The following is a 72,089-nucleotide window of genomic DNA, read 5'->3' as shown; positions in this document are numbered from 1 at the left end:
CCTGATATATCCCTGAGTTTAAAAAGAGGCAAAGGGTCTTCCTCCGATTCAGATGGGGGTGGAGGGAAGGAGAGGAAGAAGGTTTAAGGGGTGAGGCCATCTAACTCAATCACCCAGGATGGCGGCACTCACCCCACTGACGTTGGCATCCATTAACTGTGCCAGCATAAAATCAGATATGGCTAGATTTGCAGCCTTTGATTTTCTCGGCCGTGTTGAAGCCGACATTTTCTTTTTACAAGAGACCAGGTTGTCAGATCTAGCCTCCCTGGTAAAAGCCAGAAGAGAGTGGAGGCGCGGGCCCTCCCACTGGTCTCTTGCGGCTGAGCCGTATAGTGGGGTTGCGGTCCTTTTTACCGCTCCTGTTGAATGCAGACGGGTTATTGAATTAGAAATGGGGAGGTGCCTGATCTTAGATGTCTTCATGAAGGGACAAGAGCTCCGGCTCATTAACATCTACGCCCCGCAAACTAATCGGGCCATAAAGATCTCTTTATGAGGATTAAGCCCTTTCTTTTTACGAGTCGGCAAGTGATCTTTGGAGGGGACTTCAATAATGTCACGAGGTCCCAAGATAGGAGAGGCTCCAATGGTCCGCTGACTTGCGATAGTGTGGCACTGATTAGCATAGCTAGAGAAGCTCGCCTAGAGGACGCCCACATCCGGAGCCCCTCAGGCCACGCGGATTTCACCTATCATCAAGGTAGTCGCAGGTCTAGGATAGATAGGTTTTATTTAAAGGAGGAAGCCGTCTCTTCCGCAGTGTCCGTGGTTGAGGTGGAGTTCTCTGATCACTGTATGATTTTGTTTTCTCTGAATATTTCAGAGACCCCCCGGATGGGAAAAGGTTAGTGGAAGCTGAATTCGTCCCTCCTGGAGGAAGCGGAGATAAGACAGTCCTTTGAGGATTTTCTTCAGAGTCAGGTACCTTTACTGGGCCTATGTAGTAGTAAGTCAGAGTGGTGGGAGATATTCAAGAAGCGGGTTGCGGGGTTCTTCCGCCAGCTCTCGAGCCTCAGGTCCCTGAACAGGTATTGCTTGTATCAGGGTCTGAGAAGGAAACTCGAGCTTCTTTTCTCGACTGGAGGTAGCCGAGAGGATATCTTCAGAGTGAAATCCTTGCTGATGGGGTGTCAGTACGATAGGCACGCATCTTTGGTTTTTGAGAGGGATTTCGGGAAGTAGCGCTAGCCCGACCCTTACAGAAACTGTAAGATGTCAGTGAGTAGTAAAGTCATTTCAGGACTGATTGATAGTACAGGATCTCTGAATCGGTCCAGATCAGGGATCTTGGAGGTAGTCAGATCCTTCTACTCGCACCTTTTGGGGAGGAAAGATCTATATCGAGACAAGATGTCGGCTTTCCTGGCTGAAACCATTCCTGAGCCAGGGGTAGACCCCTCTCTTGATATTTTGGGAGAAGAAATCAGGGAAGAGGAAGTGAGACTGGCGATTGAGGGGCTCGCCCCTAAGAAGTCGCCAGGTCCGGATGGCTTAACATCCGAGTGGTACAGGACTTTTAAGGAGTCTTTAGCTCCCCTCTTGACTGAGGTATTCAATGAGTGTCTCTCCTCTGGCACTCGGCCGAATTCAATGAGGAGGTCAGCCCTGATTCTTCTGTCAAAGGGTAAAGATCCCAGCCGTATTGAGAATTGGAGGCCCATAGCTCTTCTCAATACGGACAGGAAGCTTCTGGCTAAGATACTGTTTAATCGGCTGGTGAAGTTTGCACCCCAGCTCCATTCGGGGGCTCAGCACTGCTCTGTTCCAGGCCGAAGCACCTTAAGTGCGGTCCTTAGTGTCAGGGAGGCAGTGGAGCGGAGAAGTGCGGGTTTCTGGAAGGGGTAGTTGCTGTCCCTGGATCAGGTCAAAGCATTTGATCAGGTGAACCACAAGTACCTCTGGTCCGTCCTCCTGAGATATGGCTTACCGACTACTTTTGTTAATTGGCTTATGATCTTGTATGCAGGGGCAGAGAGTTTCCCGCTGGTGAACGGTTGGTCTGGCAGCTCTTTTGTGGTGTGATCCGGAGTCCGTCAGGGTTGTCCTTTGAGCCCACTTTTATACGTGTTTGCGATCGATCCCTTCGTCCGGAGGGTAGATTGTGGGCCGTTGGCGGGAGTCGGGAGGAGTCTGGCGGAGCTGGATGGCGCCCAGAGAGTGGTGGCGTACGCTGATGATGTCACCATTTTTGTGTCCTCGCGAGAGGAGGTCGATGTGGTGATGTCGGAAGTGGACCGCTACTCGGAGGCATTTGAGTCTAAGATCAACCGGGATAAGTGTGAGAGTCTCTGGCTGGGAGGGGGAGATCCCACGTTGGATCTCCCGGACACCCTTCCAGGGCCCCAAGAGTCAGCAAAAGTTTTGGGCATCATATTTGGCCAGGATGATTATCCCACCAAAAACTGGGATGGTAAGCTCCAGGATGCCGCTCAGAAGGTGGACCAATGGAAGGGTTGGTCTATGACCCTCAGGGAAAGGGTACACCTGATCAAATCGTACCTGCTCCCTTTGTTTATCTATCTGGGCAGCGTATGTATCTTGCCAGAGGCTTACTACACTAGGGTCTACAGTTTGTTTTTCCAACTGTTATGGGGAAACACGATGAACCTAGTCAAAAGGGAGGTTACGTACTGCACAAGGAGACTAGGGGGTTTATCTATGGTAAACCCTGTGGTGTTCTTAACCAACACCTTCTTGAAAGCTAACATCTCAAACCTCTGGTCAGAGAGGGCTCCTCCGTGGGTACTCTCCTGCAGGGAATGGTTTCGGCCTTTCTTCCAGGAATGGGAGACAGGAGGGCAAGTGAAGGACCTCCGTACGCCCCATGGATATCTTCCAGCTTATACTACCCCGACTCTGAAAGCGATACGTCGGTGGGGTCTGGGAGTGTGGGAGATCAGGACCCAGTCAAGGCAGTTCCTTGACAAACAGGTTCTGTTGACCCACTTCCAGAAGCCTCTGGCGCTCAGGGACTGCCCAGGTCGGGATCTGAGGGTGGGGTTGTACCTTTTAAACATGAAAAGGATCCACCAGAAATTTTGGGACTTGGCCTGGCGCTGCTTTCAGGGGAAGCTATATGTGAGGGACAATTTGAAGTGTAGGAACTCTGATGACCGGGGATGTCCCCAAGAAGAGTTTGCGGGGACACGCTGGAAAGCATGGACCATTTCCTGCTTCATTGTCCCTTTAATATAGGGGTTTACAACAGGGTGGGTGCTTCCATCGGCTGGAGTCAACTTGCCGGCCTTACCTATCCGGAGTGGGCTTATGGGGCATTCAGGACCCTGGGTGGCCGAGACCGGGGCACTTTATTCTTAGTTAGTTTAGTGGTTAGTTACTACACGTGGAATGCACAGTGTTTAGTGTCGACCCAACAGAAAATCCTCTCCGAGGTGGAGGTCTGTAGGAACATCACCGGTGACCTCGGGAAGATAAGGTCTTTGGAGTATGGCAGTCTTGGTAACAGTAGGGCTTCTCTCCTATGGAGAGGGTTTTCTTTTGATGTTCCCTAGGTACTAGACCTTTTGGGTAGAGTACCATTATTTTGGTTAGGGACAGTGTTATAGGGATAGAGATAGCATGAGAACAGGGTTAGTTTGAATGAAGGGATAGGATTAGGGAAAATTGTAGGGGGAGTTAAGGAAAGAGTGTAAAATTATTTTGAATGTATCAAGTCTGCCATCCATCTTCCTGGTGGTGGGATAATGCATGTGCACGCTAGCTTTTTGTTTTGTTTTCAAGCTGATATGGTATGAAGGGCTTACAGGCGACCAAACTTGGGCCTAAAGTGGGTTGTGGTTCAGTGTGTATAAGTTTGTTAATAAGTTGGTTGGGAGGAGTGCTAGGTGGGGAGGGTGTGCTTGTGGGTGGTGGTGTTCATCTTTGGGGGACCTGACATGGGTCAGTTAAGGACTGGACTTTGTGAACTGTAAGAACGGTATGGACTCTGACCCATGTACAGGAGGGGTGGTGTGGGTGAGGGTACAGTTTTAGTGTAGGGTTTTTCCTAGGGTTTTCTATTGATTTTGTAGGTGTTTTCTGTCGTGCATATATTTTGTTTATATTATATTTTATTTATATAGTATATTTAGTAATTTTGTACCTATATTGTGTTATATCTATATTGTTTCATATTGTTTCATGTTATAGCGTTATGGTAGCCGGACCAGTTGTGTTGATATGTGGTTTATTTCGTTTATTTCAGTTATTTGGTCTGTTTTCTTTGGTATTTTCATTAGTCCCGGATAGAGGATCCAGTTAATTTGGACTTTTTTTAAGTGAATGTATGTGTGATATGATTATTTTGATTATTATTATTATTACTATTATTATTTTTATTTATAAAAAAAATTATATATATATATATATATATATATATATAAAAAATTAAAAAAATGTAAAAAAAATATATAATTATTATTATAATTATTATTATTATTATTTTTTAGGTGTGCTTGCTACGTTTCTGTTTAGTTTTCTTGTTGCGTGTTCCCAAGTATGGATGGTTTTGAGTTATAGTCGGGTAATGATAACTTTTATGTTTATATTTTGATAAGCCAAGTTGTGCTATTTTATTTATTTATTTTTCTTATGTTCATTTTTGGTAAGCGTGTGAGTGTTTGATTAGATATTTTGGGCATATTTTAATATCTTAGTATTTTAGTATCTTAGTAAAGCTGGGCTGGCCGGTTAGGCAGGGTTTTGTTTATGGGTTTTGTTTTTGGTTCTAGAGTATTTCTTATTTATGTTATAGCTGGTTAAGCTTGCTTTGTGTTTTGTATTTGATAAGTTTTGTATTTTTCTAATAAAATGAGTGTCAGCAGAGAACACAAAAAATAAATTTAAAAAGTTAAGAATTTCCTCTGTAGCATACAGCTGCTAAAAAGTACTAAAAGGATTAAGATTTTTTAAAAGAAGTCATTTACAAATCTGTTTAACTTTCTGGCACCAGTTCATTAAAAAAAAAAAAAAAAAAAGTTTTCCACCGGAGTACCCCTTTAACTGCTTTTATTGAACTTGCGGAGTTGGTAAAACACAAACAGCTGGCCTTAGTGTGAGAGTGGAGCGTACCCCTTGCGAGCCTTGTTGCCGTTCTGAGACTTGTGGTACTTTTCACCCGGCAGAATTGTAGGATTTGCAGTTCTGGTAGCTAGAGTCCTTCCAAGGCACAGTAACTGATTCTGCAAGGACCTGTAGTACTCATGTGAGTGACACTTAGGAATAAACTGAAGTAGGCCTCAGCTTAGGAGACACAACACAGCACACCTGCTGCTCAGGAGCACACACTAGGTGAACTAACTGCGTACTGACCTAACTGTGTACTCATTAACTCCTCTCATGCACCTCTCTATACAGAAGGAGCTTTGGGGTCTCATTGGCTCACATGGTCACATGGGGTTGCTGCTCACAATTTTTAAAACACAGTAATACAATAAACTTACATACATAGAACAATAACCAAATTAATTTAAGAAAAATATATTATTTTATACTACACTATACACATAATTTATAATACTAAGGAACTCCAGTGGGCCCAACATTCTGTGCTGCCAGGCTGCCCGAGTCAGTCCTCAACCATGGGACAGCCACTTGTGCTGGGACACCACATGAAGAGAATAATTAATATTACCCTGACAGACAATTTGCCCCTTGAATAACCCTGCCACAGATTGTGCACCCTTAATATAACCATGCCACACACTGTACCCTGAAAATAATACTGACAGGTTCTTCTCAGTTTGGCTGTGGATCTGCAACTGTTGCAAAATTACAAATTCCAGCATGTTGGCTGTCCGGGCATGTGGGGAGTTGAAGTTATGCAACAGCTGGAGATCCACAGTTTGAAGACCAAGGACAGTGTTTCTCAACCAGTGCACTTCCAACGGTTGTAAAACTACAACTCCCAGCATGCCCAGACAGCCAGCGGCTGTCTGGGCATGATGGGGGTTGTAGTTTTGCAACAACTGGAAACACACTGGTTTGGAATCACTGACCTAGGAGGTATATAGGCCATTTACCTCCTAGGTCTTCAAACTTTGGACCTCCAGCTGTTGCGTAACTACAACTCCTAGCATGCCCAGACAGCCATTAAAGGTCCACAGCTGGAGGTCCGCAGTTTGAAGGCCTAGGAGGTAAATGCTCCTATTGGCTGCAGAGTCAAAACAATACCACAGCAGCCGGACAGAGCACAGATGATGGTACAGCGTCCAGAGTTCAATGCACTTTTGTACCAGCAGCTTGTCACCCAGCAGCAGATAGTATGTACCCTTTTAAGGCTGGCCACAGACGTGTAGAGTGTCCTCTCTCTCTGTTCACAGGGGAAGACCACTGTCACGTAGGTATAATGCAGCTTCTGCATATCATCAGAGGACTGCTTGTTATTTATGCCAGTATGCATTCATACATATTAAAGGAGTAGTCCAGTGGTGACCCAGTGGTGAACAACTTTTCCCCTATCCTAAGGATAGGGGATAACTTGCAGATCGCGGGGGGTCCGACCGCTGGGGCCCCCTGCAATCTCCTGTACGGAGCCCCGACAGCCCGCGGGAAGGGGGCTTGTCGACCTCCGCACGAAGCGGCGGCCAACACGCCCCCTCAATACAACTCTATGGCAGAGCCGAAGCGCTGCCTTCGGCAATCTCCGGCTCTGCCATAGAGATGTATTGAGGGGGCGTGTCGGCCGCCGCTTCGTGCGGAGGTCGACACCCGCTATCTGGCCGGAGAGACTGGCCCCTGTACAGAGAGATCGCAGGGGGCCCCAGCGGTCGGACCCCCCGCGATCTCAAACTTATCCCCTATCCTTAGGATAGGGGATACGTTTTTCACCACTGGACTACCCCTTTAATGCTGCTACTCTAACTATCATCTACCTTTATGATATTACCTATTAATTATTTCTTCTTCTACGGTTTATTGGCACTTGCCACATGAATTTTGTACTTGCTATAATTATGTACTGACTACCGACATATTAGTTTATATTATCAACTACATTATTATTGAATTTCTGACCCCCCCCCCACTGTTTTAACCCCTTAAGGACTGAGCCCTTTTTGGCAATTCTGACCACCGTCGCTTTACGAATTAATAACTCGAAAAAGCTTTTACCGAATATTCTGATTCTGAGATTGTTTTTCGTGACATATTCTACTTTATTTTGGTGGCAAATTTTCGGCGTTACTTCCTTTTTTTGGTGAAAAATCCCAAAATTTCATGAAAATTTAGAAAATTTTGCATTTTTCTAACGTTGAAGCTCTCTGCTTGTAAGGAAAATGGATATTCCAAATTTTTTTTTAATTCATAAATGTTTACTTAATGTTGGCATCATAAAATGGACATATCTTTGCTTTTTGAAAAAATTAGAGGGCTTCAAAGTAGAGCAGAATTTTTCAAAAATTTCATGAAAAATGAAAAATCTGAAGGGACAGATGTTACAGAACTACAACTCCCAGCATGCCTGGGCAGTCTAGGCATGCTGAGAGTTGTAGTTTGGCAACATCTGGAGGGCTACCGTTTGGGCACCACTGTAACAGTGGTCTCCAAACTGTGACCCTCCAGATGTTGCAAAACTACAACTCCCAGCATGCCCAGACAGCCTTGACCAATAGCAGGTTCTGACCAATGGCAGGGGATAGGAGGAGATCGCAGCACTGCGACCTCGCTCCTATCCCTCAGGATGATCAGGGCTGTCCCTGAAAGCTCCAATCATCCCTATTTTCTGGGTGATCGGGTCACCGGAGACCCAATCAGCCCGGAATAGCAGAAAATCGCATGTCTGAATTGGGGGGTCTCAGGACCCCCCTCGGCGATGTGCCGGGATGCCTGCTGAATGATTTCAGCAGGCATTCCGGTCTGGTCCCCAACCGGCTAGCAGCGGGGACCGGAATTCCCACGGGCGTATGCATACGCCCCACGTCCTTAAGGACTCGGGATGCAGGGCGTATGCATACGCCCGGTGTCCTTAAAAGGTTAAATTGTCTTTTGTGTATATGTATTTTTGTTTGAGTATATGAATTATATTCAATAAAATTTGATTCAATTTTGTACATATTTTTTGTGTTGAATATTCTTTGTTGGCTTATACTATTTCGGCTTTGTCACGTATAATACTGTCTTCAGCTCTGGTGCTAGCTCCGCCCTGACATACCCCCCACATGTTTGCGGCAGGGCCCATTTTAGACTAATAGTGGCCCTAGGCAATATTTAAAATGGGGCCTGTGGGTTGCGTGACAAATTGTGGTGTGTCCCTGCTCCCTGAATTGTGCTGTGTCTTAGCCAATGCAAGTTACTAGGGTTGCGCTGCAAACAGAAAGTGGCTGTGACTACAACCTGCATAATTCCATCCAGGATGGATTTCCTGCTGCCATAATTTAGGGTCACAATGTGACTCCTGGCAAATAGAATGTAAGTGTGTGTGCTGTCAATAGACTCTATGCAGCCTTGACAACTTACATTACTGCATTTTCCCGCGATTGCCGGGGTTCCCCCTCCCCAATAAGGCCAGCCCTGGATTGCGACCATCTAGCACATGGGCAAAGCAAAAAACAGGGGGCCACTTCTTACACTGCCCCCCCCCACACACACACATTACGGAGGATTTAAAGGGGCCCCCGCTACGCCCTTGGTATGTAGTGCATTTGGAAAGTCTTCAGATTTATTCACTTTTTTCACATTTTGTTATGTTGCGGACTAATATATACAAAATTCATATTTTCCCCCATCATTTCTAATTATGGCACATTTAATTCTCCATAATAAAAATGTGAAAACAGAATTGTATAAAAAAGGAAAAAAACTAAATCTTAAATGGACATAAGTATTCAGACGCTGTTCTCAGTACTAACTTGAAGCAACTTTGGCAGTGATCACAGCCTACGGTCATGTTGGGTAAGATGCCACAAGGTTTGCACCCCTGGATTTGGAGACTGTTCTACCGTTCTTCTGTCACTTATAGAAACATAGGGGAAGATAGGGGAAGATTTATCCAAACCTGTGTAAAAGAAGAGTGATTGGTTGCTTTGGGCAACTGGTCAACTTTTCCTCTGCACAGGGTTGATAAATCTCCCAAATAGAATGTGTCTTTAGAATACTATTTATAATCCTTGGCGCTATCTTATATGAAGGATAGCCTTATGCCTATTCAATGCATGCTTAAACTCCTTCACTGTATTTGCAGCTACCCCTTCTGCAGGAACACTATTCCATGCATCCACTACTCTCTCAGTAAAGTAATACTTCCTGATATAACTTTTAAACCTTCTAATTTAAAGCTTTGCCCTCTTGTGGTAGTTTTGTGATAGTTTTTCTTATTTTAAATATACTCTCCATCTTTACTTTTGTTCATTCCCTTTATGTATTTAAAAGTGTTTATCATATCCCCCTCCACTCCCTCCCCTATTCCTGCTGTCCACAGGTCCTCAGCCCATGAGGGTCCTCCCCTACTTTTTGAAATGGCCTACCATCCCCCTCTGACACCTTAAGGCTCCCTCCATTTCCAGCTTGCCTCTCAGTTCCTCCTGGGGTTCCTCCTGTTGCTTCTCCTGGCTCCAGAATGCTGCAGAACCTCTTGCCTCCCATAGTACCCTGGACCCGCTTCCGCCTGCACCAGACACTGTGCTTTAGCCTCTCAGGCCTACCTCAGCCTCCCCTCGGCCCCCTATGCTGCCGCATACCACCTTGCCACATGCTGAAGTGGCGAAGATCTTGAATGACCACTCGGAACTTCAGGTGCTCCTTACGTTGCTTTCCTGTAAGCAGGATCTCTCATCCTTAGTGACTGATCTTAACTAAGGCTGGCATGAAGACCTCACTGCTGAGAAGGCGGAGGTGGATGTGGTCTGCTCTCAGGTGTGCAAGACCTTGAGTCATTCTGCACCACAATCCAACGTACTGTCTCAGATCTGCAAGCCACTCTGTTGCTGCAAGCCAAGCAGCAGCAGACCTTGCACTCTCAGTTAGACGACTTGGAAAACCGTAACCGTCACAACAACATCCGCATCAGAAGTCTTCAGGAGGCTACTCGGGTGATGGACCTTATCTCATCTATACTTAAAGGGGTACTGCGCCCCTAGACATCTTATCCCCTATCCAAAGGATAGGGGATAAGATGTCAGATCGCCGCGGTGCCGCTGCTGGGGATCCCCGGGATCCCCGCTGCGGCACTGCGCTATCATTACAGCACAGAGCGAGTTCGCTCTGTGCGTAATGACGAGCGATACAGGGGACGGAGCCGTGTGATGTCATGGCTCCGCCCCTCGTGACATCACGGCCCGTCCCCTTAATGCAAGTCTATGGCAGGGGGCGTGGCGACCTCCGTGCCCCCTCCCATAGACTTGTATTGAAAGGGGCGGGCCGTGATGTCATGAGGGGCGGAGCCGTTACGGAACGATGCTCCGGCCCCTGTATTGCGCGTCATTACATGTAGAGCGAACTTGCTCTGTGCTTTAATGATAGCGCAGTGCCACAGCGGGGATCCCGGGGCTCCCCAGAAGCTGCACTGCGGCGATCTGGCATCTTATCCCCTATCCTTTGGATAGGGGATAAGATGTCTAGGGGCAGAGTACCCCTTTAATGGCCGGCATTTATCATTGTAGGTGTAAGTGAAGCATTTTTCTATGTCTTTTTTTTTGAGTGCTGATAATGTGTAGGAGCACCAAATGTATTAAATGGCCGCAAAGCATTTCTGCAGATTTTGGTTGCAATCAACTGACAAAAAGTTGCAGTTACATAGTCACATAGTTAGTACGGTTGAAAAAAGACATATGTCCATCAAGTTCAACCAGGGAATTGAAGGGTAGGGGTGTGGCGCGATATTGGGGAAGGGATGGGATTTTATATTTCTTCATAAGCATTAATGTTATTTTGTTCCAGGAATGTATCTAACTTATATACATTTATCATATCCCCCCTTAAACGTCTCTGCTCAAGACTAAACAATTGTAACTCCTTTAATCGCTCCTCATAGCTAAGATGTTCCATGCCCCATATTAGTTTAGTTGCGCATCTCTGCACCCTTTCCAGCTCCGCAGTGTCCCTTTTATGGACAGGTGACCAAAACTGAACAGCATATTCCAGGTGAACAGCATATACCAATGCTTTATAAAGGGGGAGTATTATGTCCCTGTCCCTTGAGTCCATGCCTCTTTTGATACATGACAATATCCTGCCGGCTTTGGAAGCAGCAGCCTGACATTGCATGCTATTCTGTAGTCTGTGATCTACAAGTACACCCAGATCCTTCTCTACCAGTGACTCTGCCAGTTTAATCCCCCCTAAGACATACGACGCATGCAGGTTATTAGTACCCAGATGCATAACTTTACATTTATCCACATTGAACCTCATTTGCCAAGTGGATGCCCAGACACTTAGTCTATCCAAGTCATCTTGTAACCTATACACATCCTCTATAGACTGTACCCTGCTACAAAGCTTGGTGTCATCTGCAAAGATAGTTCGTAAAACCCTTCCATATCATGTGTATTGTCAAAATCAGTGGATTGCAACTCAAAATCAGCAGAAATGTGTAAACCAAAAGGTGCAAAAAAGGCGCAAATAAACCCTGCTTGTGCCTTTTTTGCACCTTTTCTAGACACAAAAAAACTGTCTAAAGACAATGATAAATGTCGGCCAATATCTTGTCCCTGAACATTCAGGGTTTTAATGTCCCTGGGAAACGAGCAAAGATTCTTTACCACTTCTATAAGTTGAAGCCCCACACGGTATGTACAGAAGACGCATCTATGCCAAGATCAGCTGGGGATTTCCGCAATCGATACTACCCGACATGGTACCATAGCAGCTCTCTGTCTCAGAAAATGAGGGGTGTTGCTATTTTTTTCCATAAGTCTCTCTTTCTTTCCTGATATTGGACAACAAAACGGATAATGACGCCCATTCAGTCAAATGCTCCATACAGTGTGTCTACCATTGCGTGTGTCTACACACCTAATCACGGACAGCAGACTTTTCTGAAAAGGATGCTCGAGAACCTGAACATGTTTTCTCAAGGTACCCTGATCCTCTGTTTAATGTAGCGCTTTAAGGCCATCTGCAGCCAAAACCAACTTATCCTCTATCCGCAGGATAAGTGTTTGATCACGGGGGATCCCAATACTGGGACCCCCGCGATCTCCTGCATGGGGCCACGGCTCTGCTGCGGCTCTCCCATGCAGAAGACGTGCCGACACGCCTCCTCCATGTAGTTCTATGGGAGAGGCGGGGAGGCAGCATTCGTGCCTCCCCGCCTCTCCCATAGAACTGTATATGGAGGGGGCGGGGAGGCGGAGTAACTGTTGACCTCTGTAGGTCTATGTTACATGCATTGGCGTTCTCACTGAGCGCTAATTCGGGAGCCACGTGTTAGGAGATCACGGGGGATCCCAGTGGTCGGACCCCCGCAATCAAACACTTATAAGTGAATAAAGATAAGTGTAATAATGATGCGGTTGTCCTTTAACCCCTCTTTTGACTTTTCTACACTCTCTTATGCTGCTCTAGGAGGAGTAAGATGCATGGCGCCTGCTACATCCGACTGACCGTGACTATACCTATTTTTCACATGCAAGGAGAGTATACTTGAGACTCAACTACATCCTTGTTTCCCACCATCTCCTCTCCATCACGTTAAAAGCCACTATAGATTCTATGATCCATTCTGACCATGCCCTGGTTACTTGTAGTCTCCTCCTACCCTCCCTCCTAGGGAATTTTCCTGGTGTCTTAATGAGTCGCTGCTGGCAGATACCCTTTGCCTGGTGGACTTGAAAGGTGTTATCGCCACTTTTGCTCAGACTCATGGCTCAACCGCTTCAAACCTAATGGGAGGCACTTAAATGTGTGCTCAGGGAGGTTTTGATTCATCACAGCGCCAGGTGTAAACGTAAAGCTGCTGGGAAGCTGACCAGTCTACTTGCGCAGCTTAATCATCTGAAAACTTTGCATACGGCTTCATTCACTAAGGAGCCTCTTTCAGACCTTCTCAGGGTTCGACGGGAAGTGCAGGTACTTTTGACAAGCAATATAATAGGAATCGCCAGATTTGCTGCTTCTTGCATTATGAAGGGGGAATAAGGCTGGTAGATTGTTGGTGCTGTAGGAGATCCTCCCTCTTTGTCTCCTTGATCAAGAATATGCATTGCCATCTCGAACACTTCTCGTATTTTGGAGTTTTTTTTTAGAGCTTACTATTCTGATCTGTACAGTCTCCCGGGTATTCACAACGTACAGCACTCCCCACTCTGCCACCTTCGCAACTGGAGGCCTCTGATGCGCCTTTTACTACGGAAGAGCTCTCTTCCACAATCTCAGATTTGCCATCCATGAAAGCCCCTGGCCCAGATTGTTATACGGCCTAGTTTTATAAAATATTGCAACCTGATTTGGGGCCCTTCCTTTTATCAGCATTTAATGCCAACTCATCAACTTCATTGTTCCCAGACTCCTTGTTACAGGCCTTTATTACAGTGATTCCTTAGGAAGGCAAGGACCCTAGCCTATGCCCGAGCTATCACCCAATGTCCTTAATTAATGTAGTAGTTATTTTCCAAGCTTATAGCATTGAGGCTGGGGTCCTAAGTCCACCTGGACCAGGGGGGTTTCGTCGCTTCCAGTGAGACTCGGGATAATACACTGAAAACCTTCACTCTTCTACATCACGCTCAGACCTCCCGCATCCCATGTTTGGTTTTGTCACTGGATGCAGAGAAGGCTTTTGACCAGGTGGATTGGGGCTTCCTAAGAGTGGTTTTGGGTCACTGGGGACTTGCCCCCCTTGCCCTGAGTCATATTTTTGTGTTGTATAACAACCTCACGCCAAGAATTAGGATTAATGGGTCATTGTCCACCTAGTTCCTAATACCGAACCGCACCTGACAGGGTAGCCCACTCTGTTGCAGGTGATTCGTCTCCATCCAGTTATGCAAGGTGTGCTGATTGGGGATATGCATTGTAAGTGCTCAGCCTTTGCCGATGACCTGCTCCTATATATCTCCTCCCCAGAGACGTCTCTGCCGGCCCTGCAGAAGACTGAGTAACTATAAGCTAAATTGCACAAAGAGCATGAGCATCTCTCTAGATCCAGCCCTGGTTCAGAGTCTGAGTGCCACCTTCCCATTCACATGGCAAACTGGCTGGCTTTTCCCAATCCCTACCTTTACTACCTTGGCGCCTCCGCAACCTCCATCATGCCCACTTGCCTCCATCATGCCCACTCTAAGTTGTCTCAAACACCTTGGGCCTCTTACTCCCTAGTAGGCAACCCAGATTTTGCTTAGGCTGGGTTCACACTACGTTTTTGCCATACTGTTTTCAATCCGTTTTTCTAAAGAAAACCGTATGGCAAAAAAACGGATGGAACAGTATGGGAAAAAGTAAACCGTATGCGTTTTTAAACCGTATACTGTTTTTAAAAGTGCATACAGTTCCGTCAGTTTTCATAGAAAAAAAAACCATACGTTTTTGAAAATTTTGTCCATTTTTAATGGGAGGGGTCTTGGGTGGGGACTTTAGGATTCAAATGCGCATGTGCAAAGTAAAAACGTATACGTTTTTCCCGTATGGAACCGTATACATGTGCGTTTCCCATTGATGTCCATGTTAAAAAAAACGTATGCGGTTGCAGTACGGTTTTTAAACCGGAGTCAAAACCGTGGTTGACCACGATTTTGTCTCCGGTTTAAAAACCGTACTGCAACCGCATACGTTTTTTTAACATGGATGTCAATAGGAAACGCACATGTATACGGTTCCATACGGGAAAAACGTATAAGTTTTTACTTTGCACATGCGCATTTGAATCCTAAAGTCCCCACCCAAGACCCCTCCCATTAAAAATGGACAAAATTTTCAAAAACGTATGGGTTTTTTTTCTATAAAAACTGACGGAACTGTATGCACTTTTAAAAACAGTATACTGTTTAAAAACGCATACGGTTTACTTTTTTCCATACTGTTCCATCGTTTTTTTTGCCATACGGTTTTCTTTAGAAAAACGGATTGAAAACAGTATGGCAAAAACGTAGTGTGAACCCAGCCTTACACAGATTTTCCTGACCGCCTCTTTGGCTGGTCTCATCCATATCACTTGGGTTCCCCAGTCATCCTTGCTGAAAACTCCCCAGGTGACCTCATCCCATCGGTTAGACTATTCTTCCAGTGCTCACAGCTGCAGAACTTTTACAATATGTAGAAAGAGTCGGGGGATCTTCATAGGGACATGACCGCCTTTGAATCCCTGTCTGGATGCAAGTAAGCCAATGCATGTAATATTGTCTCTATATGTCCTTCTCAGCAGCAGAAACTCCTGGGACTTACTCCTCTATCAGATGAATTCACGGAATGGACAGCTTCAGAAAAGGTGATGCGGGGTGTTGGTATGCCTAATGAATCGGCCTACAAGCCAGGATATGCGTTGCATGCTGGTCCAACAAAGATCTTTTTGTTCATCTTATCCTGGCCTGTTCCCTTCAGCGCCTACACCCCTCCATACCTTCTCTGAAGCTGTCCATTCCTTTGTCCAGGCAGGAGGCCTGCGGAGGGATTCTATTATCACTACACTTGTATCCATTGCTGTGTATGGCTTGCACAACTTCCTGGGGTAAGCATACATCATTCCCGAGTGATTGACTGATGTTTTAGATTGATTCACACTATGAATCTGAGGTTCGACAATGCTGTTTTTTGATTCCTTACGCTGACATGTTGTATCTTGTTTTCTTGTATTTTGCCTCTTTCCTGTTATTTTTATACCCAGTCCCCTCCCCCTTTCATTTTAAATCACTCCCCCTTTCCTATTTTCAAATAAAATTCAATCTAATTTTTAAAAACTTTCATTTGCTATGAATCTAAAAGTTTTGTTTTTGTATGGTGTGTTTTTATAAATTAAACCACACTGACTGATCATCAATAGATCCCAAGCTTTCACCTACAGTTATATCATATACCAAATCCCCATTTGTGAATATTAAAGGGGTATTCCAGGCAAAACCTTTTTTTATATATATCAACTGGCTCCGGAAAGGGAAACAGATTTGTAAATTACCTCTATTAAAAAATCTTAATCCTTCCAATAGTTATTAGCTTCTGAAGTTTTCTGTCTAACTGCTCAATGATGATGTCACGTCCCGGGAGCTGTGCATGATGGGAGAATATCCCCATAGGAACTGCACAGCTCCCGGGATGGGAGTTATCAGAGAACAGTTAGACAGAAAACAACAACTCAACTTCAGAAGCTAATAACTATTGGAAGGATTAAGATTTTTTAATAGAAGTAATTTACAAATATGTTTCACTTTCCGGAGCCAGTTGATATATAAAAAAAAAAAGTTTTGGCCTGGAATACCCCTTTAAATCTAAAATGGCCTCCTTCTGGGTTTTCAAATACTTGTAAATAAATATGCCTTCTTGACTGTGTGCTTAGGGTTACTGAAGGAGATTTGTCAAAACCTGTGCAGAGCTGCCCATAGCCACCAATCATATCGCTTCTTTTATGTTGATCCAGAGGAAGACAAAAAAAAACATGAGGCTGATGCCAATTGCCCCATTAACCCCTTCATAACCCAAATTTTGATTTCTGCCTCATGTTTTTTCCCTCCTTATTTTTCGTCTAAAAAAGTTGTATCAAGCTGGAATTCCACTTGTTTTTTTGGGGAAAAACGCCAAGAAAAATGCCAATTCTGCCATATGGCGTTTTATCGGCCAAAAAACGCTGCGTCCAGATGTTAGCTGTAAGTCGATAAGAAATCGCAAAATTCTTTTTCCACTTTGCATTTTTCAGTTTAGCATTTTTTAAATCTTTCTGGCCTTTTTTCACTCCTTTTCAGCTCCTTGGCGGTTTTGCAAAATTGCAGCATGTTGAGCCTATGGCGTTTTTTTTCCCTAAAATCGTGGCGTTTTTCTCTCATAGAAGTCTATGGAAGTAAAAAAAACGCCAAGAAAAACACCATGTGGGTTTTAACTTTGGCATTTTTGTACGCGGTTTTTATTCTTTTTTTTTACTTTTTTTAATAACATTTCGTAAGGTACCATTAAAAAATAAATAAAAAAGATACAGTAGTGATGGGAAAAATTCTATTTAACGAAATGTACCTTTTTCTTAACAACATTTTTATACATTTTTAAAGAACAATTTATGTGTTGCCGACAATAATAAAAATGTAGTGTGTGTGTTTTTCAGTTTTTATTCCTTATTTTTTTAGGTAGTACTACTACTCCCAGCATGGAACCCACTGTAGTAGTACCTGTACTAATTGACAGATTGCCACGCGTCTGTTGCGATCTTTCTGTATTTATTATAGATGCAGCTGGCAGCTCTTCTATGGTCCCCTGCACTGCCGTATACCGGTATATACACACACCTATTCATATTTCTCGTAGAGAGCTGTGATTGGCCAGATGGTTCCAGCCAATCACAACTCTCTGTGGGAAATATAAAAAAAATAAAAATTTTGTTTAATACATTTTCCCCATCTCTACTTCATCCTTTTATTTTTTATTTTTTTCTGGTACCCAACAAATTTTGAAAAGGGGCCAAAAATGCAATTTCTACTCAAATGCAAAAATGGCAGGAAAAAATTGCACTGGCGTTATTTCTGGCATTTTTTCCTGTGAAAAAAAACGCAGGAAAAAAAAAAGTGGAATCCTAGCCTTAGGGCTTATTTTCTGTGTGACGAGTTGGACTTTCCAATGATTCACTTTTTCTTATTATACAAATGTATTACAAAGACAGAAAAAAATTATATGCAGGGCAAAATTAAAAAAAATATGGACTTGCACAATTTTGTAGGGCAATAATTTTCGCAGTTCAAAATACGGTAAATCTGACATTCCATCTTTATACTATGGTTCAGTACAATTCCAATGATACCAAACTTGAATAATTTTTGTTACGTTTTATTGTTAAAAAAAATGAAACCTTGAAATATATTTTAAAAAAACTTTGTTCATTACCATGTTCTCACCCCTATAACTTTTATTTTTCCACCTACAGCTGTTTTATGGTTTGCTTTTTGCGCCATGAGCTGTAGTTTTTAACGGTACCATTTGTGTAGTTCTGTTTATCACTTTTTATGAAAAATGTTTTGGGGTGTAATGTAACCAAAAATCAGCAATTTTGGCGTTTTGGAATTTTGCTGCGTTTACGCCGTTCATCGTGCAAGATCAGAAACAATTTAATAGTTCAGAGAATTACACACGGCAATACAAAATGTGTATTTTTTTTGCAGTGTTTTATTTAGAAAAGGGGGGTGATATGAATTTTTATTAGTGGAGGGATTTTTTTAAAATATTAAAAAAATTTTTTTTTTTACCTTTTTATAAACATTTTTTGGCCCCCCTAGGGGCTTATCTTAAGCCATCATCAGATGGCTTACATAGATCAATGTAATGCTATTGCATTACATTGACCTATGAAATCTGTGCTCAATTGCTAATGGCTGCCAAAGTGAGCCCTAAGCAATCACAGAGCCAGAGATGATGCCGTGGAGCAGGTAAGACCTCAGGTAAGACCTAGCAACCCATACATCGCGGGGGGGGGGATGCGTGCTATGGGAACACTAGAGAATAGGGGCATTTAGTGTTTAAATGCAGTGATCTGTATAGATCACAGTATTTAACCAGTTAAATGACGGACCTTGGCGGGATTGCCGAAGTCAGTCATTACCAGCAGATGTCAGCTGCTGATAGCAGCGGACATCTCCCGGTCATGACGCGGACCCCCGTCATGTCCAACCATCAGACCCATGACGTACATGTATGTCATGGGTCAGGAAGGGGGGTTAAAGAGAAAAAATTCCTTCCAGACTTCAATATGGCAATCAGAATAAATCCCTGTCATTATAGAATCTTTAAATATAAGATAGCGTGGCCATGTTTTTTTTCCAACTATTTATAGCAATCCTTATATTGCTAATACTGTTTAGTGCTATGCATATCACTGATTAGTATTATCGGCAATCTTCTTCTAAGGTCTGTGGAGAACAGCAAAGGCAGGTGAGGGGACCTCTGTCTGCCATCTTGGCTGATTGGATCCCTGCAATCAGCCATTAGAATGGCCGCATTACTCCAGAGGCCTGATTAGTAATGATCATCTCGTGTGTTAATGGCGGACATCAGCGCGAACGCCCCTGGCGTCTGATAGCAGCTAGGACCTGCCATGCATGAAGTTAGTGCAGTTCCTGTGCTCACTTAACGCATCAGGGCATACATTTATGTCATATGCATGAAGTACCAGAATGTACATTTACGTCCTACGTGGTTAAGGGGTTAAAATACAAACCATCATAATATACTATGTAAAACTGGCCATACAAACAGGTTTTATGCTAGTTTATCCATTGGCAGCCTTTTCTTCAGTATGAATCTTTATTTTAATGAGGAATACTGAATAGGGAATTTGAGACGCTAGATTTTGGTTCTCCTTCCCACAGTAAAATAAATGTACATTCATCCAACCTTTGTGGCTGATTTCCAACCACAGATAATCTGGATTCTGATTACATTTATCTAGTTTGTTGATCAGTTAGGCTTAATCCACACTTTGGAATCCAATAAATCATTTGGCGCTAGGATACTTTGCTGTCCCCATAAACAGCAGTCAGAGCCTGCGGCAGATTTTCAACATTGATTTGAATTCTACTACCAATTCATGGCAAAATATGCATTTAACACATGCAGAGCTCTGTAAGGCTGTGTTCACACTACAAAATAAATGGTGCAGGTTTGTGAAAATAGAATGGTTTACAGTGGTTTCAAGTTCAAGTTAAATAAAGGAGATGCAGTAAAAAAAAAATAATAATAATTACACACACTAAGCTTTGGCAATAGACCGTTTCTGTGTAAGAAAAAGAAAATTGTACATCCACAAACGACAAATATTTTGGTTCTGTCTCAATTTTTCTCTGTATTACACGTGTCCATAGTGTGTTTGTGCTTAATGAAACACAGATTTAAAAGGCAGGAAGCTTAAACCTCAGCTCCCACCCCTCCAAACACAAATCCATATCGAAAAAGGGACACAGCTGTTTGCTTGGTACAGGTATGCATGCATTATAAAGACATAGGAAGATTGCCAACCGCTGGAACAGTTACCCCAGTGACAAATGGAACCGTAATAGTCATCAATTTATTTGAGGAACAGTGCTCCTTTTGCTTATGAGATTCTGTGGAGAACAGTTTGAGCTCAATATTGACTCCAAGCATTGATTTCTCCATAGAGTGGCAAAGAATAAAAAGATAACTGCACAGTAAAAGCACTTGAGACAATAAACAGAAAAAGACTTTTGGCAACTGTAGAGGAAGATAATTCAAGGGAAGGCCAATTTATTCCAACCAGCAAATACGTTTGCCACATGTCACTGGAAGTCCTAGGAGCACTGCAGAATATACTCCTGTAAAGCAGGCCAAAGTGAGAGGACACACAAGAAAACACAATTAGCCCCGAACAAGTAGGAGTTGCCCCCTCTAACCCCTTCACCCCACAATAATTGACATCATTCCTATATAACCTGACAACACAAAGCACAGGCCTGTGACAAGGGATGGCAAACACAGTACTGTCTGTTTTAGTTTGCTCATACGTTGCCCCCTCTGTAATGTTGGGGTGTTAAGGCTGGCTGAGGAAGAGGGGAGAACATGAAAATACAGAGCAAAAGTTCCACAGGCAGCGAGGGCTTTGGTTAGAGCCTGGGTAGAGCTCCGTAACAGATCTTGGTCACAATGCTTTGTCACATCCTGGATCCTCGCTCCTGAAGAATCTAAAAGTATAGACAAAAAGAACCAATGAGCGTTTAGCAATAAATTAAACAAAATATTAAAGAACATTTACAACATGGGAAGAGTAGGTCCCCTACTTAAGACCCTTCATTTGCCATAAGCAATGGCCTTTAAAAATAATGTGGGCCACTTACTGAATTCATTTTATGAGGTGACCATTGTCTTCATTCAGAAAGATGGGGAGAACCTATTTCTTTCTGACTCGCATCGCCCTGTGTCTTTAGTTAATTCTAACATTAAGACTTCAATCAAGGCTTTGGCCAAAAGACTGACTAAGGTGATCAGGAGTCTTATTCATCCAAAACCAACCTAGCTTCATGCACTTGACCACTTCAGTAAATCTGTGGTGCCTTTATCTGAATTTGCTGGCAGTCCAGGGGGACTCCCAAAAACAAGATAGTTGTTTTATCCCCTTAAAGGGGTATTCCGCCACTAGACATCTTATCCCCTATCCAAAGGATAGGGGATAAGATGTCAGATCGCCGGGGTCCCGCTGCTGGGGACCCCGGGGATCGCCGCTGCAGCACCCCGCTATCATTACTGCGCAGAGCAAGATCGCTCTGCACGTAATGGCGGGCAATACAGGGGCCCGGAGCATCGTTACGTCACGGCTCCGCCCATCGTGACGTCACGGCCCGCCCCCGTCAATACAAGTCTATGGGAAGGGGGCGTGGCCCCCTGCCATAGACTTGCATTAAGGGGATGGGCTGTGATGTCATGAGGGGCGGAGCCATGACGTCACGCGGCTCCGGCCCCTGTATCGCCCGTCATTATGCACAGAGCGAACTCGCTCTGTGCAGTAATGATGGCGGGGTGCCGCAGCGGCGATCCCGGGGGCCCCCGGCGATCTAACATCTTATCCCCTATCCTTTGGATAGGGGATAAAATGCCAGGGGCGGAATACCCCTTTAATGCTACCTTTATTGATGCATGCTCTTGATAAAGTGGAGTCATGATTGAAACTACCCATCTGCTTTAGGATAGACAAATCTGATCAAAATGTATCTTATGCCAAAGATTTTGTATGTGATCCATAACTCCCCAGTCTGGTTCTTTAAATATTGGTTCAAGAGGTTCCAGAATTTGTTTTGAGATCTGGTATGGCAGAGTGGGATTAGAAAAATTAAGCTGGAGGAGCTGTAGCTCCCTACGGTGGATGGTGTACCAGCTCTCCCTAAAGTCTGGGTATACTACTTTGCCACACAAGGGTAACATTTTGGGGGCTAGGGAGATGCATATTTTCAGAAGTCCTTTTATGCCATACTATGTTCTCTTCGGTGTGGTCAGCATCCGCTGAAACTACTGGACGCCCAGGTGGTGCCTGATTTGTTAAGAAGGAGACCAACATTCAAAGCAAAATTTTGGACCTCATGCACCATCTGTGTGATATATTGCTTTGTGGCTTGATAGATCTGTGTTGTCACTATGTTCTTCATTATCTGTTAGCATCTGATTGTTTCAAAATAAAATGTTTTTTTTTTTTTAAGATGAAAAGTATCTTTATTTATAAAGTGCCAACATATTCTGCAGCGAGTGCCCATATTCCCAAGAGCTTACGATCTATGAAGAAAATAGGGATGGCACTAGAGGGAAAAGGGCTTAAATTGTATAATGGTCTAGCAACAATTTATACTAAATAAAGCAGTACACAGGATGGAAGTCAGCAGCCAGTATATACAGAAATGAAGTACCATAACGTTCAGGGGATACTGTTGACTGAAGGGATAAGGTTCTGATGAATAATGTAAAAGTGGGAGGAAGAGAGACAGATTAGCAAAATGATAAACCTGTCTTAAAAAATAAAAAATTATACACAATTGTTACCAATGTAAGTGGGTCTGATATATAAGCCCCAGTCACAGGGGAAATACAGTCCCTTGACATTGCCTGCAGAGCTGGTCTGGGTGTTCCTGCTCAGTGGTATACACGGCACCCACTGAGCACTATGTACACATTGATTGGAAAGGTAGGGTCAGCTCTTTACTGCAGCAGTGATGCGACCTGCGTGCTTCTGCACCATTTGGCAGTTTTAAAACCGTTCATTGCCAACCGCCCAGATGTATTAAGTCTATAGGCGGTTGGCAAGTGTTTAATAGAATCAGAAGAGCTGAAGTGGAAGGAAGATGTGGAGTCCCTATGAAAGGAAGAATTTAAAGAAAGAATGATTTAACAATAATAGTATAGAGCATTAATAGTCTTTGTGCGTTCCAATAACAGCAGTGCGTAATTTACTAACAGCGTGAGCTTTACAGCCTACTGTAGTACTGTCATAAAGGGTTAAGCCCTAGATCAAAAAGTAAGGTAGATAGGGACAGACCATTTGGGTCCCCTTTTTTAAGGGAAAGGGTGTGGAGAAAATTCCAATCGTACAAATATGGCGGGAAGGGTTACCGTTGATCTACTGTACTTTAACCTCTTAATGACCGCACATATGCCTTTTTACAGCATAATGAATGGTGGTCATTACATAGTTAGTACAGTTGAAAAAAAGAGACATGTCCATCAAGTTCAACCAAAGAGGTGAAGGGAAGGGGTACGGATGGATAAAGTCGCTCATGGAAACTAAACCTTTTTTTTCTCCAGATGGAGGGAACGCCCCCTTGTCTTTTGAGGGGGATTTACCTGAAATTTTTTCCCCATATTTTTTTGTATAGGCAATTTATATAGTTAAATAAGATGATCATATGTCACTTCTCAAAGACTAAATATATTCAATTTATTTTAATCTTTCAGCAAAGCTAATATGTTTAATGCCCCTTTGTTTAGTTAAGTGGCTTTGTACCCTTTACAGCTCCATAACATCTCTTTCATGAATCGGTGCCCAAAACTGAATAGCATATTCCAGGAGACTGTACCAATGCTTTATAAAGTGGTATGATGTCCCTGTATCGCAAGTCCATCCCTATTTTGATAAATAACAATATCCTTTTCCTATACAGAGCTTAAGAACCCCTTCGGTAGCTCAGCCTTCTCTTTACCCCCAGGGACCACCTCCCTATTAAAGAAGATGTCCAGCAAAAACAATTTTTATCCCCTATCTGCAGGATAGGGAATAAGTGATCGCGGGGGGTCCGACACCCCCCCCCCCCCATTCATCTCCAAGGGAAAGGCAGAGACGCACGTACACTTGCTCCACCTCACCCTAGAGATTAATGGAGGGGTTGTGTTTTGACCAGCTGATGTGCTGGGTGTGAAACGTAATTTCCTTGAGCAGGGGCCCCCTACGGGAGTTCGTGGGGGGGGCGGGGGGGTTCCAGTGGTCGCATCCCTTGCGATCAGACACAATCCCCTATCCGAGGATAGGGGATACATTTCTTATGCTGGATTTCTTTAATAATTTTTTATGGGATCCTACATGCTCTGTCCTCATTTTTTCACATATATATATTTTAAAAATGCTTTGGGATTTGTTTTGCATTCTTTGGCTACCTGTTTTTCATTGTAAATATTTGCTTTTTTTTATATACACTTTTACATATCTTATTAAGCTCTTCCTAATTTTTAAAAGCTAAGACTGGACCCTCTGATTTATATTTTAAAAAGCTAATTTTTGCAGTTCATAGCAGTTTTAACATCAGTTGTCAGCCATGCAGGATTTAGTTTTAATTGTTTATACTTGTTACCCATAGGGATACATTTAGCAGTATAGTTATCGGAAAATCTCCCATTTATAATCTGCATCAGTATTTTACAACAACTCCTCCCAGCCTGTCCTGAGGTGCAGCTATTGGCCCAGGGAATTTTTCAGTTTTAAGAGGATATGTTCTTGCCCTCCCAACCGGTTCTCTTTATATTTATAACTTTTGTATAGAAAATATAGAAAGTTAAAACAATATTGTGGTCATTATTACCATGGTTTTCACAGACAGTTACATTGAAACGACCAGATCCAACAGAGCATCACTTCTTGCTAATGCCTCCACATACTAGCCCATAAAATTATCCTGCAAATTATATATATTACATTTTTTTTTTTATATTCCACTATTACCACTACCCGCCATGACAGCCCCCTCTATTTGTGCAAGCAGCTGACCATCTACCTCCTCAGTGATGTTAGGGAGGGGGGGAAATCGATTACACCAAAAATAATCTTTCTAGTGTTTACTTTTGTAATTCTACCCACAAGGATTTCACATCCTCACAAATCACATGATATCTTTCACACTGACATTCATACCTAGTCATGTAAGGTTAGAATAGAGACAAGCTAAAATTTTACATCGGGTGACCATATGTAAAATGCCAATCTTGTCCAGCACAATGCTCTGTCAGTCCCTTCGTACGTTACTAAAGCATCTAATGCCAGAAAAATTGGTTAAAATAGACTAGTAAGGTTTTTTATTTTTATTTGGGACAACAGGGCTTTAAAGAATTATCTACCATACCCATATACTATGGTTTTAAGTTCTGTCACAAAACCGGATACAAGGCAAAAATTAGCCGAACGGACTCACTATCTGACTCCGGTCGGCTCATTCAAATGAATGAGATGGGGTGCTGGATCCGGCTGGGATATGGGAGTGCCCGGTATACACATCTCCCAAACGGATCCGGTCCCCGTTTGTAAGAATCACGATGTGAATCCAGCCTTACCTAGAGTCACGCTGGTCCGGCCAAAGTGACGCCGCCGTGGCGTGATTGACAGCCTGCGTCTCCACGCTACTCTGTCTGCTTAGGGAGAAGAACGATGATACAGGCTGTCAATCACATCTAGGGGGTGTCACTACGGCCGAAGTGATGGGACTAGGTAAGGTATAGCTCCACGCCCAGGGGCCTATTTACGGGGCAGCAGGGGAGACTTACAAACCTCATATCCTTACCCGGAACGTCTTCCGGGGATGGTAAGGATGAAGATTTTACCATATAATGTGTTACTAAGAGTTATATATGAAAAAAATGTAATTCTTGGTTCCCTTTAAGGGTATACAAGAAAGAAAATGCATGCTTCTTTGAAGAAGTAAACTGTATCCTCACTGACCTTTGCCTTTTCACTAGGCTCAATGACCAGTCCATTAGTGGAGTTATTCAGCTCCCTGGATACAACACACAGGAATTCTGCTTGGTCTTCATTCCCATAATTATAGGAAGATCCAATACTGATAAGCTGAAATACAAAGTATAAGTGTTAGTTTCCTAAGACAAGATTACATAGTTACGAAGTTCATATGGTTAAAAAAGTCCATCAAGTTCAACCTAAGTTCCCCATTTTGCCCTACTGTGTTGACCCAAAGCAAAAAATATTCTCCATGAGGTTGATGCCAATTGCCCCATACCAGAGGAAAAAGTCCTTCCAGACTCCAAATATAGGAATCAGAATAAATCCCTGGATCGATGTTCTGTCTGGGATATGAAAACGTATCCACTATCCTAAGGTCGGACCCCCGCGATCTGACATCCTTAGGATAGGGGATAAGTTATCATATCCCGGAGTACTCCTTTAATTTAGTATACATAACCTGTAATGTTATTACTCTCCAGAAATGCATTCCGGACCCTTTTGAACTCTCCTATTGAGTTCACTATGACCACGTCCTCGGGGAGAGAGTTCCATAGTCTCACTGCTCTTGTAATAAAGAACCTTCCCACCAGTGCTGGTGTAGAAGCCTTCTTTTCCCTGGATATAGAGGATGCCCCCTTGTTATGGATACAGTCCTGGGTATAAATAGATTAAGGGAAAGATCTCTGTACTGTCCCCTGATTTATTTATACATAGTTATTTTGTGGCACTAAAGCAGTTTTTTTTTTTTTTAACTAAACTCTGATTCTGATAATCTTTCAGGGTACTGTAGTCCTCCCATTTCCTTTATTACTCTGGTTGCCTGTCTTTGAACCTTCTTGAGTTCTATTATATCTTTCTTGTAGTAATGGGCTGAAACCATTTTTACAGACAGAGTACAAGTACAGAAACTTTTTATTTTTTTTTTTTTTTTTTTTTTTTTTTAAGTACTCGTTGATACCAATTACCGATACTTATTTTAAATATCATGTAACAGATTTTTTTTTTATATGGGGAAAGGGTATATATAAATATATTTCTTTTTTTATTTCTTTTTTTACTTTTTGACTCCCTACACACTGGGTGACAGGTATGTGTTTTTTTCCCCATAGGATAGAGGATAACCTGCTGATCAGTGAAAGTTAGACCGCTGGAACTCCGCCGATACAGGAAACGGGGATATAATTCTTCCCAAAATTAAGGGCACAGTAGGCACTGCTCCATTTATTCTTCATGAAGCAGCCGAACGCTTCTGATTTCTGAACTCTAAAACGCTCAGCGGCACCAAAGAGAATAAATGGAGCATTGCCCACAAAGGATGTGCATATGCAGCACCATGTGTCCTTCATTGTGCATCAATGGGGATCCCAGCAGTCCAACCTTTACCGATCAGCATGTTATCCTGTATGGACAGGGGACAACATGCTGAGATGGTAATATCCCTTGGAAAGCTGGGAAAGTACTGTATACTGGCTGCCACCCAACTTTCCTAGTCTCCTGAAGGGACTATATGTCAGGAGAAAGGGAAAGCTGGGTGACAGGGAGAAGGTACCCTCCTATGTACCTTAAAGAGGTACTCCGTTGCTAGACATCTTGTCCCCTATCAAAAGGATGGGGGGATAAGATGTCTGATCACAGGGGACTGGCCGCTGGGACCCCCTGTGATCGCTATGCAGACACCCGGTGTTCTGAACACTGGGTTCAGGTGGCCGTGACACCACGCCACTCAATTAATGTCTATGGGAGGGGAGCGCTCACTGGCCAGGGGATCCAAGACAAGTGTCCTGCAGCTAGCGAGCGAATTAGCGAGAGGGCGGCTCGGATAGCCGTCCAAACTGGCCACATTTTAATCCACATGAAGAGTGCGGCGGGCCCTCCGCACCTACATGATACCTGCCAGCAGGGGTCCTGCCGTCAGGTAATGGATTAGGTATCAGGGAAATTTGCACGAGTACAAGTACATTAGCAAATGTCCAGTATCGGTCCCGTTACCAATACCAGTATCAGGACATTCCTGCTTTCTTGTACACTGGTCCCTAGTACTGTGCACAGTATTCTATGTGTGGTCTGACTAGTAGTTTGTACAGTGGTAGAATTTTGATGCCTCAAATTATTTTATTTGCCGGGTCAAATTTTCCAGGTCAGTTGTTCCCAGTATTTTCTAAATGTTTATTTCTAAATGTTTCTAAATTGATCCGAACCAAAGTTCATGCTTACTGGCAAGTTCATCAAAAGTATAATATCTTAACTCAGAATGGTGTAATACATGTTGAACTACAAAAACCCTAGCTTCCCACCAAGCTTGATACAACTTATCTCTACCCATCAGAAAAGTATCTTGCAATAACAGGCTACCTTTATCCCACTGAAGTATAGAATATCTGATGTGCAGTAATGCCGGAAGGATCCAAGGGTACACTAGACTGATTTTAATGGTGATGATATCAGAATAACAGTTAGAGCCTTTTTTCCAGTCAACCTAGTGTGTGAGTAAGCAAGTAGGATTATGCATGTTGTGTCGGGAAAGTTAACCCCACCCTTATCCCTGGAGACAGTATTATAGTGCCTTTTGATAGCCCTTTTAAATTTAGTAAAGACTGCATGCAGCTGAGAGCTATCTTGATGTGTCAACAGGATAGGGATTCTTTTTATAAAGGAATAACATTTTGAAAAAACTCAATTGACAAGGTGACATCTGAAATACCAACAAGAGTACTAGCTGATGTAAGGACTCAAGAGAGTGGTTCTATAGATACGATGAATAGCAATGGGGATAAGGGACATCCCCGCCTGGTCCTCCTTCTGGGGAAAGAAAGGAGAAGGCAGGAACCCAGGCTATGAATCCAAGCCAAAGAGTACAGTGACAATAAGAAGTCATAAACAGCCCCTCAAACCTCTTGAGTCTCATCCCACACCCGGCCCAGAGAATGTTAAAAAAAAAAAAAAAAAAAAAGCTTTTTCGGCATCTATAAATAATTTTGTTGAAGATGGGTGTAGATGCTGGCGGAAGGTGGGGGGCCAGAGCACACAGAGGACAAGCAAGAGGCTGAAAAAAAATATTTTTGGGGCTCAAAAACAGGATGCAAACATATTATGAGAGTGTACTGACCTGTAAGTTGGCCTGTCTACAGAAAGTATTAGGTATAATGCATAATATCATGCAACAGGACCCTTCATTTTACTTTTGCAGTCTACAGGAATACATCTTCATGAGATTTAAATTTAACTATTAAGCATACCATTAAGAAAAAAGATGCAACTTCTATGTAGTGTGTAACCTCTTGTTTTACCTCAGAACAGTGGTCACTCACCTGCTCAAACTTCCAACCATCAGACATGGTGGAAACCATCTGTGTGAGCTCCTCTTCTTGACACTGTAACACTCTGTAGACGTGCTTCACCGGACCCTGAACACATTAAAATTAGAAGAGTATTAAATATGCATTTGCATGGGAAAAACAATGGCCCAGATCTATCAATCTGCCTGGACGCAAAACTGTATGTTTTGCCCATAACAGCCAATCATAGCACAGCTTTCATTTAACCAGAGCTTGTTAAGATATACAAGCTAAGCTGTGATTGGTTGTTCAGGGCAAAACCAGACAATTTAAGTTACAGGCAAAGTGATAAATCTGAGCTATTGAACTGTGAACATTATGCTGTGCCCATCACCATTTGAAGGATTAGCATATTGGGCGAGTTATAAAGTAGATTTACCTGTGAGGTTCTATTTTCATTGTCTCGAATCCGCTCCTTTACTAGCCGCACAAGGGAAGCGATGTTATAAAACTCTGCTTCTTCCAAAACACCTGTGTGCAAAAGAAACTAAAGGTGGTAAACTACTTATTATTTACTATGTAGATTTCAGCCATATTCATTTAAAGGGGAGTTCCATACTAATGCATCTAAAGTCTATTTTCATTGCATGTCAAAACATAAAATTCTGTGTAATCCATAAGGTAAAACCCTCACTTGCTACAAAAAGAAGGGGCTCAAGCAACCTGTAATCTGCTTAAAGATTTCCTCCATTAGAAGTTTCTAATATGATACAACACAGTGCCACCAATTTAAAGGTTCTCATGGCAAAGTGCTCAAGGTAAAGTAGCTGTACAATATCAATAGCTGTAAAATCTCCATTTAGCACAAAAGGTATTGGTCAGTAGCTTTTAGGATTTTCCCATAAAAAGATTAGAAATTCAGATTCACTACTGCTAGAAACTGACTGGTTTACCCACACTGAACCCAATACACAGGGATATAGTGCTGGTGAACCAGATTAAAAGTAGGGATCGACCGATATCGTTTTTTTAGGGCCGATACCGATAATCGGTGCAGGTTAGGGCCGATAGCCGATAACTTATACCGATATTCCGGTATAAGTTATCGGCTATTTAACCCCCTGCGACACCGCTGCAGATCATTGATTTAAAGCGGGCGCTTTAAATCAATGATCTGCAGTGGCTTTTGCGGGGCCATAGGCCGCCGCCGCCGCCACCACCCGCTTCTCTCCCCTTACCTGACAGGGTGATCCGGGCCATCCATCCATCGTTCCTGTAGCGTCCGGGGGTGTTCCGGGTGGAGGGTGGTCCGGTCCGGGCTGTCCTTCTTCTCCGGCGGTCATCTTCTCCACTCCGGGCAGGCTCCGGCCTAGTACGCTGCATAGACGTCGCTGCGCAGTGACGCCCGTGCGCAGCGACGCACCTGACGTCACGGCGTAGCGGCGTCTATGCAGCATACTAGGCCGGAGCCTGCCTGGAGTGGAGAAGAAGACCGTGGGAGAAGAAGGACAGCCCGGACCGGACCACCCTCCACCCAGAACGCCCCCGGACGCTACAGGAACGATGGATGGATGGCCCGGACCACCCCCATTACGGGTAAGTTAAATTTTTTTATTGACTGGGAGGGTGGGGGAGGGGCCCGACCGGTATAGCGATATGGGAAAAAATCCATACCGGTATACCGCCTAGCATCACGGTGGGGGGTGCGGTGGGTCGGCGGTGCGGCGGGTCGAGGGGGTGGCGGTCGCGGTGCGGTGGGGAATTATCGGCTTATCGGCAAGATAATTGCCGATACCGATAATGCCCAAAATCGTGATTATCGGCCGATAATATCGGCCATACCAATAATCGGTCGATCCCTAATTAAAAGGATTTATAACTCACCGGATACAGCTAGTAAAAGCCTGCATTGCTAATATAGTAATTAAAGGGGTACTCCGATGAAAACCTTTTTTCTATTAAACCAACTGGTGGCAGAAATGTAAACATATTTGTAAATTACTTCTATTAAAAAATCTTAATCCTTCCTGTACTTATTAGCTGCTGAATACTACAGAGGAAATTATTTTCTTTTTGGAATGCTCTCTGATGACATCATGAGCACAGTTTCTCTGCTGACGTTATTATTATAATAATAATGATAACACTTTATTTATTGTTGTCTTTAGTGGGATTTGAACCCAAGTCCCCAGCACTGCAAGGCAGCAGTGCTAACCACTGAGCCACCATGCTGCCCTTAGCATACATCTGCTATGCATGGTTGCTAAAATGGACAGAGATGTCAGCAGAGAGCACTGTGCTCGTGATGTCATCAGTGTTCCAAAAAGAAAGGAATTTCCTCTGTAGCATTCAGCAGCTAATAAGTACTGGAAGGATTAAGATTTTTTAATAGAAGTAATTTACAAATATGTTTCTAACTTTCTGCCACCAGTTGATTTAAAAGATAAAAGGTTTTCACCGGAGTACCCCTTTAACCCTCTTTGTACAAGAGGCGGGAGTCGGCATACCCAACTCTCTGCCTTCCTGCCCTCTGCTCCCATATGCATCGGCCATCGTGCACACATTGGCGGGCGATGGTTATGCTGTCTCCATTGTGCAAAGGGCTAATACCGGTAGCATCTCTGAAACGGCGGCACCGATCTTAGTAAGTAACACATCATTTTAACCTGGTTCACCCGCACTATAACCCTGTGCTTTGAGTTTAAGGTGGGTGAACCAGCTGTCAGTTTCCCTTTAAAGAACTGGTGATAATGAAGCTCTCTATGTGCACCACCAGTAGCTGTCAGCCCCTCATACACCTTAAGATAGTAATGGTGTTCATAACTTTTTTTAAACTTGTGTAGGTGGCTTTATACTATGTAGGGTACCACTAAACCATAGATGTCTTAAGCTTGAAATTCCATAGGTCTATTGCACCACTTAGGCAATGTTCACATTTGCATTGGAGCTCAGTGGCAGAAGTCACTGATTCTGCAATTAATATTTTTGTCTGCTCAAATCCTGCTACATAAATATGATGAGCGAACTTACAGTGATTCGATTTGTCACAAGCTTCGCGGCTCAGCGGTTGCTTACTTTAGTCTGCATAAATGAGTTCAGCTTTCAGGTGCTCCCGTGGGCTGGAAAAGGTGGATACAGTCCTAGAAAAGATTCTCCTAGGACTGTATCCCCCTTTTCCAGCCCACGGGAGCACCTGAAAGCTGAACTCATTTATGCAGACTAAAGTCAGCAACTGCCAAGCCGAGAAGTTCGTAACGAATCGAATCACAGTAAGTTCGCTCATCTTTATAAATAAACAAACGGACAGAAACTTGACAGATCCCATTAAAGACAATAGGATCCTTTGATGATCATTGTACATCAGACGGCTCAGTTGTTCTGCAATGAACTAACTATGACGAAGGCCCCAAACTGAGTCTCGGACGAAAATGTGAATGAGGCCCTAAGAAGAGATGAAAGCTTACCATTCTGAAAAACAGTACGTCTCACCTGTATAAACTGGTGAAGGATTTGCCCATGCCAACCAAAATTTTTTTTGTTATTAGGCTTGAACAGAAATAAATGAGTGCTGGTATCTAACTGGTTGCTAAGGACAAATACCCCACTAAAACACAATGCACTGAATTAGTAAATGACTAGGGCTGTCCTTTACTGTCATAATGTAATCATGTACTGGAGGATCTTATATGAGTCTGTTACCCCACATATGCCCATACATCTGCTGAAACAAACCCAACAGTAGTTATGCAATTTATTTATACTGTGCAGCAAAAGAATAAAAAATAAATAGCCAGCACAACTACCTAATACATGGGTGCACGCTGCTGTGGCAAATACAAAGTATACAAAAAGAAGTTTGCAGCAGCACCCCCATCCTCCACGCAGAGGTGGCCTTACTTCGGATGGGACCCTAACACAACAATTCCTCACCTCTGCTGGGCATATAGCCTCTGACTGGGTGACATGCAAGTTAGGGGGCGTGGTGCCTTCTTTAGCCGTGCACCCCTCCCTGTTCACAGGAGGCCTTTTTAATAGACAGTGGATCCTGCATGTCACCCAGTCAGATGCTATATGCCCAGCAGAGCCGAGTGGAATTGTTGTGTTAGGGTCCCACCCAAAGTAAGGCCACCTCCGCGTGGTGGAAGGGACACATTTTGATCAAACAGTGTGCTAAGCGCCTACATTTTTTTTTTACCAAGAGTGCTGCTGCAACCTTCTTTTTGGTATTATTTATACTGTGCACCACTCTACAAGCAAGGGAAACAACATGACTCCTTCAATAAGGTTATGTGTATGTCACACATTTTTGACTAGGGTACTCGACTGTTAGAAAGCATAGTCGAGTACGCTAGTCAAAAATGTGTGACATACACATAACCTTATTGAAGGAGGTGTCCCATCCACCATGCGGAGGTGGCCTTACTTTGGATGGGACCCTAACACAACAATTCCACTCAGCTCTGCTGGGCATATAGCATCTGACTGGGTGACATGCAGGATCCACTAAGTAAGAGCATATTGTTATGGTGATTGTCAGGATCCGGGTACTGAGAGGATACTGGTGGTGGATCCTCTGTGTCAGTGAGGTGATGACGTGGGCCGTACCAGGGGAACGGAGTCTAAGGGGTTACTGGTATTCACCAGAGCCCGCCCCAAAGCGGGATGGACTTGCTGTGGCAGGTAACCCCCAGTTCGTTCCACCCGATAGCGACTCAACCCCGACTGCTGAGATAGGCGCGGTACAAGGGATTAGGCAAGAGCAAGGTCGGACGTAGCAGAAGGTCAGGGCAGGCAGCAAGGATCGTAGTCAGGGGCAACGGCAGGAGGTCTGGAACACTGGCTTGGGACATACAAGGAACACTTTCACTGGCACAATGGCAACAAGATCCGGCAATACAGGGAAGGGGAAGTGAGGTGATATAGACCAGTGCACAGGTGAATTCACTAATTTGGGCCAGGCGCCAATCAGCGGCGCACTAGCCCTTTAAATCGCAGAGAGCCGGTGTGCGCGCCCTAGGGAGCGGGGCCGCGCGCGCCGGGACTGAACAGACGGAGGACGGGTCCGGTAAGGAGGCTGGGATGCGAACCGCGAGCGGGCGCGTCCCGCATCGCGGATTGCATCCCTGCTAGGGACACTATTGCAGCGCTCCCGGTCAGCGGGTCTGACCGGGTTGCTGCGAGCAGGTAAACGCTGCGAGCGCTCCGGGGAGGAGCGGGGACCCGGAGCGCTCGGCGTAACAGTGATCCTGTCTAATGTGCTTTGATCTGTTCCCAATATTTGTTGAAAGAAAATGGGAGCATTTTGACCCTTAGAACAAAAGCATTTGTGTGTATGGAGGGACTGGAAGGATTCCAAACTGCTATCTTATGTGTATTACCAGCTTTATTTATGCTTGGATTTATTCTAATATTGACACAAAATGGATTGACCCCAATGTTTCCCCCAAATTGTGAATTTAAAGACAACCATACACAGAATACCCTCTGGACAAAGAAATATGACCGCTGCACCCAATTGGATGCTCAATGTCAGACCCATAGAAAAATAGTACAATGATGCAGTCACATGATGCTACAAACTAGACTGGCAGAACTTCTAGCTTAAAGTGCCACATGAATTACTCCGGCTAAACTGTCAACACATGAATTCATGTCAACATTCAAGGCATACCCTCTGTAAGTGGTTTTGGCATCTAGCCTGTAAAAAAAATAATTCTTGTAGATGGCCTACGACTGTCATAGAGGCATTGAACAGGGTCTGCAATGGCTGTCTGACATTACCCACCTACAAAATGGTTTTGTACAGAATAAAGACGCCAAAACCCCTTACAAATGGTATGCCCTAACTGATAACTGTTGGGGGGGCACTTATAGACTGGTAAGCCTTACCTTCCTCAGCTAGCTCTTTATTAAGGATCAACTTGCCATGTCGTAAATAGTTCAGAATGGGTCCAAAATATGTAGGGTCCCGATCAATAAGATACGCTCCGGTCTCATCCTACAACATCCAGAGACAAAACCATTACCAGCTGTAGACAATACGTACAGTTATACATTCTATGTATGTACTTCATGAATAATTGTCTGCTTCGTTAGCAAATGTAATGAAAATTATTTATGATCCCTAAAAATGAACAAAAAAAAATCAGCATCTTTTACAATAAGGGTCCTAAGTGCAAGTAAATCCCTTTTTACATCTGTATGTCCGGTGCACGAAAAAAAAAAAAAACTGCTAACTGCTGCTTGGGTACTGAAATTTAAAGTCATCTTTTTCATTTCCTGGAATTAGAGTCTGTGGGTTGTCTTACCAAGATGGCATGCATGTGCTCAAAGGCATTTTATTGCACATGAAAAGCTGAGACAAATACAGTGATCCCTCAACTTACAATGGCCTCAACATACAATAGTTTCAACATACAATGGTCTTTTCTGGACCATCGTAAGTTGAAACCAGACTCAACATACAATGCTACCTACAGTCCAGATCTGTGAAACGTGTCAATGGCTGGAAGAACCGACCAATCAAAATGGGCATTCACTGGTAAAACCCCTGTATTACTGAAGCGCATGCACTGACTGGTGTCTGGTATTACATGTTCTGTACTCTTTACCTGTGCCAGGGTTAGCTGCTCCTTTGGACACCAGGTGAGGGTGACTCCATTACTTTTTTGGGACAGTGTGTTCTGTACAGGACCCCAAAGAAGCTCCTGTCCTCTACATAGACCAGTGTTTCCCAAGCAGGGTGGCCCCAGCTGTTGCAAAAGTACAACTCCCAGCATGCCCGGACAGCCTTTGGCTGTCCGGGCATGCTGGGAGTTGTAGTTTTGCAACAGCTGGAGGCTCCCTGCTTGGGAAACACTGACATAGACAGTGATTTATAGCTCCCAGCAGATCTTTCTCACTTTTATATGTAAGGATTTGCTTTATCTATATTAGTTATCTACTTATTTTTCTTTAATCCTCACTTTTTCCTATTTTTGGATGACATTTTGGTGCCTTTAGAACCAATTACCAGGTTTCCATAGAGTTATGGTCTCAAGACATACAATGGTTTCAACATACAATGGTCGTCCCAGAACCAATTAATATTGTAACTTGAGGGACCACTGTATGATCAAAGAAACACCACTAAGTATATTTAAGGTGTTTGTAGAGAGATGTTACTGCACGCTGGGTGAGAGTTGTTGTGCTGTGTTCTGGACAGAACAAGTATCCCACACAAGTCCCTTTATTAGAACAGGACCCACGCCTGATACTGTCCAGGCATCGAGATGTTGCCACAGGAACAGTACCAGCCAGTGTGCAGCAGTACCACTCCATACCAATGTAGCGTTGGCTGGGAGATTGCAGCCTATCTTTTTGCACAGATTTAGGGCTTTATTCATGAGCGTATTAGGATTTGTTTGTGGATTTCAGTTCCAACAATATTCCTTCTTAATATGTTTAAGGATAAATCCGACAAAAATAAACTTATCCCCTATCCAAAGGAAAATTGATAAGTAGCTGATCGCGGGGGTCCGAGCACTGGGACCCCCCGCTTTGACCTGGACGGGACCCTGCATACAGTGAGGAGCGCACGCTCCATTCATTTCTATGAGAGTGCCGAAAAGACCAGAGTACAGCACTCGGGCAACATCGGCGCTCTCTTAGTAATGAATGGAGGGAGCGCCATCTACCAGTAGACAACAAGAACTTTTCACATAGAGCTGTGATCCCATCCCAGTCGTCAGACACTAGAGATGAGCGAACTTACAGTAAATTTGATTCATCGCGAACTTCTCGGCTCGGCAGTCGACGACTTTTCCTGCATAAATTAGTTCAGCCTTCAGGTGCTCCGGTGGGCTGGAAAAGGTGGATACATTTCTAGGAAAGAGTCTCTTAGGACTGTATCCACCTTTTCCAGCCCACCGGAGCACCGAAAAGCTGAACTAATTTATGCAGGAAAAGACATCGACTGCCGAGCCGAGAAGTTTGTGATGAATCGAATTTACTGTAAGTTCGCTCATCTCTATCAGACACCCCCTCCCCCCCCAATCAGCTACTTTCCTCTATCCTGTCGATAAGGGATATGTTTATTTTGGCAGGAGTTCTTCTTTATTGGGGTATCCTGATGCACAGTGATGTCTGGTTTGACTCTTCATAGAAAAAAAATCCCTCCCTTGTGCTCAGCCTCCTATGTTGCAGAATGGAGCTTCGCTCTGCAGTCACACTCCTATCCTCTGCACATGCAGCCGGCCACAGCAGACAAAGTAAAAACTCTGCTCACGAGAGACTTCCCAAGTTGGCGAGGGGTGTAGCTGCAGAGTGGAGCTCCATTCTGCAGCATAGGAGGCTCAGCAAAGAGGAGGAAGCATTTCCTATGAAGATTCCTGCTGGACTTCACATGCGCCCTGGGCTTGGGAACACACCCCTCGAACCAAGATACTTCATTTACATATTAAGTGTAGGGTCACACGGGACGTATTTTGCTGTGTATTTTTGGCAGCCGATTTTGCAGCAGCAAATACGGCACATCTGACCCTACCCAAAAAAAATATATATATTTTTTTTTTAAAACAGGAATATTGCAGGCACAGATCTGGGAATATTAATGTTGTCAGTGACTACGTTACTTACCATTCCCAGATCTGTGCCTGCAATATTCCAGTTTTTTTTTTTTAGGGTAGGGTCAGGCCTTTACCAATAGTTTAGTGCTGGTGAAAGATGACAGGTTCTATAAACTAAATCTGCGTATGAACATACTGCTAAACAGAAATGAGTTGGTACACAAGCATGCACTAAACCCCCACCCCTCTAAAAAAATAAAAAATAAAAGCCATCTGCAAAAATGAATAAACCTAAACCACCATCATTGCTCTAGTTTAGACTGATTTAATTCCTGTTGGTGGTATTGGATGCCCAACAACAGAACAGTATTGGGCCACATAGCCAGGGCAGTGTTTCCTAACCAGGGTGCCTCCAGCGGTTGCAAAACTACAACTCCCAGCATGCCCAGCCCACCCAAGGATGTCTGGGCATGCTGGAAGCTGTAGTTTTGCAACAGCTGGAGGCACCCTGGTTGAGAAACACTACCCCAGGGGATATATATCTACTATAGCGGTGATCTCCATCTGTCGCAAAACTAAAACTCCCAGCATTCCCAGACAGTTGCTGGCTATGCTGGTAGATGTAGTTTTGCAAGCAGCCCAAGAGATGTGCACTATATAGCAGTGTTTCCCAACCAGTGTGCCTCCAGCTGTTGCTAAACTACAACTCCCAGGATGGCTGGACAGTATTGCAACTGCTGGAGGCACCCTGGTTGGGAAACACATGTACTATAGAATAATATGCAGATGCCAGGCAGGTGGCACCTTGTCAGAGTCCAGGCCCGGCTCCTCCTGGCACAGTCGGTACAGGAATGACTTGGGCTCCCGGCACAGGGTCTGCTTGGTGCTCACAAAGTACGTGCCGCCCACATTCAGCCGGACCCACTTTCCTCCCGTTCTGCCGGTGTTGTTCTCCTGCTGTCCGGGGCTGCGGGGGCTTCGAGGGGCAGAGCAGGAGAGGCCGGGGCTCGGGGGTCCGCTGCGGGGACTGGGTATGTTCAGGCTGTGCGGGGTCACCCGTGCTCCCACCGGCTCCGCTGCTTCTCTCTGTGGTTCTGCCATGACGGCTCAAACCAAACAGAACCAGGAGAGCGGCGGAGCCATAACACCGCAGCCTCGGTGGTACAGGCTTCCGGGGCGCCGTGACGTCACTTCCGAGGGCACAAATACGGCCATATTGGTACCCCCAGAGGGCAGCAGGTGACCACTACAGCAGAGCACCACCTGCTGGATGTCGTGACAAAACACGGTTAGGCTTGGTTCACACTACAAAAATCCTCCGTTTTACATCTGTATGAAGTTCCGTCTGAAAACCAGCAGTAACAAAATCCTATACATCCATTAGAAAATCCCATTATAGTCAATGGCAGTGGTCTCCAACCTGCGCGCCTCCAGATGTTGCAAAACTACAACTCCCAGCATGCCCGGACAGCCAACGGCTGTCCGGGCATGCTGGGAGTTGTAGTTTTGCAACATCTGGAGGTCCGCAGGTTGAAGATCACTGGTCTATGGGATTTTTCTAATAGCCGTTTTAACCCGTTATAGTCCGTTATTGATAACGGCCGTAATTTTGTGACAGAAGATAGTACGGAAGAAATAGTGCATGGACTATTTCTCCCGTTACTATCTACCGTCACAAAATAACGGCCGTTATCAATAACGGACTAAGGCCTCTTTCACACTATGAAATTGTTCCGTTTAGGAACTTCCGTCAGAAGTTCCGTCACTATGAGGGACATTTATCAATGTTTGCTTATGTATTCTTTTTTTTAGTATTTTTTTCCTTACTTTTTTTTTGCTTATGTGTGACTTATTTATCAACTGGTTTCAGCCTGTTGATAATTTTCTTTCACGTAAGCAATTTCTTCTTTTTTTACTTTGGTAGTAGCTTTTTCTGCTCCATGTTTGAGCTGGAGTAAATTTAGTCAATTTTTAACCCTGTTGCGACTTTTTTTTTGCGCAGTTGCGACTGTCGCAGTTAATAAATACCTGACTACCCGTAGTCCATTTTAAAATTATTACTACGTAGTTAGTTTTTGGAAAACTTGCTTTTCTCGCTTTCCAGTCAAAATGTTGCACGAAAAATCGCGTAGTCGCAGTTGCGACAATTTTGCGACAATTATAGTAAAGAAAACCTGACTAAACCCTTTGATAAATGTCTATATATATCGGGGAAAACCGGCCGTTACAAAACCCCTGACGGCCGTGACTAAATCGCATTGCAGCCTATGGGGTTTTGTAACTGCCCGTTTGCACCCGTATATGCCCGTAATTCATTACGGACGTTATACAGTGACGGGACATCGTGGCGGAAAAATGACTGCATGTAGTAATTTTTCCGCCACGATGTCCCGTCACTATATAACGTCCGTAAGGAATTGCGGGCATATACGGGTGCAAACGGGCAGTAACAAAGCCCCATAGGCTGCAATGCGATTTAGTCACGGCCGTCAGAGGTTTTGTAACGGCCGGTTTTCCCCGATATAGTGACGGAACTTCTGACGGAAGTTCCTAAACGGAACAATTTCATAGTGTGAAAGAGGCCTAAAACAGGTTAAAAGCGGCTATTAGAAAAATCCCATAGAATATAATGGGATTTTCTAACGGACGTATAGGATTTTGTTACTCCCGTTTTCAGCTTGTTTTCAGACGGAACTTCATACGGATGTTTAAAAACGATTTTTGTAGTTTGAAAGGAGCCTTATTATTACGTGTCGCAGCAGGGTGGTCATGTGACTCCTCTCTGGGGAAGCAGTGGGAGGTGCCCTGATTAATCCATCATCCATGTATAACCTGCAAACTTTTCTCCATACACCCTGTACAGTGCCTGTAGCAGAGGGCACAATGCAATAAGAAAACCTTTTTTTTTATATATATATTTTTTTTTTTAAATCAACTGGTGCCAAAAAAAAAAAAAAAAAAAAAAAAAAGTTACCATATATACTCGAGTATAAGCCGACCCGAGTATAAGCCGAGGCCCCTAATTTCAACCCAAAATCCCAGGAAAAGTTATTGACTCGAGTATAAGCCTAGGGTGGGAAATGCATCATCCCCCCCTGTCATCATCCAGACCCCCGTCATTAACATCCTCATCATCCTCACCGCCTGTCATCATCCAGACCCTCATCATCATCACCTGTCATCATCCCCTTGTCATCATCCCACCCCCCCCTTATCATCCCCTGTCATCATCCCCACCCCCCTTCATCATCCCCTTGTCATCATCCCACCCCCCCCTTATCATCCCCTGTCATCATCCCCACCCCCCTTCATCATCCCCTTGTCATCATCCCCACCCCCCTTCATCATCCCCTTGTAATCATCCCACACACACCCCTTCATCATCCCCACCCCCCTTCATCATCCCCTTGTAATCATCCCACACACCCCCCTTCATCATCCCCTTGTCATCATCCCCACCCCCCTTCATCATCCCCCCCCCCTTCATCATCCTCTTGTCATCATCCGCCCTCAGTGGTCTTCAACCTGCGGACCTCCAGAGGTTTCAAAACTACAACTCCCAGCAAGCCCGGGCAGCCATCGTCTGTCCGGGCTTGCTGGGAGTTGTAGTTTTGAAACCTCCGGAGGTTTGCAGGTTGAAGACCACTGCGGCCTTCAACATCATCCAGCCCCCTCTCACCCCCTTTAGTTCTGTACAGTACTTGCCTCCGCTCGGCGCTGGTCCGGTGCTGCAGGACTGTCCGGTGAGGAGGTCGTCCGGTGGGATAGTGGTTCCGGGCTGATATCTTCACCGGGGGGCGCCTCTTCTCCGCGCTGCGGGCCCAGAATAGAGGCGTTGCCTTGACAATGACGCAGAAGTACGTTGGTTATGAACGTACCTCTGCATCGTCGTCAAGGCAACGTGACTATTCTGGGGCCGGGCCCGAAGCACTTAGAAGAGGCCTCCCCGGTGAAGATAGCAGCCCGGAACCACTATCCCACCGGTGCACCTCCTCTCCGGACAGTCCTGCAGCACCGGACCAGCGCCGAGCGGAGGCGAGTACTGTACAGAACTAAAGGGGGTGAGAGGGGGCTGGATGATGTTGAAGGCCGCAGTGGTCTTCAACCTGCGGACCTCCGGAGGTTTCAAAACTACAACTCCCAGCAAGCCCGGACAGCCGATGGCTGCCCGGGCTTGCTGGGAGTTGTAGTTTTGAAACCTCTGGAGGTCCGCAGGTTGAAGACCACTGCGGGAGGAGAGTTCACTCGAGTATAAGCCGAGGGGGGTGTTTTCAGCACGAAAAATCGTGCTGAAAAACTCGGCTTATACTCGAGTATATACGGTAAACAGATTTGTAAATGACTTCTATTAAAAAATATTTGTCCTTCCAGCACTTATTAGCTGCTGTATGCTACAGAGGAAATTCTTTTCTTTTTGAATTTCTTTTTTGTCTTGTCCATAGTGCTCTCTGCTGACACCTGATGCCCGTATCAGAAACTGCCCAGAGCAGGAGAAAATCCCCATAGCAAACCTATGCTGCTCTGGACAGTTCCTGACACAAACAGAGGTGTCAGCAGAGAGCACTGTGGACAAGGCAAAAATGAAATACAAAAATAAAATAATTTCCTTTTTAGCATACAACTGCTAATAAGTACTGGAAGGATTAAGATTTTTAAATAGAAGTAATTAACAAATCTTTTTAACTTTCTGGCACCAGTTCATTTGAAAAAAAAAAAGTTTTCCACCGGAGTACCCATTTAAGGCAGCGCTTCCCAACCAGGGTACCTCCAGCTGTTGCAAAACTTCAACCCCCAGCATGTTGGGAGTTGTAGTTTTGCAACACCTGGAGGCACCCTGGTTGGGAAACACTGCCTTAAGGACACAGCCAATTTCTATTTTTGTATTTTTCTTCTTGCCTTTTGAAAGCCATCACTATTATTTTTAAACTGTCACATGAGACGCTGATTCTTATGATCCCTACCTTGGCCGGATCCGTCCGGCCGTTCGCCCGCAATCTTAGCTTTATTATACCTGGAAATGTGGCTGTAACTGGCACGGGCGGGGTTTCTGTAGCTTAACTGGCACTGACGTCAGCGCCGCCCGTCCGCAGCGCCGCCCACTTATGAATATTCATCCCCCCTCCCTCCAGCTCTCCCTCTCTTCGCCGCTCCTAACTGGACTTCACTGCGCATGTCAGAAAGGGACGCATGCACAGTGAGGACCAGTTAGGAGCGGCGAAGAGAGGGAGAGCTGGAGGGAGGGGGATGAATATTCATAAGCGGCGCTGCGGACTGGCGGCGCTGATGTCAGTGCCAGTTAAGCTACAGAAACCCCGCCCCATGCCAGTTACAGCCACATTTCCAGGTATAATAAAGGTAAGATTGCGGGCGAATGGACAGACGGATCCGGCCAAGGTAGGGATCATAGGAATCAGTGTCTCCTGCACTTCATCAGTACCTGTGGTTAGTGCAGGAGCAAATTGGTGACAGTTTTCCTTTAAGGCAATTACGCACGGTGATACCAAATATGTAATTTTTTTTTTGTAAAATAAGAAAAGGAGGGTCATTTTTATTAGGGAGGGGCTTTTATATAATTTTATCAGACTGACTGACCTGAGGAAGAAGGGGGAATCCCTTCGAAACACGTTGTCTTCGCGTTCGGAACAATAAACTTCCGGACGCTGGGGAGCGGAGCTCCGGAAGCAGGGCGGCGGAGTACCCCTTTAAATGGTGTACCTCACACCTACAGTATTTTGCGCAGATTTGATACCCAGGATTTTCTGCTGCAGATTTTAATGTGAACTAAAGGACTGCACAGAAAATCCTGTGCATCGAATCTGTGCAGAATACTGTACGTGCGAACGCACCATAAAGCTGCAAAATTGTGTTTGTTTTCTTTTCCAATTAGGCCCAAAATTATTATTTTTTTCGCGGTAGATTTTACGGTACGATGAGTGATGTCATCACAAAGTACAATTTTTCCTGCATTAAACAAACCCTCATATGACCCTCTAGGTCAGTGATCCCCAAACTGTGGCCCTCCAGATGTTGCAAAACTACAATTCCCAGCATGCCTGGACAGCCGTTGGCTGTCCAGGCATGCTGGGAATTGTAGTTTTGCAACATCTGGAGGGCCACAGTTTGGGGACCACTGCTCTAGGTAGAAATGTAAAGAGTTGAGAGAAAATAATGAAAACACCAAAATGAAAAATGCGTCCTAATGGGGTTATATGATACAAAGCTGGTGCCTGACGTCATGACGTCTCCATTCAAGGTCATGACGGAATCTCACGTCCCGTCCTGGGTCACATGGTAAGCGGTAGCCAATCTCCGTTATCCTTCACGCTGACATCCTCCCAGTCATTGGCTGGCACGTGATCAAACTCGTGTACGTGATTGGTTCCTGTTGGGCTCCTGGTGCGACGTCACTCTCGGCGGTGGCCATTGCAGTGTCCCGGCAAGTGAGGTTGGAGGTCGGAGAACGGGCAGGTGAGACTTCGCGGCAAGGGACGTGGCTGTTGGCCTGCTTGTGTTATCGGTATGACCGCTTCCGTCGTCCGGTAATGCAGGCGAATATAGTACGGTCTTGAAAGTTCTGACTCCCCTGTGTGCCTTATGTCAGTACGTTCAGGGGCCTGAGAGAGCCCGCTCTTCATTTCAATAAGTCCGAGTGTAAAGACTGGTGCCCTGCTTGGCACAGGAGAAGGTCTACCTTTGGTCTTGGTAGAACTTTCCAAACCAGGGTACATGCAAAACTACAACTGCCAGAATGCCCAGACAGCCTTCGGACATGCTGGGAGTTCTAGTTCTTCAACAGTTGCCTGCAGCTGTTGTAAAACTAATATATATATAATGGTACCCATAAAAGCAGTTCTCCAGTATAGCTCCCATGTGGATCCCTATACAGATGTGACACATGTAACTATTGATGCCTCCAGCTGCACTTTTTCCATCCACATCTATTGCTTTGCTTTGGTCTGTCTTGGCATGCTGGTAATTGTAGTCTTGTAACAGCGGAAGGCTTTCTGGGTGGGAAACGATGATCTTATCTGGTTGATCTTTCTGTAATGATATCTCATGTCCAGAGTTGTTCAGCACTGACATTGTGCATGCCCTTGTCTACCAAGGTGACACTTATACATCAGTCTTGTTTCTGTTAGGCCCCTTTAACAATGCCGTTGCTCCCCATCAAGAACTGCCGTTAAAGGTAACCAATCACTAGTTTTACCCTATATAATCAGTGGCAACACATAATAGAGGTTAATATCACGTGTTCTGCCATGTCTGGATGTCCGCTGGTACATCTATAAATGTGAAGTAAACAACTTTTATAAAAGGGCACATGCTGTATGTAAATGAGGCTCAGTTGGGCGTACGGCTGCTAATGTAGTCATGACTACCGGAGCAGTAATCGCGCCTATTCAGGCTCAAATGATACCTATCTAGGTGTGATTGAGCAGCTCAGTCAGGGTCTGATGTCATTTCTTAGGGGTAGGCTGCCAATCATGTCTAAATAGAAGTGATTAGAGCCTGAATCAGTGTGAGTACAGCGTGGGGAGCCGTGACTTCTTCAGCAGGCCGCATGCCTGGTGACTACTTGAGCATGCTTGGTGACTACTTGAGCATGCTTGGTGACTACTTAAGTCTCATTTACATACTGCATGTGACAGTTATTAAAGTTGTTTTTGCCACATTTACAGACATGCCAGCAGACATCCAAACATGGTAGGACACATGATATTAACCTCTATTACGTGTTGCCACTCGTTAAATATGGTAAAACTTAATGACGGGTTCCCTTTAACCCGTCTGGGACGAAGGGCGTATCCATACGCCCGTGGGAATTTCGGTCCCCGCCGCGCGCCGGGCGGGGACCGGGCCGGGGTGACTGCTGATATCTATCAGCAGGCACCCCGTGCAAATTCCCCGGGGGGGGGTCATTAGACCCCCCCCCCCCTCCCCCATGTCGACGATCGGCGCAAATCGCAAGTGAATTCACACTTTCGATTTGCGCCGATTCCGGGGTCTATGGTGACCCGGAATAGAAAGGGGATCGCGGGTGTCTAAGACACCCACGATCCCCCTAAAGCGATAGGAGTGAGGTGGCACGGGTGCCACCCCCTCCTATCCCTGCTATTGGTGGTCTAGACGCGACCACCAATAGCAGATCTGGGGCGGGGGTGGGGTTTACTTTTGTTTTCCTGCCTGCCCACCCACAATAGGCGGGGCAGAACGGGGAAAACGAAGACGAGCGGCGCCGACGTCCACTCCGGAAGCAGCGGAGCGACGGAGATCTGCGGCGGCGTGCGGCAGAAGACTGCTCCCTGGATGCCTAGCAACATCTAGAGGGCTACAGTCTGAGACCACTATAGTGGTCTCTAGACTGTAGCCCTCCAGATGTTGCAAAACTACAACTCCCAGCATGCCCAGACAGCTGTTTGCTGTGTGGGCATGCTGGAATTTGCAACAGCTGGAGGTCTGCAGTTTAGAGACCACTGCACAGTGATCTCTATACTGTCTCGGCATGCTGGGAGTTGTAGTTGCATACCTCCAGCTGTTGCATAACTACAACTCCCAGCATGCACGGTCTGTCATGTACAGGCTACATTCACACGGGCGGGTTTACAGCAAGTTTTCGCCGCAGCGCAAATTCCTAGCGGGAAACTCTCCGTAACCTGCCAGTGTGACTGTACCCTAAAAACACTACACTACACTAACACATAATAAAGAGTAAAACACTACATATACACCCCTTACACTGCCCCCCCCCCCCCAATAAAAATGAAAAACATATTGTACGGCAGTGTTTCCAAAACGGAGCCTCCAGCTGTTGCAAAACAACAACTCCCAGCATTTCCGGACAGCCACTGACTGTCCAGGCATGCTGGGAGTTTAGCAACAGCTGGAGGCACCCTGTTTGGGAATCACGGTCGTAGAATACCCCTATGTCCACCCCTATGCAATCCCTAATTTAGTCCTCAAATGCGCATGGTGCTCTCTCACTTTGGAGCCCTGTCATATTTCAAGGAAACAGTTTAGGGCCACATATGGGGTATTTCTGTACTTGGGAGAAATTACACTACAAATTTTGGTTTTTTTTTTTCTCCTTTTACCCCTTATGAAAAGGAAAAGTTGGGGTCTACACCAGCCTGTTAGTGTAAAAAAAAAAAAAATGTTACACTAACATGCTGGTGTTGCCCTTTACTTTTTATTTTCACAAGAGGTAAAAGGAAAAAAAGACCCCCAAAATTTGTAACGCAATTTCTCCTGAGTACGGAAATACCCCATATGTGGGCATAAAATGCTCTGCGGGCGCACAACAAGGCTCAGGAGTGAGGGCGCACTATGTACATTTGAGGCCGAAATTGGTGATTTGCACAGGGGTGGATGATTTTACAGCGGTTCTGACATAAACCCAAAAAAATAAATACCCACATGTGATCCCATTTTGGAAACTACACCCCTCACGGAATGTAACAAGGGGTACAGTGAGCATTTACGCCCCACAAGTGTCTGACAGATTTTTGGAACAGTGATCCGTGAAAATGAAAAATGTAATTTTTTTGTTTGCACAGCCCACTGTTCCAAAGATCTGTCAAACGCCAGTGGGGTGTAAATGCTCACTGTACCCCTTATTACATTCCGTGAGGGGTGTAGTTTCCAAAATGGGGTCACATGTGGGGGAGTCCATGTACCACGAACATAAAGTAGAATATGTCACGAAAAAACTGTCTCGGAATCAAATTTACAAGTAGAAGCATCCTAGAGTTATTAATGCTTAAAGTGACAGTGGTCAGATTTGCAAAAAATGCTCCCGTCCTTAGGGTCATGATGGGCTCCGTCCCCAAGGGGTTAAAGTGTGTGTGTGTGTGTATATGTATGTGATATATATATATATATATATATATATATATATATATATATATATATATATATATTTGTGACTTAAATGTCCGCTCTCATGATGGGGAGCAACCGGCAATAGGCATCTGTTTATATACGTGGATGTGCAGGTAGTCACGTCACAAAACCACAGAAATGACAATACAAGAAGGGCATATACCATATTACTAAGAAAACATGGGGTGGAATTGCATGAATGCACACCATGGAAATTCTGCCGAGCGGAATTCCACTTGCAGCAGCATCCCACTGTTTTCAATGTGATTCTGCTGCACTGTGCAGCATGTTCATTCTTTGGCCAGAATCTGCCTAGAACTGCATTGCAGTCATTTTGGGATGTGTGGCCGTGTATTCTGCTGACAATTGTGCAGGTTCGTGGCTGACTCTTATGCATCTTTCTTTTCTGCATTGGTATTCAAGCTGTGGCTCCCCACCTGTTGGGAGGCTATAGTTCACAACCTACGGCCACTTCATGCAGGCAGAATCTGGCCGCCTGATCCAAGGATCTGATGGCAAAACTGACAGCAGGGCAGCACTTGAAGCAGTAATACGGAGGCCGGGTTCACAAATATCTGGCTCAGTGAACCCAGTCTAAAACTTGTCACAACTGGTGACAAAATGCATCAGTTGAGTAGTTTAGGATCCGGCTCCCATTATTTGGTAACACTGCTCTGCCATATAGTGATACTGATAATCTGTGACCTTTCAGGCCGATAGCTGATAATTTATACCGATATTCCCAATCCACCGACCCCTCTCCCCCCCCCCCCCCCGGCCCTGCAGAAGCCGATGCAGATCAATGATTTATAGCTGGCACTTTAAATCAATTAACTGCAGCAGCTTTTGCGGGGCCAGAGGCCGCTGCTCCCCGCTTCTCTCCCCCTGCCTGTCCTGGGATCCTCCCTAGTCCAACCACCACCGCCACTGCCCCATTGCCTCCCCCATCCCCGGTTTTATAATTACCGGGGTCCGCGCTACTTCTGGCTCCGGCGGCATCCTGAGCTGTCACTGTGCGCACTGACGGTGACGTTGCATTGAGGACGTCACTCGTCATTGCGCTGCGCAGCGCACAGCAATAGCGCAGGACATCTCAGGAGCCAGAAGTAGCGCGGACCCCGGGAACAGGTAATTATAAAATCGGATGGGGGAGACAATGGGGCAGCGGCGGTCTCTGGCTGGGGCATTATCAGCAAGGTAATTGCCGATACCGATAATGTCCAAAATCGTGAATATCGGCCAAACCGATAATCGGTTGATCCCTACTTCCGAGGCCCAGTACTGGAGATCGCTGGGGGTCTCAGCAGTCGGACCCCCGCAATCTAAAACTTATCCTGGATATCTCCTTTAAGCTGCTTTGAAGCAAGCGTAGGAGCTGTGAGTGTCAGCTACTATCAGTTGCCAGACACTAACTGCTTATCACAGCATTTAGTCCTTTTCGACGCCATGATCAATGCCGATCATGGTGTCTTAAGTGAAAGTGGAAGTTGCCAGTAGCTTAAAGGGGTTATCCAGGAAAAAACTTTTTTTTTTTTAAATATCAACTTGCTCCAGAAAGTTACAGATTTGTAAATTACTTCTATTAAAAAATCTTAATCCTTTCAGTACTTATGAGCTGCTGAAGTTAAGGCTGTTCTTTTCTGTCTAAGTCCTCTCTGATGACACGTGTCTCGGGAAACGCCCAGTTTAGAAGCAAACCTCTTCTACTCGGTGCAGTTCCCAAGACAAGCAGAGATGTCAGCAGAGAGCACTGTTGTCAGACAGAAAACAACAACTCAACTTCAGCATCTGATAATTATTGAAAGGATTAAGATTTTTTTTAATAGAAGTAACTTACAAATCTGTTTAACTTTCTGGAGCCAGTTGATATATATATCAACTGGCTCCAGAAAGTTTAATATATATATATATATATATATATATATATATATATAATATAGTTATATATATTATAAAATATATATATATAAAGTTTTTCCCTGGAATACCCCTTTAATGGAGCTCAAACTGAACCCCTGCAATTAGATCGCAGGGGTACTGTGAGATAAAATGTTGGAGTGTCCCCTTTCCTACCGCCCTTCACTTATGTACCAGGTTAGATCAGTGGATTGCAGATCACACTGTATAATGCTACAGTGAATTATACAGTGCATTATACAGTGCATGCAGTCTAATGCTTGCATATAAAAGTCCCCTATGGGGTTTTAAAAAGTATAAAATAAAAGCAAATTCCTAAAATTATATATTCCCCCCCCTCCCCCCAAAAAAAACCAAATCAAATCCCCCTTATTTTCCCAATTAAGAAAAAAAGGGGGTAAAAATTACCATATTTGGGATCGCCGTATGACTAAATGTCCAAACTATTTAAATATGTCTATGCTCCCGCAGGGTAAACTGTATGAACGTAAGAAAAAATGCCAAAAATCTAGAATACTGATCACATTAAATATCAGGAAAAAAATTTAAATAATCCAAAAGTCCCATCGAAACAAAAATGGTAGCGATAAAAACTACAGATTACTGAGCCAAAAAATGAGCCCTCATAGTACAATAATTGAAAAATGATATAAATTGGGTAACATTTTAATCACCTTGACCTACAGAATAAAGATAATGTATCAATTTTACCATATAGTGTACTGCTTAAAACCAATACATTTTATGGTAAAATGAAAGATTTAATTACAAAGTACAAAAAACAGCCCTCATATGGGTCTGTAGGTAAAAAAAAAAAAGAGTTATGGATTTTAAAAGTAGAGGAGGAAAAACGAAAACGCAAATATGAAAATTGGCCTGGTCCAAAGGCCAAAATGGGCCATGTCCTTGTTTACACCAGGGTCAGTTTTTCATTTACTAGGAGGAAAAATGTAAACCTGGCACACCAATCTCAACACGAAATATATATTGTGGATGCTTACACAGACATCTCTAACAGTTCCTAATGTAGGCCCTTTTTTTTCTTTCTGTGTTTTGTGCTTTTGGTTTTCAGTTCCTAATCATGGCGGGTCGAAGAGCTGCAATCAAGGCTGTGGACTGGTTGGCGTTTGTAGAAAGAGTTCCTCCTAACCAGAAGGCAATGTTCAATGCACTGAAGACTCGCAGTGATTCCATAGCTGCAAAGTGAGAACAGATTACCAGCCTAAACATCCATATGTAATATTATGTGACGCATGTTTTTTACTTTTACTGCCCGCCGATAACTGCAGCTAAACATCCACGCCGGTGCTTCTCTTACCAGGTTGTTTGATTTCCCCACTACAGTGTTCTGATTCCACCTCTTGCCCACATGGCCAATGCTGCGACTGTCCACATCCTGTAGCTACTGCTGTGTGGACCAGAAGACACTTTCCCTAAGCATCTGAGACACTTGATGTTAAAGGGGTTGTCCATCCCCCAAAATATAGGGTTAGCACAGGGTAATGTAAAAAAAAGTCATACTTGCCTGCCCTGGTCCCCTGCTGCTGCTGAACTGGTGTTCCATGTCCCAGGTTCTCTCTACTTTCTTGTTTTGTGATGTTTGACCCCACAAAAACTTGCCGTTCAATCTGCAACTTCTACCCTATCTTTAGGATAGGGGATAAGTTTTCAATCCTGGAATTCTCCTTTAACTCTGTCTGACCTTAACCATATCTTTATTGACCTTTCTTTGTACAGTGGGGCACAGTCATGTTGGAACAGAAAAGGGCTTTCCCCAAACTGTTTCCGCAAAATTGGATTAAAGCATTAAGATTTACCTTCACTGGAATGAAGGAGCTTCGGCTAACCCACTCAACAACTCTATAGCATTGTATTCACTAAGTGTCACTCACCACTGCCCACGTCTCATTGGCACATCGGTGTATATACTGCTATAGCGGGGAGTCTGATGGTGAAGATACGGGTGGTGCGTGAATGTCAACATCCAAATGAAGAGAGAAAAGGAAAAACGCACTCACCCTCAATGCTTCACTTGCAAATGTTTTTTGTCCCGAGTCTTGTGTGAACAAAGACAAGTTGAGAATGCAGTCTCTTCAAATCTATTCGAGAGAGTCCTGTGGAATGGTTTCTAAAGGTGTCATTTTGATGGGCTGTTCGATGTCAGGGTGGAATTGGACGCAATGTCTGGAAACTCTGTGCAATGAAAATCTGTTACGAATATTGTAGCGGTGTTTATTTAATCTGCTGTGTTATCCTTACGACATATTGAAGTGAGCATATGCATTGTAATACATAAATGACATATTCAGACTGGCATGTCAATCAAGTTTTTACGTTAAAAAAAATTGAAAATTAAAAAAAAAAAAAAAATTGAGTTTTCTGGCCATGTGTAATTTCTTTTCTTTTGCACTTGTAACTCCCTGGTTTGATTAAAAATCCTCTTTCTTTATATTTTTTTGATCATGTTGTCCCATTTGGCTGGGGGCCAAATACAGAGAATTTTTAGAATAAGCTGTGCTGTAAAGAAATTACACATGGTCAGACAACTATTACTTAAAAAAAAAAAAAGTGAATTTTTTTTTAACATAAAAACTCGATTAACATGCGAGTCTGATTATGTAATATATGTATTACAATGCATATGCTCCCTTCAATATGTAGGAAGAACAACACAGCAGATTAAATAAACCCTGCTACAATATTCATAACAGATTTCCATTGCGCCCAATTCCACCCGGACATCGAACAGCCCATTGCCAAATACAGCATCCCTCGGAGCGTGTATGTATACTACGCATCTTGGATTTTTATCCGGCGATCCGGTCATGATGCTCTCTCATAGTAACATAGTTCATGAGGTTGAAAAAAGAACAGACAATCAAGTTCAACTTATAACCCTAATAATCCCCTCTGCGCATGCTCCCAGCACTGCCCATTTACAAGTTTACACTTCCACAGTGAGCTCTTTTTGTAATACAACACTGCCATCTACTGGTGGCTTTGCTGTACTGACACCACCACTTTTATCTCCTTGCCGAAATGAATCAACTTTATGAATGAATGGTAATGCTTTATATGAAGTGTATGTATATGTATATATATATATATATATATATATATATATATATATATATATATATATATATATATATATATATATATATATATATATATATATATATTATAAATATACATTTCATGCACAGTACATTTTGTGTTTTCGCCTGTATTTTTTTGCACATGGCCGTTTTCCGGAAATCCGGAAGTGGTCAAACTGTCTCTATAAATGTGTGCCTTGCCATGCAAACTGTATGCCTGATGAAGATCCCTATCCGGGATCGAAACACATTGCAAATAAAATACTTTGGCACCAGCGCCTTCATTATAGGAACTTTATTTCCCAAAATTTCCATATTGCACTTCCACCGGATAGACTGACGCCACCCCAGGAAGTTCCTTGAGGCAGCGGTCCAGCCATTCCTTTCCATTCCAGACGCTACTGTAGGTGTTGTGCCCTGAGCGCAACACCTAAGCGTAAGAGCCCATCTTTGTCTCTCTTCGGATACTCCCGCCAAACGGCCCTCACTAGGGGTGCACCTCTTGTTGCACAGAAACTCCGCTGCAGCAGAGTCATGTTGAATTCAGGATTATTATAATAATTTAGTGGGTGTTGGGCGGAGAAACAAACAGGAAGGTGGAAGCTGGAGATCTCGCTGTCGAAAGGAACCAGGTGAGTCCGGATATGTAGAAAACAGGTTTCTTTATTATGGAATATATTACAATACACGCAACACGTTTCAAGATCAATCCAGTCTTTTCATCACGCCTGATCAAAAGACTGGATTGGTCTTGAAACATTTTGCGTGTATTGTAATATATTCCATAATAAAGAAACCTGTTTTCTACATATCCAGACTCACCCGGTTCCTTTCGACAGCGAGATCTCCAGCTTCCACCTTCCTGTTGGTTTCTACGCCCTCCATTGTGCCAGTTAGCGTAGGAAGCTGCTGCAGTTGAATCTCTCCGTATACACACATGCTTCAGAGTGTTGTGCCTCCTCAGCACAACACTATATCAGGTGAGTGAGTACTTTAGCAGTTTCGTTCTCACCTTGTTTGCCTTAGGATTCCTTACAGGGAGCGCTCCTTGTGTCTTTTTGTTTTGATAATTTAGTGGGTGAGTGGATAGCATTGCTTCTGTAAATGTCTTCCACCTGCTATCCATCCACCCACTGCAGTATAGCCATGCCCTCTGGAGACCATGTGACATATTGTCCCGGGCTGCATAGAACTCTGGCAAAGGCCAGAGACAACCATAAAATAAAAAGCATTTTTGGGGATGGATCCTGTGCATGAAAATATGAGGGGCACAGAGGGAACTGGGGCATATGACATGGCATCAATGACTCAATATTATAAATTTGCATCATGGGCACTGGCTGAAGGGGGGGGGGGGAGGAAATCCTGAAATATTCCTTTTAAGTGCCCGTAAACCAGGATGTCATGCTCACATTGGACTGGAAAGCTTAGATATGGTAAGTTGTAATGTTAAATTATGGTGTACATTTATCATGGTCTGTTAGATGTGTTTTACAGTCAATAATTTTCAAGTGCTCACGTGCATCAAATTTATGAAATGGCGCAGAGCATATGATAAATTTGCTGTGTGGCTAAAAGTTGGAAAAAAAAAAATCACACGCAATGCTTGTTTTCGTTTTTTCTTTTTGCACCAAACCAAAGAAAAAAAAGGTCTAAATCCCTTGATATATTCCCCTATGTGTGTGTATTGGTCTCTTTTAGAGATGAGCGAACTTACAGTAAATTCGATTCGTCACGAACTTCTCGGCTCGGCAGTTGAGGACTTATCCTGCATAAATTAGTTCAGCTTTCAGGTGCTCCGGTGGGCTGGAAAAGGTGGATACAGTCCTAGGAAAGGGTCTCCTAGGACTGTATCCACCTTTTCCAGCGCACCTGAAAGCTGAACTAATTCATGCAGACTAAAGTCATCAACTGCCGAGCCGAGAAGTTCGTGACTAATCGAATTTACTGTAAGTTCGCTCATCTCTAGTCTCTTTGACTCGTTCATCTGTTTGATATGGAGTTCTTTATATTGCAACCAACTGGGTAACTCCTATAATTTACTTTATCAGGTTGACCTCTCTCCCAGACAAGCCTCCTGCCATTGATTGGGCTTTGTATCGTTCTGCAATAGCCAAGGCGGGCTTAGTGGATGAGTTTGAGACAAAGGTAATGTTCACGTGCTGCCCTTGTCTACAGTTATTATAGAAACGCTAACATCTGTTTCAATAAAATATTGATGTTTTTCCAGTTCAAGGCCGTTACTGTCCCAGAGCCAAAGGACACCCTGACTGATAAGATTAATGCACAGGAGCAAGAAGCTGTAAGTAAAGAATATGTAGCTATATCTGAGTTATATGGGTTATAGGTTGGAAGCTGCTACTGCTGCTGTTTACTTTGTGGATTGTGCTTACCTTAGTACAGTGTTTCCCAACCAGGGTGCCTCCAGCTGTTGCAAAACTACAACTCCCAGCATGCCCGGACAGCCGTAGGCTGTCCGTGCCTGCTGGGAGTTGTAGTTTTGCAACAGCTGGAGGCACCCTGGTTGGGAAACACTGCTTAGTTTAAGTGCCTGGGTTCACATCTAAAGTTAACCTAAATACATATTGTTACACCCCCCTCCCCAGGTCTGCCTGTTTTAATTGTGTGCATACAAGTCTGTAATGTATTTAAAGTCAATGTATACCTTTTTATTTTTTTATTAGTTTTATGGACAAAGCTTAAATGTAAAGATAAATTGTGCTTAAAATAAAAAAAATTGTTTATGATGGCTTATTTAATAATTTTCCCTATTTAATTTGAAAGAATAAAGCCGCTCTAGCCTATATTGAAGAATCCAAAGCCAGGGTGGGACAGTATGAGAAAGAGGTGAGTAGTATCTGTAATGTCTGTTTGTCATCTTTGAGAAAGCCACGTATAGTGGCGAAACATGTAGGGTGTAGCAGCATATAGATTTTTAGTAAGCACTATTGTCCTCTGAATATAAGTGAGAGGCAGTGCACACTGCAGGTGCAACTGCCTCCATATTGGTACATTTGAGCCATTAATCAGTGCTGGTTCATCGCTCTCCAATATAAATAAACTACCGTATATACTCGAGTATAAGCCGAGTTTTTCAGCACGATTTTTCGTGCTGAAAACACCCCCCTCGGCTTATACTCGAGTGAACTCCCCCACCCGCAGTGGTCTTCAACCTGCAGACTTCCAGAGGTTTCAAAACTACAACTCCCAGCAAGCCAGGGCAGCCATCGGCTGTCCGGGCTTGCTGGGAGTTGTAGTTTTGAAACCTCCGGAGGTCCGCAGGTTGAAGACCACTGCGGCCTTCAACATCATCCAGCCCCCTCTCACCCCCTTTAGTTCTGAGTACTCACCTCCGCTCGGCGCTGGTCCGGTCCTGCAGGGCTGTCCGGTAAGGAGGTGGTCCGGTGAGGAGGTGGTCCGGGCTGCTATCTTCACCGGGGAGGCCTCTTCTAAGCGCTTCGGGCCCGGCCTCAGAATAGTCACGTTGCCTTGACAACGACGCAGATGCGTCGTTGTCAAGGCAACGGCTCTATTCCGGGCCGGAAGCGCGGAGAAGAGGCGCCCCCGGTGAAGATAGCAGCCCGGACCACCTCCTCACCGGACCACCTCCTTACCGGACAGCCCTGCAGGACCGGACCAGCGCAGAGCGGAGGTGAGTACTCAGAACTAAAGGGGGTGAGAGGGGGCTGGATGATGTTGAAGGCCGCAGTGGTCTTCAACCTGCGGACCTCCGGAGGTTTCAAAACTACAACTCCCAGCAAGCCCGGACAGCCGATGGCTGCCCGGGCTTGCTGGGAGTTGTAGTTTTGAAACCTCTGGAGGTCCGCATGTTGAAGGCCGCAGTGGTCTTCAACCTGCGGACCTCCGGAGGTTTCAAAACTACAACTCCCAGCAAGCCCGGACAGCCGATGGCTGCCCGGGCTTGCTGGGAGTTGTAGTTTTGAAACCTCTGGAGGTCCGCAGGTTGAAGACCACTGAGGGTGAATGATGAGAAGAGGATGATGAAGGGGGGGGGGGGGTGTGGGGATGATGAAGGGGGGTGGGGATGATGAAGGGGGGGGGGGGTGTGGGATGATGAAGGGGGGATGTGTGGGATGATAAGGGGATGTGTGGGATGATGACAAGGGGATGATGAAGGGGGGATGTGTGGGATAAGGGGATGTGTGGGATGATGACAAGGGGATGATGAAGGGGGGATGTGTGGGATAAGGGGATGTGTGGGATGATGACAAGGGGAAGGGGATGATGAAGGGGGGATGTGTGGGATGATGACAAGGGGATGATGAGGATGTTAATGACGGGTCTGGATGATGACAGGGGGGGGATGAGGTATTTCCCACCCTAGGCTTATACTCGAGTCAATAACTTTTCCTGGGATTTTGGGTTGAAATTAGGGGTCTCGGCTTATACTCGGGTCGGCTTATACTCGAGTATATACGGTAGTTCTTGTCAGTAAAAACAGTTCTTCACAAATAAATAGTGGACTGTAAATATCAGTGGAGAATATATGTGGTTTTAATCTCCTTCCTCTGTATTAAAGTAACAATAAATGTAAATTTTTTTTGAGAGAAGGGAACATGAGGGGTTAAGTGCCTTATGGGCACAATTATTAGACTGCTTTGCACTTTAACCCCTTAACTACGCAGGACGTATATTTACGTCCTGCGCCGGCTCCCGCGATATGAAGCGGCTGGGACCCCGCGGCTAATACCACACATCGCCGATCGCGGCAATGTGCGGTATAAACCCTTTAGAAGCCGCTTCTAAAGTGAAACTATCCCGGCTAGTCAGTCGGGCTGTTCGGGACCGCCGCGGTGAAATCACGTCGTCCCGAACAGCTTACAGGACACCGGGAGGGCCCTTACTTGCCTCCTCGGTGTCCGATTGATGAATGACTGCTCCGTGCCTGAGATCCAGGCAGGAGCAGTCAAGCGCCGATAACACTGATCACAGGCGTGTTAATACACGCCTGTGATCTGTGTAAAAGATCAGTGTGTGCAGTGTTATAGGTCCCTATGGGAGCTATAACACTGCAAAAAAAAAGTGTTGATAAAGGTCATTTAACGCCTTCCCTAATAAGTTAGAATCACCCCCCTTTTCCCATAAAAAAAAATAAGACAGTGTAAATAAAAACAAACATGTGGTATTGCCGCATGCGTAAATGTCCAAACTATAAAAATATATTGTTAATTAAACCACACTGTCAATGGCGTACACGCAAAAAAATTCCAAAGTCCAAAAAAGCGTATTTTGGTCACTTTTTTTATACCATTAAAAAATGAATAAAAAGTCTGATCAAAACAAAAATTGTACTGATAAAAACTTCAGATCACGGCGCAACAAATCAGTCCTCATACCGCCCTGTACGTGGAAAAATAAAGTTATAGGGGGTCAGAAGATGACAATTTTAAACGTATACATTTTCCTGCATGTAGTTATGATTTTTTTCCAGAAGTACGACAAAATTAAACCTATATAAGTAGCGTATCATTTTATTCGTATGGACCTACAGAATAATGTGTAATTTTTACCGAAATATGCACTGCGTAGAAACGGAACCCCCCAAAATTTACAAAATTGAGTTTTTTCTTCGATTTTGTCGCACAATGACTTTTTTTTTCCGGTTTCGCCGTGAATTTTTGGGTAAAATTACTAATGTCACTGCAAAGTAGAATTGGTGACGCAAAAAATAAGCCATAATATGGATTTTTAGGTGGAAAATTAAAAGGGTTATGATTTTTAAAAGGTAAGGAGGAAAAAACGAAAGTGCAAAAACTGAAAAACCCTGAGTCCTTAAGGGGTTAAGCTTGCCTCCCTCAAACACTGCTGTTTTAAAGGGGTACTCTGGTACTAGACATTTTATCCCATATCCACAGAATAGGGAATACGATGTGTAATTTCTGGGGGTCTGAAGTTAAAATCATAGATGTGGCTAGATTTATAGTAGAGTTCTAAATGTTCTTGGTTATTGCAATAAGAAGTCTAACAATTTATCATATCATGCAGCTGGTAAAGTTTAGCAACATGATTCCCTTCGACCAGATGACCATTGAAGATGTAAATGAAGCTTTCCCAGAGACCAAGCTTGATAAAGAGAAGCATGTCTACTGGCCACACAAGCCCATCTCTGAGTTATAAACTGTACTGTTTATCTATCTATACTAGAAGTCAATAAATCCTGTTGTAATGTATTCTCTTCCATACATCTTATTATTGATACATTTGTTGACGATTGTGTTTTTACTGGCTGTGTTCTTGTTCTAATGATCTGTAAACGAAAGCCCCATGCTCAAGCACATTTATCGATCTGCCTCAAACCAAAGCTGTCTGGTTTTGCTTGTAGCCACCAATTACATCTCAGGTTCTATTCATAATTGGTTGTTATGGGGAAAGCAGAGTTTTGGTTTTATCCTACTTTTACTGAAGTAAAGGTCTGCCTGGTTATATTGCAACAGCTGCTGCTTGGAAAGATATTTTATTACATTAAAATGTCTAGCCAAGCGTGTGCAGTACTGTGTTCCCTCAACATAGTATATTTATTGGTTCCATTGTATGTTGAGTCTATAACTCTATGGAAAACTGGTACCAAAATGTACAGTTTATAGGGGGCAGAGGGTGAGGTCAGCATATAGGGGCATTTATAAGGGGCGAAGGATGAGGTCAGTACTGTACAGTATATATGGGGGGAGGAGGAAGTCTTCAGAACAGTATACTGTATGTGTGTATATATGTGTATATAATAATAATGATTTTTTTATTTATTTTTACTGACCTCGCCCTCTGCCTCATATATACTGTACAATATTGCATAAGGGCAATGTTTTTATCACTTACTTCACAGTATTGTACATGCTGCCTGGACTTCAGAGAACTGCTGCACACGGTGCAGTGGGACCACTAGTGTGTGCAGGAAGAAAAGGGCAGCACTGATTGGACCACCGGATAGATGCCTTGCGGGATGACCCTGACATTCACAGAACTCAATGCTGTATTCAACATACGATGAGCTCTGTGAGCCCATCGTATGTTGAAACTACTGTATGTCAGGGCCATTGTATGTTGAGGGACCACTGTATATGGAGGGGCTAGGTCTTCAAGACGGAATAAACCTTTGTCAACATAGGTTTCCCGTATTGAATACCTTGCACTGATTCAGCACGTGCATGGCCAGCCTCTGGATACAAAACAAAAATCAAGGAAGGGTGGAGCCAGCACTGTATAAAAGATACTTCTTTATTGTAATCCAGGTTAAAAGTCCATGGAAGGCAAGGAATAAATGAGCACAAGGACAAAAGTGCATGGTGTGAGCGCCTCAAAACGCCGACGCGTTTCAGGCCATTTGGCCCTTTTGTCATGGCATACATGTTGTCTCTCGAACACCCTCCTTTATACTGAAAAGGCCCAAAGGTTCTCCTCCCACAGGGGGAGGGAGAACCAGGACCAACCCATTTGGACAACCAACTTTATTGTCCAGAGTGCAATAAAACAAACATAAAAGAGGACACTGGCAAAACAGGAAATCAAGAATTAGCAAAATTATATCAATGCAAAGATTCCAAAAAAATGTTCTTTTCCCCCTCAAATACTAGTAATGAAGAATTAAATCTAATCTGTTGTTTAAACCAAAGGGATGAATGCTATTGAATGAATAAATCCACATAGCCTCCCTAATATGCAGATATCTAATATTATCACCTCCCCTTTTGTTAGGAGGTATTTTTTTCAATCGCAGAAAATCTCAAATTTGAAATCTCCATTATGAACTGAAAAAAATTGGAGATCTAATGAATTTAGAATTAGGTACCAGTCCTCAAAGGTGTATTATATATGAAAAAATAGAGTGGATCCAGTTAAAGTAAACGATAAGCAGTTTATTCATATAAAACACTTGATAAAAAAAGTATATTAATAAGTCTCCTAACGTTCTAGCAGGGCTCATGCATCAGTCAAAGGAGCTTGTAAATTAATTATATATGCAATACAAATATATTTAAAAAAAATATATATAAAAATATTTAAAATGTGCCAACTATATCATGATATAAACCACTCGCTAAATATTGTAACCACAGCTGGAGTTCATTGATATGAGAAGTACGTTGGTGACATAACGATTGTTCAAAGTTCATTCATAGAAATTATACATTAGTAGCGCAGTGGAGATTCCAAGATGCAATGATAAATCAAATGGTTCCGTAGTGATATTGAATATAGTAGTATAGTCAGATACGGAGGCGTCTGGCACAAGGGGTAGTACCCGTCTGCAGGATGAGGTCTCTACACACTGCGGCTGACACAGGATGGCGTCCGGCCTGGGGAGGCGGTGAGTTGGTTGCCGTAGTAGGTAGAGATGAGACACCAGTGGTGCGGGAGTGGAAGCCGGCGTCCGTGTGTCAGTGATGCGCGCGAACAGAACTGTTCTTAGGCGTGGTCCCGAAACAAAGGGCGTCCAGCTGTTGCAAGTGCCTGTACAAAGTTGGCATAGAGAGAGGTATATTTCTGAGAATAGTATAAGGTGCTAGACACGTTTCAAGGCCGCGGGCCTTTTCTTCAGTAGTGATAAGATATATTATTTGAGAATAAATGATGTGCTATATATAGTCCCCACTTGATGATGTATCGGGGAATAGCGAGAAATGGAATGGAATAAAGGAATAATAATTATAGCGATATTGGTGGATCCATGAATAGAGAGTTAGAAAAAGATGGATTAATATATAAATATGAACCGAATTGTATAGTGTGTATGTATGTGTATATATTATATTAATTATATAATTTAATATCAGTGTATATGTACCGTATATACTCGATTTTTCGTGCTGAAAACACCCCCCTCAGCTTATACTCGAGTGAACTCTCCGCCTGTCAATCCCTTCAGTGGTCTTCAACCTGCGGACCTCCGGATGTTGCAAAACTACAACTCCCAGCAGGCCAGGCTGTCCGGTCATGCTGGGAGTTGTAGATTTGAAACATCTGGAGGACTGCAGGTTGAAGACCACTGCAGCCTTCGTCATCCAGCCCCCCCCCCCCCTTTAGTTTTCTACTCACGTCCCCTCGGTGGGAAGAAAGGGTGAGCTGGTCCGGGCCCTCTATGCTGCAGGGACCATCCGGTGGGAGGGCTAGTCGTTCCGGGATGTCCATCTTCACCGGGAGGCCCTCTTCTCCGCTCCGGGCCGGCCCCGGACTAGTGACGTTGCCTTGACGATGACGCACAGGGGCATCATGCGCAGGGATGTCTGCTGTGCACGGAACTTCCCTGTGCGTCGTCGTAAAAGCAACGTCGCTAGTCCGGGGCTGGCCTGGAGTGGGGAAGAGGGCCTCCCGGTGAAGAGGGACGTCCCGAAACTACTAAATGGGCACGGTCACCAACTTTTATTTTTGATATGTTGTAGTACTTATGTACTACAACATATCTCTAATATAGTTAAAAAAAAAAAAAAAATTCTAACAGTGTATTTTACGTTTGAAAACCGGCCACTAGGGGTCTCCCTCCTAATGGCCGGCTGCAGCCTGGCGTGACGTCACGCCTGAATTCGGACTGATGCCGGCCGGGCATCGATCCTAATTCACTCATCCTGCGCTCGCTCCCTGCCTGTCAATCAGACAGGCGGGAGCGAGCGCTGAGAACAGAAGAAGCGCGCGTTGGCTCCCCTGCTCCCTGGCCTCGCACACCGGCCCCTCCTCCCAGCATCCCGTCGCTGCTGTCCTGCACTTTTCACGCCGGTCCCGTCGCTGCACTGTCCTGGTATGTCTGGGGGGGGGGGGGGGGTGGAGGAGCGGGTTGCGCGTTGGGGTTGCGCCGCGGCCATGTATTTTTAACACAGGGTGCCTCCAGTCTTTTCCCCACTACAACTCCCAGCATGCCCTGACAGCCAATAGATGTCAGGGTAAGCTGGGAGTTGTAGTGGTGAAACAGCTGGAGGCACCCTGTATAGATGAACTAAGGGTGGAAGTATCGGCCCCAGCAGGCATCAGTGACGTCGCGCCTGCTGGGGAAGTCTGCCTGGTAGTGAGCACACTACCAGGCAGACAAAACTGCATTTTTTATATAGTAAAAAAAAAATTTAAGCCAGGGAGGGGCTTAGGGATAGATGGGAAATAGGCAGGGACAGAGAGGGGAAAAAAAAGAGATGGTGGGAGCTACCCTCTGACTCTCCCCACCAGACGGTCCCTGCAGCATAGATGGCCTGGACCAGCTCACCCTTCTCACCGAGGGGAGGTGAGTAGAAAACTAAAGGGGGGTCTGGATGATGACGGAGGCCCCAGTGGTCTTCAACCTGCGGACCTCCAGTTGTTTCAAAACTACAACTCCCAGCATGCCTGGACAGCTGATGGCCACTAGGGCTTATGGAATGTGCTGCAGATTAATTTTGGGGGGTCCATGGTGATTAAAAGATCTAAAATCTCTAAAGTGCCAATGCTAATACACGGTGTAAAATTACGATTGGAAGTTAGTATTTATTTCCTGGACAAACATCCAAATGGTCTCTGGTTCCTCTCCAAATGAAAATATCATCAATGTAATGCCGCCATAGTACGAGGTCCGCACCAATTCTGGGTGTGATGGTATGTTCTTCCCAGGCTGCCATAAATAAAATAGCATAACTTGGCGCAAACTTCATACCCATGGCGGTGCCTATGAGTTGTATATTGTATCCGTCTTCAAAATAAAAATGGAGTTAAAATGAAATGGATGGCATGTAAAATAAAATAGAAAGTGTTTGACGGCATTAAGGCCATCATGTTTAATAATGGTGTAAAGTGAACTGACATAAAGAGAGGAAAGTATCAAATCTGGTTCCCAATTAATATTTTTCTAAACTTTGTATGATTTGGGTAGTATCTTTCAAATATGAAGTGGGGGTTTGGACAAGAGGTTGAAGACTATCAATTAACTGTAAAAGATTGGATGTGAGTGAATTACTGCCGGAAACTATTGGGCGACCGGGAGATTGATGGAATTCTTGGGGATTTTGGGAAGGCAATAGAATACTGGAAGTTTTTGTTGTGTGCCTAGAATGAATGTGTTCCTTAGATAATAGGATACCAGAAGAAAATGCAAAGTACTTTTAATTCTTTTAATTCTTGGCTGAAAATATTTGTAGGGTCTGATCACAGTTTGATGTATTAGTCTGATAATTGTCTGGTAAATTCTGCGTTATATTATCCGTATCTAGGATCACAATCCCCCCCCCCCCTCTTTATCTGCGGGGCGAATTGTGATATAATTTTTTTGTAGTTCAGATATGGCAATTTTTTCTTTTGTGGGTGATGTTGTTCTTCTTTAGACTGGGTTTTAATTTTCTTAAATCAGATTCTACTGCCTTTTTGAATCAAAGCACCAAAAAAGGAAAGGAGATATGCTCATAAATGTATAGGGTCCTGTGGTAAACACTCTAAATGTGGAACCAAAAAGAAAAGAAACCACTTGAAAACGGACCATGTATAAACTAAAATAAATTTTATTTAGAATAATATAAAGACATATAATAATTACACACACAGCGTCGACAAACAGAAGTGAGAACCAGGGAGCAGGGGGAGATAAAAAAAGAAGGTAAAAATAATATATATAGTGTCCAGGTGTGCTAAACAATTTAAAGTGCCAACAGCGTGCCAAATAAATTGAACCAATATGTTTAAAAACGCACACAAAACGGATCACAGAGAAAGCCACATGTAGTAGTGGCATAGATCAGTCACACTCCTGGATAAAGCCCCGTTGGGTGGAACGCGTTGGAGGTCTGGTGGGTAACTGGGGAGCGGAGGGAGTGTGACTGATCTATGCCACTACTACATGTGGCTTTCTCTGATCCGTTTTGTGTGCGTTTTTAAACATATTGGTTCTATTTATTTGGCACGCTGTTGGCACTTTAAATTGTTTAGCACACCTGGACACTATATATATATTATTTTTACCTTCTTTTTATCTCCTCCTGCTCCCTGGTTCCCACTTCTGTTTGTCCACGCTGTGTGTGTAATTATTATGTCTTTATATTATTTTATTTTAGTTTATACATGGTCCGTTTTCAAGTGGTTTCTTTTTCTTTTTGGTTCCTGCCTTTTTGAATGTTAAAATGTCAGGTCCAGCTTAGTTTTTAGGATAAAATTTAGATTTTAAAGTGCATGTGGTATGGGTGTATTTATTTGGGAGAATGTTGGATAAAGTGACTGGTTGCTTGAGAAAATTAATTTTTCTCTAGTCGTCTCCACGACAGCACCCTGAGATTGCCTCCGCCTGATTGGACAGGGAAAAACACTGAGAGGTTAAAAGACCCTCCCCTTCCTCTCCCTTCCAGAGTTTTTCCCTGTCCCGATCCAGGCAGGCAACTTGAGAGGTGCGGGAGTCTGATCCTGCGTTACAGTTTATTTTTTTTACTACATCCTACCTACTCCTGCGGCGTCCAAGTCAGGCTTATGCGGAGTTAGGATCGATAGGGAGCGGATCAGGGCTCCGGTTTCTCTTCCGCTCCCGTCCTGTTATTTTCAGCATAGTGCGGGGCATTCATCTAGTCCCGTGGAATCTCAGGCCAGCTGACGTCTGACCTCACTTCCGGTATAGTGGGGTCAGTTCCGATCGGCTTCCCAGTCCTCTGCATGCGTCTGACATCACTTCCGGTGGGAGCAGCATCACATGACCGGCCTGCCCTATAGGATTTGGAGGCGGGCAAATTCAAACTGGGATCTCTTCCGGAGCACAGACAGGATCCTCTATTAAAGGAACCTTAGTCTAGTGTCTCCTGCTTCATTCAGGCTGCTGCATGCAGCTTCCAGAATCCAGGATGGATACTCCAGCGAAAATCCATGAGGGTGAGACGCTGCAGAATCCCGGATCCGTGAGTACAGAGGGCTATGTGGTTTTTCTCAGAGCCTATCTACGGTTATTCTTTTCTGATCCTTTCCTCCCTTATTTTTTCATTTTAGGGAGAAAAGGATATTACTGTCCCAAAACCTAAGCATACTAAAAGGAAATGTTTATTATGTAATAAGGACTTTGTTATTTCTTCAAAGAAGCCAATTTGTAAGAAATGTTTGGCAAATTTAGTTAGGGAGGAAACCCCTGACCTTTATGACTGAAATCAAACAGCTTATCCACACAGAGTTGCAGGCTTTTAAAGCTTCTCAACCTGTTGCCTCTACCTCTGCTGTGATTAAAGAGCCAAAGAAACCTAAGATAATTACCTTTTCTAATTCAGAGGAAAGTACCGCCGCTCAGGACATTGGAGAAGGAGAAGTGGTTGAATGTTCTGAGGTAGAGGAGGACCTTGGTTTCAGAAAATTTCTGTTTAGCCCAGAGGATACAGAGGAATTAATTAGAGCCATAAGATCCACCTTTGGTATGGAGGAAGTTCAGGAGCCTAGAACAATTCAGGATGAGCTTTTTGGAGGACTGGGAGATAAGAAGATGCTTTCTTTCCCAGTCCATAGCAACATTTACAAAATTATTAAGGATGAATGGTGCAAACCCGAGAGGTTCCTTCATTCCAAAAGGGATTAAAAGACGCTATCCTTTTTGAGGAGAAGGATTCTGAAGATTGGGACACTATCCCTAAAGTAGATATCCCTATTGCGAAGGTAGCAAAGCGCACTTCCTTACCCTTTGAGAACGCTACCCAGCTCAAAGAACCCATAGATAGGAAGGCTGAAAGTCTTCTTAAAAAAACTTGGGAAGCTGCTGCGACCCTTCTACGCCCTAGTGTTGCTTACACCTGTGTTGCTAGGACCCTGGGGGTATGGCTTGATCAATTACACCTGCATCTTCAAGGGGATACACCCCGTGAACTAATTCTTGAGTCTCTCCCTCTCCTTAAAATGGCCCCAAACTTTTTGTCATGCTTCTGCTGAGTCTGTCAGGTTATCTGCACGTACAGCGGTGTTATCTAACTCCTCAAGACGTGTGTTATGGTTAAAATCCTGGTCTGGGGATCTAGCATCAAAAACTGAGTTATGCTCACTTCCCTTCCACGGTCAGTTTGTGTTTGGTCCTGAGTTAGACTCCATTTTAGCTAAAGCATCTGATAATCAAAAACGGGTTTCCTCGAGAAAAGGCAGAACCAAAAAAGACTCCTTTTCGTCTCCTATGCCAACCAAGTCAGGCTTATAGAGGAGGGAAAGGAAAGTCAGGACGCTGGTCGTATAGCAAAGGTGGCAGAGGTAGAGGATTCATTCTCAATCCCTCCCAGAATGAATCCGATACCAAGAAGCAATGACCCCATCCATGTGGGGGCTCGGTTGACCTTTTTTGCCTCCCACTGGGAAACTTTAATTCCCAATCCATGGATTGTAAATATCATTCAGGAAGCTTACATAGTGGAATTTACCTCCCCTCCTCCTCACAAATTTGTAGTGACTCTAATCTCAAATCTGTCCTCACAGATTCTTCAGGGGGTTCAGGATTTATTTTAAATTGGGTGCAGTCATCCAAGTTCCCTCTCTCCATGTCAGACAGGGACATTACTCTCGCCTGTTTATGGTGAAAAAAACAAATGCGAAGTTCCGCACCGTAATAAATTTGAAACCCCTGAACAAATTTGTAAAGTACAGGAAATTCAAAATGGAAGCGGTAAAATCAACAGTAGCTCTTATAAAAGAAAATTTAGTAATGGCAACTATAGATTTAAAAGATGCCTAATACCATCTGCCAATCCACAAAGAATCTCTGCAATTCCTGAGATTTACTGTTTCCTGGGAGGGCAGAATCCGTCACTACCAGTTAGTCTGCCTGCCCTTCGCTTCTGCCCCCCCCCCCCCCCCCCCGCATATTTACAAAACTCATGTCGGAGGTGTTGTCCCTTCTGAGGAAGGAGTCAATTATTATTATTCCTTATCTGGACGACATTCTGGTAGTGGCGGATTCTGTTCCTCGCTTACAAGTCCACATTCACAGGACCATTCAGGTCCTTCAGGATCTAGGCTGGATTCTCAACTTAGAAAAGTCTGACCTTTTCTCCCAGCCCAGTAAAACAATTCTTAGGAGTTCTCCTAAATTCGAATCTTCAACAAGATTTCCTTCCACCAGCAAAGAGGTTGAAGATTCAGCAGCTAATTGCGGAGTTTTGTGCAAGGAGGTCTTGCTCAATCCGTTATGCAATGTCAGTATTGGGTCACCTGACGTCCTGCATTCCGTCAGTCAGGTGGGCCCAATTTCTCTCGAGACCACTACAGAGATGGCTCCTTGCAGTATGGGACAAATCCCTATTTTCCTTGAAGTGTGTACAGATTCCTGTAAAAGTAAAGGATCTGTTAGGTTGGTGGCGCTCCCAAAAAAATATAAGTCAGGGAGTTTATTGGTTTCAGGAAAATCCCCTAGTCATCACCACAGATGCCAGCACGTGGGGTTGGGGGGCCCACACAGAAGATCAAACAGTTCAGGGGAGATGGGGACCTGTTCTAGCTCAGAAATCCTCCCTAGAAGCTCCCTTAAAGGGGTACTCCGGTGCTTACACATCTTATCCCCTATCCAAAGGATAGGGGATAAGATGCCTGATCGCGGGTGTCCCGCAGCTGGGGATGCCCGGGATCATGCACGGGGCACCCCGTTTAATCAGTCCCCGGAGCGTGTTCGCTCCGGGACTGATTACCAGCGACCGCAGGGCCGGCGGCGTGTGATGTCACGCCTCCGCCCCCGTGTGACGTCACGCTCCGCCCTCAATGTAAGACTACGGGAGGGGGCGTTATAGCTATCACGCCCCCTCCCGTAAGCTTGCATTGAGGGGCGGAGCGTGACGTCACACGCCGCCGGCCGTGCGGTCGACCGTAATCAGACCCGGAGTGACCACGCTCTGGGGACTGATTACAAACGGGGTGCCCCATGCATGATCCCGGGCATCCCCAGCTGCGGGACTCCCACGATCAGGAATCTTATCCCCTATCCTTTGGATAGGGGATAAGATGTGTAAGCAACGGAGTACCCTTTTAAGGGAGCTTCTAGCCATATGGATGTCCCTCCATCACCTAGAAACATCTTGCAGAGACAGACACATTCTTCTTCACTCAGACAATACCACGGCAGTATCCTTTATCCGTCATCAAGGAGGTCCCAGACACAGCCATCTCCAGTCAATAGCAAGCAACATTTTTTCCTGGGCAGAAGAGACAATCTTATCCATAACAACTGTACATCTCAGAGGAGTCTCAAATCTACAGGCGGACTTTCTCAGCAGACAGACCCTAGACCCGGGAGAATGGTGTCTTGCGGTCTGGGCTTTCAGCCTGATAACAGAAAGATGGGGTGTTCCCCAAATCGACTTGTTCGCCACCAGAAAAAACATGAAAACAGAAGCATTCTTTTCCCTCAATCCAAGGGACCATCTGGTAGCAATAGATGCCTTAGCCCAACCATGGGACTTCAGTTTGGCATATGCCTTTCCTCCTATTCCGGTAATCCCCAGGGTGCTTCAAAGGGTAAGTCAGGAAAGGTGTACCCTGATCTTAGTTGCTCCATTCTGGCCCAGGAGGGGATGGTTTGCTCTTCTACAGTCCATGAGCCTACACAAGCCAATTATCTTCCCTGCTCACCAGGACCTACTCTCTCGGGGACCAGTCCTTCACAGACAAGTTCAGAACCTCAATCTATCAGCATGGATTCTGAAAAGTTCCTGCTAGAGAAAAAGGGATTCTGAGTGATCAATACCCTCTTGGCAAGTCGTAAGCTTTCTACTTCTAAAATGTACACTAAGGTGTGGAAGAAATATGCCTCTTGGTGTGGGTCATCTTTTTCTTTCCACTCTCCTAATATCACTAAAATTCTTGACTTCCTCCAAGATGGGTTTGATCTGGGCCTCTCTCCTAACACTCTTAGAGTACAGGTCTCAACCCTAGGTGCCCTCTACCAGACCAAACTGGGAGAGGATATCTTTTATATCTAGGTTCATTAAGGCTACGGATAGACGAAGACCCAGAATTAAAAAAAACTTTTCCTCCATGGAATCTAAATACGGTCCTCTTAGCACTGACAAAAGCTCCTTTTGAACCTTTAAACTCTTTCTGTCAAATTTCTTACCATCAAAACAGTATTTCTTGTAGCCATCACATCAGCCCGTAGGGTTAGTGAGATCCAGGCTCTTTCCATTCAACAACCTTATTTCAGAGTACTGGAAGATAAAATAATTTTTCAATTGGACCCAAATTTTATTCCAAAAGTTACTTCTTCCTTCCACAGATCCCAGGATATTGTTATCCCGTCTTTTTGTGCTCATCCTAACAATGAGCTGGAGCGCTCCTTCAGTTTTTTGGATGTCAGGAGAGCTGTCCTTAACCCCTTAAGGACCAGCACAAGTAAACCTATACGCCTCTGAAATACCAGGCCTGTTTTTTCAAATCGGGGATGTCTGTCTTTATTATAGAATAACTCTGGTAACGTTTTGCCAATCACAATAATACTGACTTTTTTTTAGTCACACATTGTCCTTCATGTACATAGTAAAAGTAAGCCGATATCATTTGTATTTTTTTTTTTTTTACAATGCAAAAAAATCATGACATTTAAAAAAATTACGATTTTTTTTGCTATTTTAACACTAATAGGTTGCATATATTTATACTTACTGACCAAATAGTTTATGAAACTTATACTTTCAGATGTCTACTTTATTTTGACAGCATTTTTTTTGTTTTTAATTCACATTTTAAATTAATTAGAAGCCTAACAATTTAACTTGAAATTTTGAAAATTTGAAAAGTACATCTTTATTTTTTTTTATGTGCTATGCAAGGTTTGCAGAAATTTGGAGGTGGTAGAACATAGGAAGACCCCCCCAAATGACCCCATTTTAAAAACCAGACCCTTCAAGGTATTCGCTAGGGGGGTACAGTGAGTATTTTAGCACCATAGTTTTTTGGCAGGAATTATTACAAAGTCAGTGTTAAAAATTCGAAATTTGCATTTTTTCACAAATGCATCATTTGTGGGACATATTTTTTGTACATCACTTCTGATATTGCAAGAAATGCATCCTATATTTTATTAAGCTGCTTGGCCCATGTTTGGAAATATCCCCGCTTAGGCCATATTTGGTTCCTTGGCCGCCTGGTAGGCCCCAGAAGGAGAGGAGCGCCATTTGGCTTTGAGGGCATCATTTTAGGCCGAATGGATTATAGGCCGCACTTCATGCCTGCAAAGGGTTTTAGCTGCCAGAACCATACAGAACCCCACAAGTGACCCCATTTTGGAAATTACACCCCCTAAAGTATTCCTTTAGACCAATATTGAGTACTTTGAGTCCTTTTTGTGTGGCTGGAATGGATACAAAGTCAGTGGAAAAATTTAAAATTTCTTTTTTTTTCACAAATGCATCATTTGTGGGACATATTTTTTGTACATTGCATGTGAAAAGTAGAAAATGAGCCCCATATTTTATTACGCTGTTTGTCCGTGTTCGGTAATACCCCTGCTTAGACCATATTTGGTTGCATGGCCACATGGTGGGACCCAAAAGGAGAGGAGCACCATTTGGCATTCAGGATATCATTATACAAATTATAGGCCACACTTCAACTTGCAAAGCATTCTAGCTGTCAGAACAATACCGCACCCCCATATGTGACCCCATTTTCGAAACTACACCCCCTAAAGTATTCACCTAGGGCCAAAGTGAGCACATTGAGCCCTTATTGTGTGGCTAGAATTATTTCAAAGTCAGTGTAAAAAATAGAAATTAGCTTTTTTCCCCACAAATTCTTTATTTGTGGGACATCATTTTGGTAAGTCGCTTTTGAAATGGAGGAAATGCCCCCATATTTTATCACGCTGTTCGTCCCGGGCTGGGCAGTACCCCTACTTAGGCCATATCTGGTTGCCTGACCGCCTGGTAGGACCAAGAAGGGGAGGAGCCCCCTTTGGCTTTCAGGGCATCATTATATGAATAGTCCCCATTCATACTGCGTTTCTGCAGTATAGGTGTCCGTTGTCATGTCAAAAAAGGGATGCCAATGTATAATGTAGCAGTCTCATTCAGAAATAAATGGAGCTGCTACTCATTTTGAAGTGATGCGGACAGATACCTCTAACACTGCAGAAACGCAGTATGAACGGGACGCAGTGTAGGGGCACAGAGCACATCCACGGCTTATTTCACACTGCGGATGCCCCGCCAGCAGTCACAAGGGGCGAGATCACTGCTGTGGCTGGGTAGCTCAGTGTCTCCGCTCATGACTGCCGGCGGGAAATCCGCAGCTAGTGGACACACAAAGCTACCTAGCCGCAGCAGGGAGCTCATTATTGTGACTGTTGGTGGGCATCCGCAGCATGTAATTTACTGCGGATGTGCGCCGTGTGATCCTACACATTATGCATTTTTATTTTTGATTATATTAAATGTATTTTTATAATTTTTTTTACACTTTTTTACATTTTTTACACTTTTTTTTAAATTTATGGTCTTTACACTTTTGTTTTTTTTATATTTTTTTACACATTTTTTTAATGCTTTGGAATACTTAGTATTCCAAAGCATTGCAGTTATATGCTGTCTGCCAGTTTTACACTAGCAGGCAGCATATCAGGACAGGCCTCTGGCACGTCCTGTCTGGCAATAACCAGTGCAGACCTGGGGGTCCTAGTAAAGACCCCCGGCTGCCCAGGTAAGCAGCAGCA

At 44.2% G+C, this 72,089-nt stretch overlaps 2 protein-coding genes across 4 annotated transcripts; one reads left to right on the top strand and one right to left on the bottom strand.

Moving 5' to 3' along the window:
• Positions 1 to 20,111: 20,111 nt before the first annotated feature.
• On the bottom strand, positions 20,112 to 38,703 carry KCTD2 (potassium channel tetramerization domain containing 2). Its single transcript, XM_056550300.1, has 6 exons — positions 38,403 to 38,703; positions 34,942 to 35,050; positions 29,492 to 29,583; positions 29,086 to 29,181; positions 25,757 to 25,882; positions 20,112 to 20,756 (listed from the first exon to the last, which is right to left on the bottom strand). The coding sequence occupies exons 1-6, from the start codon at positions 38,697 to 38,699 to the stop codon at positions 20,727 to 20,729; spliced, it is 750 nt and encodes a 249-aa protein (XP_056406275.1). The 5' UTR covers positions 38,700 to 38,703; the 3' UTR covers positions 20,112 to 20,726.
• Positions 38,698 to 58,683, top strand: ATP5PD (ATP synthase peripheral stalk subunit d). Of its 3 annotated transcripts, none has more exons than XM_056550302.1 (6): positions 38,698 to 38,837; positions 50,467 to 50,597; positions 54,544 to 54,640; positions 54,723 to 54,794; positions 55,277 to 55,339; positions 58,499 to 58,683. In XM_056550302.1, the coding sequence occupies exons 2-6, from the start codon at positions 50,476 to 50,478 to the stop codon at positions 58,628 to 58,630; spliced, it is 486 nt and encodes a 161-aa protein (XP_056406277.1). In that variant the 5' UTR covers positions 38,698 to 38,837; positions 50,467 to 50,475; the 3' UTR covers positions 58,631 to 58,683. The 3 variants fall into 3 exon arrangements, with proteins under 3 accessions (XP_056406277.1, XP_056406278.1, XP_056406276.1); XM_056550303.1 differs by having other exon boundaries at positions 38,747 to 38,886; XM_056550301.1 differs by lacking the exon at positions 38,698 to 38,837 and adding an exon at positions 43,909 to 44,066.
• Positions 58,684 to 72,089: the final 13,406 nt, after the last annotated feature.

This window comes from Hyla sarda, chromosome 13 (genome assembly GCF_029499605.1).
Source record: "Hyla sarda isolate aHylSar1 chromosome 13, aHylSar1.hap1, whole genome shotgun sequence".
NCBI classification, from domain to species: domain Eukaryota; kingdom Metazoa; phylum Chordata; class Amphibia; order Anura; family Hylidae; genus Hyla; species Hyla sarda.
Note: the sequence above shows the minus strand (reverse complement) of the source record. Positions and strands in the feature narration are given on the sequence as shown.

Bases quoted from the DNA above. Each gene is read 5' to 3' on its own strand.
- KCTD2 (XM_056550300.1), bottom strand. From the start codon at position 38,699: ATGGCAGAACCACAGAGAGAAGCAGCGGAGCCGGTGGGAGCACGGGTG. The intron at 29,182-29,491 runs GTAAATCTACTT...TAATGTGTTCAG, and splicing joins ATGAAAATAGAACCTCACAG to GGTCCGGTGAAGCACGTCTA. The intron at 20,757-25,756 runs GTCAGTGAGGAT...CTATACTTTTAG, and splicing joins AGCCTAGTGAAAAGGCAAAG to ATTCTTCAGGAGCGAGGATC.
- ATP5PD (XM_056550302.1), top strand. From the start codon at position 50,476: ATGGCGGGTCGAAGAGCTGCAATCAAGGCTGTGGACTGGTTGGCGTTT. The intron at 50,598-54,543 runs GTGAGAACAGAT...TTACTTTATCAG, and splicing joins AGTGATTCCATAGCTGCAAA to GTTGACCTCTCTCCCAGACA. The intron at 55,340-58,498 runs GTGAGTAGTATC...CATATCATGCAG, and splicing joins TGGGACAGTATGAGAAAGAG to CTGGTAAAGTTTAGCAACAT.